Consider the following 52,850-nt stretch of genomic DNA (forward strand, 5'->3'; position numbering starts at 1 on the left):
TGACATCTTGAAACTTGGTAAAAAAAATTTTAATTTTGATCCTTATGATGATATGACACCCTAAGATTGTGTCACGTTATTTCTTAATTTTTTTATAAAAATTATAAATATGAACCAAAGTTGGGAAAAATTGACAAATTATGGAACTATTGTGGACAAAAATAATAGTTGAGGGACTAAATTGGGGGAAATACTAAGTTTGTGAGCTAAATGTTAATTTATCCCAAAAAGAAAGACGGTTTAGGTGACGTACATTGACTTGATTCATGTAAATTATGTTTAGAGGATGATATTGAATAAATAAACAATTAGAGATTGGTTTTTATTTTAAAAATTTTAACATTTATATGATATTGGTACTGTGCCAAACAGTTGGGTAAGATGGCATCATTGAGTTTTCGATTTCCATTGGTTTCAACAAGGGACAGCTGTATGGTTTGTGTGAAATTTCATTAATGGCTAGTATGGTTGGGGAAGAAGGGGATATTAGATGGGAGCTCAACAATTATGGTCACCATAAGTTTGCATAGTTAATGTAAATTTTAGGTATACTACATACGACCTCAATAAATAATAAACAAGTTTATGCGTTAGTCACTAAATTTAAAAAAAATTATAAAATGTTTATAAAATTATTCGGAAGTTTTCATTTAAGTCATTGTGTTGTTAAAATCGTTGTTGTATGACCTTCTTTATTCGCACCATCTGCACCAATCAAAAGCTCTCCCTCCCCTTCTCTTCTACAGTTCATTTTTTTCATGAAATAACTTTGAATATCACCAATCTGCGCAGCTTTATTCTCCAATCTCTGGCACTGATAATGTAATGACCCAAAATTCACGAGCATCGGAAAAGTATAATATCGGGCCTCCATCTTAGTAAACTGAGTCTGAAAATAATTATTAGAAATATTTACTAGACTAGTTGTGTATTTAATTAGGTTTTAGAAAGGTGAATTTAGCTTAATTAAGAGTAATTAGGAAAAAGGATTAAAATGAATAAGGGGTAAAAGTCTAATTATAAATCAAAAGAAAATAAAAGGGACTAAATAGGTAAATAAGCCAATAGCTTATATTATAAATATTATATTAAGAAATAAATTAAATAAGGACAAACGTATAGTGATGATAATAGACAAGTGGGTGGTGTTTGTCAATACATGTGTAATAATAATAAACATATGTATTTAAGAATAAAATATATTACTTATTAATTAAGCAAATATATTATTATATTGTTATAATTAAAACAATAAAGTAAATAAAAGAAAGTAAAGAAATAAAACAAAACAAAAGAAACAGAATAGAAAGAACAAAGAAACAGAGAAGCAAACGAAACAGGGAAGAAAGAAGAAAAAAAAAAGAAAAAGGGAAAATAGATTTTAAAGCTTGGAGTTAATTTGGTAAGTCAATTAAGCCCTTTTATTTAGTTTTGATGATTTAGAAGTTTTAAAACAAAGTTTTGATGAAATTAAGTTGATATTTTGGAAGTTTATAGTTTTTTAAGCATGATTCATGTTGAATAAATTGTTGAATTAGGGATTTAATTGAATAAATTTCAAGTTAGAATTGATAAAAGGATTAAATTATAAAAGAAACTATAAGTTTTATGTGTTAGGGACTAAATTGGGGAAAATTCGAAATTAGGAAAATATGCTGAAATTTTAATAGTTAAATTTAAGTTTGGATGAAATTTGAATAGAAATAGAGTGTGAACTGAATTAGGAAAGTAAGTGAATTTAGTTAGGATTAAATTGAGAATAATGAAGAAATTGAATAGAAATTTAATTATTTATCATAATTAGTGTTGAAATTAATAGTATAAATTATTATTATTTTCGTAGCTAACAAATAACCCGAGGCATCGGCATCTAAAGGAAAAGGGATAGCTATCGAGGACTAAAGCGGGAGATTTACGGTTTGTATTACTATAATTCAAGTTATTTATTATTAAATGCTAACTTTTAATTTATGTGTCTAGTAAATGAAATGTGAGGTAAGTATTAATATTAGTATTATTATTATTATTATTATTATTATTATTATTATTATTATTATGAGTGGGAATTAAATTGAATAGTTGATATAAATTAATATTTGAATTGTTTGTTGATTGAAAGCGGGAAATGAATTTGAATCGAATTGTGAATGGTATTAAATTGTATGGAAATGTATTGAGTTGTGAAAATGTGTGAATTTGTGAAATAATCATTGATTGAAAGGTGGAAAAATGATTGAATTGAAAATGTGAGAAATTGTGATTGAATTGAGAATATATGTGATTTAAATACTCTATTAACTAGTCGGGCTGAGTCGGATATAGTTGGCATGCCATAGGATTGGAAGAGTTCAGGGATACTTCGACCTCGAGTCGATGAGACACTGGGTGTCACAATATTTCTTCGGATAGATTCGATGAGGTACTGGGTACCAACTTTCTTCGGCTTGGCCGATAAGACACTGGGTGTCAACTATTGCTTCGAACTATCCGATGAGGCACTGGGTGCCATTCTGGTGTGTTTGGTTGGATCCGTGTATCCGCCAAAGTCCGAGTTTTGTTAATAGGGTAAATGATTAAATGATAAACCGAACGAGTTGGTCAAACGAGCTATTGAAATGATATGAAAAAGTTGAATTGTGAATTGAAATGTGAAATGAGATTGAGAAATGAACCTAAGGTTCATGATTTGTTCAAACTCAAATTGTGGATATATGATATTGGTTGATTTGATTTTATTTGAAAATGTTATGATTTTAAATTGCAGGGGGTTTGATGTAAAAATAAGCAGAAATGCTGCCGAAATTTTTCTAAAAATGAATGAAATCAATTACTAAAATTTTATAACAATTTATGAATTATTTTAATAGGATGGTTATTTATTTAAGAATTATTTGTAAATTGCTTGGTATGTCCGGTAATGTCTCGTAACCCTGTTCCGGCGACGGTTTGGGGTTAGGGGGTGTTACAGATAATCCGATCAACTTGGATTTAAGTTATGTTCTTTTATTCATCGATGGTTATTGATACACTGTACCGGCTATCGAATCGTCACTTGGAGCTCGTTAGCCAAATTTTTTTTTTTAATAACCCAACAACTTAAATACTTTTTTTCATAGTTCAATGACTTAAATAAAAACTTTAGGTTAGTTCAGTGACCCTTTTTTAACTTTTTGAATTAGCTAAATGACCGAAACGTAAACTTATTAATAATTTAATCACCTTAAGCATAGTTTATCTTAAATTTTATGATTTTATTATTTCTTAATATATTTATGATAATGGACTGATTTTGGAGGTTTTGTTTAGTGGTAAGTAAAGTAATGCGCTTAATTGACATATTTTTATTGTTTATTTTAATTAACATTATACATGTGTTCTATTGATTTTGACATTTAGAATTTAGAATTTAGAATTATTTATTTTATTACATTTATTTGGGAAGATGTATTTTAAGAAATTAATTAAGATTAGATTAGATTAGATTCATCTTTAATAACAAGTGAAAAGTTTTTCTTTACCTTTATTTATTTTATCCTTGCGTATATTTTGAGGTTTTTCTTTTTAGCAAAAGAGGTGTCAAGGGTAAGTCAGATAATTTTTTGGGAGGATCGAAATTAAATTATATCTTTTATGATAATAAAATGGTAATTTTATTATTTTAATAGTCTATATTTTTATAATTTTAAAAATTTAAATCAAATTTTATTATTTTTAAAAACTAAAGTACAATTTTATTATTATTTAAAATTTTATCAATTATAAATATCTAAATACAGCCTTGCCAACCCTTAATTCCAGTCCTCGGAGGTGCTAAACTCCTTCACTCTCTAGGATTTAGGTTTTACTATGATTATTTATTATAAGATATAGGTAGACATTAGGTGAATGAACAGGAAGGCCTGAGCTACCAAACATTTATTCTTGTTTTATTTTTATTTTCTTTTAAATAAAATTTGCCTTTTAATTATTTTTTTTTATTATGAGTCACTAGATTTAGCGTCGATAATTAATTCAATGCTTTAACCATGATGTAGTGACCCATTTTTGCCTGGGGCCCATGTGACCCAAACCCAACCAACCCAAAAATAATAAACAGTCCAAATACATAGGCCCAAGTGGCCCAACCAAATTTAACCCCAATTAGCCCAAAACCCCTAGCCCAAGCCTAACCTAAATCCAATTAGCCTAGCCCGGCTAAAGTGCAAACAAAGAAACCCTAGTCTGCTTCAGCGGCCGTTGCTGCCCCAGCCACGCACACCCCTCTACGGCCGCCTCCGTACACGCTACGTCAGCGCCCCCATGTGTCGTACCTGCAAGAAGGACACGCAAATGAAATACAGCAGAGAGCGAGCCAATGAGGATTTTTTTATATTTTCGTTGTTGATTTTATTTGATTTTTTTCGGTTCTTAATCGAATGAGGATATAAGAACCAAAAAAGACCCTTTGTATTGGCACACGCATATTGTAGAAAACTAAAAAAATAAAAGAAGATCAATAGAAAAAAAAATCAAAGTGTTTTTGAAGGTAGTCTTTCCTTTTTTTGCCTGTGTTTTTTTTTCCTTTTCTATTTTGTATTATTATTCGTGTATAAAAGAGGGGTAAAAGGGGGGAGTCGAGGTGGAGAGGCTTACCTGGTGGCCGCGCCTCCGCTAACTCCGCCGTAATCGGAGTCTGGCGAAAGGTGAGAGGTCTCCCCTCTGGGCCTTGCAACTATGGCCTCCAAAGTGGCTGAAAACTGTTTAGTTTAGGGTTTGTTTTTGCTTTATATTGAATCAGAAACGACGCCGTTTGAGGTCTTTCTCAATGGCCCCCAAAACGGCGTCGTATTTGGCCCTGTAACCCGCGCGTGTGACTCCACCCGGGGAGGATCCGCGCATTTTGGTTAAATGGGATATTTGCGCCATTGGCCCCTTCGCATTATTGATTTGTTTTGATTTTACCCTTCCGCTTGTTTATTTACTTTTAATTTGGCCCCATAATTTTGTCTAATTTTGAATTGGGTCCTTGATCCACTGATACTCTGAAAGGCAGACTCGTGTTTTTGAATTTGGGTTTTATTACCCATTCGGTCCCCTCTTGTTTCGCGCGTTTTCAGTTTAATCCTTTGTTCACTTTTTTAATTTCATCCGTTTAATTTCATCCTAGTTTTAATTTAGCCCCCTAATTTGCCTTATTTTAATCCTTTAACTTGTTATTTATTATTTCATTTAAATTTGTATATCTACTATTATTATTATTATTTAAACGGTTTACATTTTATTTATATTATTCATGTTGGATTGTTTTATGTATATGATTTAGTTTAGATTTTTACATATCATTTCTTTTAAACTTTTTGTGTAATGTCTATTTTAAATCGCTTAAAATTGTTTATTTCAAACTATTTTTATATTTTATTTATGTTAAATTTTTACATTGCTAATTTTGAACCTTTCGTATTATTTACTTTTTGATCTTTTATTTATTTTAAATTGTTGTTATGTTATTTCATTCCATTAGTTTTATTTTATTTTTAGTTAGTTTTAAAGTAATGTATATTGGGTTTTTTTAAAAATATTATAAAAAATAAAATTTACCAAAATATTATAACTTTTTTTATTTACCAAAATATTACTTTTTTTAATTATTTACCAAAATATATAAAAAAACACAAAAAACAAAAACAAAAAAGCTGAAAAAATCTGGGTTAGGCCAATGGAATTGGCAGCACCAAATGTGCCAATGCCATTGGCGGCACCAATGGTGCCAAAGGACTGAAATGTGACCATCTGTAGTTTTAAGGACCTCACATGCAAATTTATCATTTTTAATTTTGAAAGTGAATTGCTGTGCGGGGCGCACTAAAATTGAAATATGGCTAATTGCCTTCTAAGCCCTCCTTATTTATTATTTTCTTTTTATTCCCTTTCAACTCACTTTTGTATTTAATAACTCTATTTTAATTTAATAAACTATTCTCATTTAACAACTCTATTTTAATTTAATAAACTATTCTCATTTAATAACTCTATTTTAATTTAATAAACTATTCTCATTTAATAACTCTATTTTAATTTAAAAAATTAAGTAAACTATTTTAATTTAAAAAATTAAGTAAACTATTTTAATTTAAAAAAATTAAGTAAACTATTTTAATTTAATAGTTTATTAACTCTTTTTTTTTTGGTGAAATGAAATATCAATTACATAAAACAACCATTCATTTTATCCACTTGTAGTAAATCTAAAATATCCTTGGGAGCCTCATCAATAACTTGCAAGCTTGATTTCCAACTCAAACTGAGTTTAGCAAGACGATCCGCTACCAAGTTTTGATTTCTTGGTATATGCTTAATCCTCCACTCCCCTTCTGAATGTAAGATGCGTAGAGTTCTTCGGAGTACAGTGATCCCTGAGTCTTCCAAGTCCATATCATTCAAGGTCTGGGCAACTTCAAGATTATCAGTCATGATGGTGATTCGTTTATATCCCTTATTAAGTAAAATAAGGATACCATCAAGAATGGCCCAAACTTCAGCTTCGAACGGAGAACACACGCCTATGAATCGGTTAAAACCCACAATCCAATCTCCAACCCGGTCACGAGCCACGCCTCCTATTGCAGCATAACCTGAATCTCTGGCCACAGCTCCATCAGTGAATAAAAACACCCAATTATCACCTGGATTGACCATCAAAAGGGAGCTCTGCTTAATGTTGTTGAGATTTCCAACATGTGAGATATAATTTCGTCCCCAGCAGCTAGAGACTTTCACTACTTCCGAAGCTGTCCAAGATATATGTTGGAAGATAAAAAGGTTTCTGTTCTTCCATATACGCCACGCAACTAGTCCAAACAGGCAAGACCACATGAGGCCATAATCCTGCAATCTTTCATGAAAACAAAGGTTAATAGCAAGCCAATCCTGAAAAGAAACAGAGAAATTTAATAACTCTATTTTAATTTTAAAAAAATTAAGTAAATTATTTTAATTTAAAATAGAGTTGTTAAATGAGAATAGTTTATTAAATTAAAATAGAGTTATTAAATGAGACTATTTTATTAAATTAAAATAGAGTTATTAAATAAAAAAGTGAGTTGAAGGGGAATAAAAAGAAAATAATAAATAAGGAGGGCTTAGAAGGCAATTAGCCACATTTCAATTTTAGTGCGCCCCACTCACAGCAGCAGCAATTCACTTTCAAAATTAAAAATGGTAAATTTGCATGTGAGGTCCTTGAAACTACAGATGGTCACATTTCAGTCCTTTGGCACCATTGGTGCCGCCAATTCCATTGGCCTAACCCAGATTTTTTTTGATACATTTTGGTGAATAATTAAAAATGTAATATTTTGGTAAATAAAAAAATTATAATATTTTGGTAAATTTTTATTTTTTTATAATATTTTTATAAAAAACCCTGTATATTATGCAATTATTGCCATCATGTGTGTTGAATTGTTATTCGTATTTTCATATTGTTGTCATCTTTTAACGTAACCATTTATTCATACATCAAATTTAACATTACATCAATTTTTACCTAAATTCGTAAAAAAGGAAAATTTTGGAATCCTCGAGAAAATTAAGCCCTAACGTATTAGGTTTTAATTTTTCTCGTTGAATCTAAATAATCAAATTTTCTTTAATTAAAGCACATAAATAAAAACTCATTCTCAGGAATTCGACACGTTGTGTCCTAACGCATTGGATATGACGTATTGTTTTCTCGAAGCGAGGATTTTTCTAACGAGTAAAAATAAAGGCAATGTTCGATACTTAGGATTTTGTGAAATCGAACCCTAACTCACTGGGTTTCGATTTTCTCATTTGACCTAAAGAATCAAATATCCTTCTAAAAAATGCATAGGTTTTAAAAGTTAAAAGATAAACTTAATTTTGAAGATTAAAAATGTTGCGCCTTAACTCACTAGGTGTGACATTTTATATAAGAGTGTTTTATCATTCAATTTATTCAGGTTAAAAGAATCGTACTTTAGAATCTTTTCAAAATTTCGACACTAAGACATTAAACAATCAATTCGGTACCAATTTTGGGCGTCACGAGGTGCTAACCATTCCTCGTGCGTAACCGACTCCCGAACCTATTTTCTCAAAACTCGCAGACCTAAAAATTATTTTCAAGGTGATCCGATCACACCACAATAAAAGATCAGTGGCGACTCCCAATTTTCATTTTCAAAATCGATACCCATTTTTCAAATTTCAAAAAAAATGGTTTCGACAGCTTGGTGACTCCACTGAGGACGATAGAGAGTCAAGCCGTAAAATTGATTGTTTTCTGTCTTATTGTCGAAAATTGATTTGAAAAATTACGGTTTTTTCTTTGCACTTGCTTGCATAATTATTGTAAATTGAGTCGTATATTTTGGCATCATATTGCATAAGACTGTTTAGTCTTGTCCTTTTAAGTGGGAGTGAGAAGCTACTCCTTCGTGAGGTTTTCACCTCCGTGCAGGATAGTGAATCACTTTCGGGATACATCCGTACATATGTCTTCGTGAGATTTTCATCTTCGTGCAGCCATAGGGAACTGTATTCCCCTGAATTGAACTCGGTCTGTATGAGCCTATAATGGGTGAAGATCGAGGAATCTGGTGGTTCGGGTACCTTGACTTTAGAACCAACCTCATATAGTGGACTTAGGAACTTAACCTAGGTAGAGCTATTCCAAACCCCTAGTGGTTACCCGACTAGGTACTTTTGTTTTCCTTGCTTGTTTGTGTTTTCCACTAACCCCTCTTGTCGTGTTTTGATTGAGATTGCATTGCATTTCCATCTTAGGAAAGAGATATTGATTCAAGTCCGATTATTAAATTAGAAAGCTTGTCATGGAATACGGATTCCTTGATAAAGTGGAAAACAATACGGTTGTCTGAATATATTCTGAGAAACACAAGAAGAACACATGGAAGAGTTCGTGACCTTGCTTCGTGGCCTGAGGATTCAAGGCGATTGTCTAAGAGCCTTCGACGTTCCAACTCTCTTAAAGAAGCTGACGAGCCTTATGAAGATGGGCAGGTGATGGATCGCGACCAAGATCGAGAAAAGGAGCTAGCAGTGGCGTATATTGAAAATTGGTGAGATTATTTCAAACATGCGCATGAAGAAAAAGATCGATGTTGTTTCTTGGAATATGAGGGTGAGGCCGTACATGTATCCATTTTATGTAAAGAAATTTATCTTCTAGAAAAGTTTTCTAAATGTAATTGAATCAGAATCAACGTCTCTTTAGGGATACATTTCATGCATTCGCATTACATGCATTAAAGTCCATTGAAAGGGTCTAATTGAGTAAATTTATTTCAGCTAATCTGGAAACCGACAAAAGTTCACCCATTAAGCATCAATACGGTACTCGTCGAAAGACTAAGGAAATGGACCAAATATTAGAGAAACTGGAGCAAATGCAAAAGGATATGCAAGAACAGTTACAAGTACAAATGCAAGAGCGGCTAGATAAAATTCCAGAAAACATGACGGAAAAATTGATCAATGCTCAAAAAGATGCGATTGCTGAATTGACCCACCTACTGACTAAATGTGTAAATAAGGGGAAGGGTCCTATGGTTAATAATGAAGGAGAAGACAATGATAGACCTATCTATCCTCTAGGCTTTACGCCTTTGCATGCGCAGATTCAGACTGAGGCTGGATCAGGTTCTAATCCTAGAGATAACCCAGTGAATCTTGTTATTCCTGATTTCAATGAAATGGCTGAAAAAGAGAAGGCAAACGTCAAACTGCCAAAACAATGGGAGGATAGGTGTAAATGGTTGGAGGAAAAATTCAAAGCCCTGGAAAGCGTCGATAATCACCATGGAATCGATGCGAAAGATCTGAGCTTGGTTCCAGACTTAGTACTCTCTCACAAGTTTAAGATGCCTGAATTTGAGAAATATAGTAGGACCAGTTGCCCAGAAGCCCATATCAACATGTTCTGTAGGAGAATGACTGGTATATTAACAATGATCAGCTATTAATACATTGTTTTCAGGATAGCCTCATTGTAGCAGCGTCGAAATGGTACAATTAGTTGAGCCGTACCGAGATTGGTTCATGGAGGGACCTAGCACAGGCATTTATGAAACAATACGGTCATGTAACGGATATGGTTCCCGATAGAATCACCTTGCAAAATTTGGAAAAGAAATAAAGCGAAAGTTTTAGGCAGTATGCACAGAGGTGGAGGGAGGTTGCAGTCCAGGTTCAGCCACCCCTCTTGGAAAAAGAGACGACAATGCTCTTCATTAATACACTGAAGGCCCCGTTCATTACGCATATATTAGGAAGCGCAACAAAAAGCTTTTCTGACATAGTTATGAATGGTGAAATGATTGAGAATGCTATAAGAGCCGAAAAATTGATGCGAAAGAGAGTGATAAGAGGTCAAACCCAAGAAGAAGAGAAAATGAGGTGAACAACACAGCTTACTCAAGGTCAGTAAGTCATCCAGGTAAATGGGTCGCTAGTCAACAAGGTTCATCAAGACAAGAATCTTATGTGAAACAAGGCACTGAGAACCTCCAGTTCACGCTAATTCCGATGTCGTATAAGGAGCTGTATCAAAGCTTATTCAACGCGCGTATTGTTGCCCCTCTCTACACAAAGCCTCCACAGCCTCCGTACCCCAGATGGCACGACGCAAATGCACAATGCAAATATCATGCGGGAAATACGGGGAATTTCATAGAAAACTGCATTGCCTTTAAAAAACTGATTGAAAGGCTTATCAGTATGGGCGTCATTAAATTTGATAATTCCTCCAATGCGGAAAATCCGTTACCCAATCATAATTGATAATGGAGTGAATGCAATGCATGGAGAAGAGTGTGAGGTGTTCACATCGACGAAAAGTAACTGAAGGAGGGACCTTGTTAGATATCCGCCCTTATAAATTTGGGAGTGCTCTAAGAAATTTGACTGTAGAAGAAAACCCTATAGTCTCTAGAGCTTTTTTAAAATAATGTTTAGAATATTTTTGTTGTTTTTAGCCTAAAAATGATATAAATTTCCTTTGTGAAATAGGCTCATGTCTGAACGTTGTTATTTTAATGAAATACATCTTTGCAATTATTACTGAGCCAATATTTTTATTCTTTACAAACAATTCTAGATTCTTTCATTCTTTTGAATTTTCTTCTAAATTGCTATTCATTCATTCATAATCATATTGTATAAATAATTATTCATAAATTTATACATTCTTTTGCATATTCTTTGGTATTTATTATAGGTCCCCATATATCAATTACATGAATGACTCTACTACAGACTCAGATTTTCCTTTTGAGCGATGCATGTGTTTAGAGGGATCTCAGGACTTTGAAAATGACAAAGATTGTAGCTTACCTCCGGACTTATTGAGGATAGTTGAGCAAGAGGATAAACAGATCCTACCTCTCAAGGAATTATTAAAAATTGTGAGCTTGGTAAAGATTAAAATTGACCTGACCTCAAAGATGAAGCAAGACATTGTTCAAAGATGTCTTTGTAGGATCATACCAGGATGTGCCTAGGATAAATGCTGATAAAGAAATCTGCACAACAGCACGATGACAGAAATTTGCAGTAGGAACGATGCAATTCTTTGTCGGGACAACGTCTTTCTCGTTGACTCAGTATAGCTTTGCCCGTTTGAAGTCAAATTTCTATCTCTTCAAGTTTTGTTAGATTTTATCCTAATTGAAGAGGAGGATCCAAAATTTTCTATCGTTGTTTCGCCCTAGAAGGCTCTATGAAAGAAACCTGATACCAAATAGGGTTTTTCGCATACAAGATGAAAGTGAGAAATCTTATCTATAGAAACATTGATTCTGATCGAAAGGGTTCAGATTAAAAAAAATCAAAATCAAAATGAAAAACAAAAAAGAAAATAAAAAGCAAAAGCAAAAAGAGAAATCAATCAAATTCAAAATAAAATATGAAAAGAGAAAAAGAAAAGAAAATGAGAGGCCAAGGCGAAAATCCAAAAAAGGCGCTTTGTGACCAAAGGTGGTTTTGAGTTGAAAACCCGAAAAGGGCGACTCAAATTTTGAGCAAAATGGGGCAGGGACTTCACCATTATGGAAGACTTCTAATGGGCATTGCTTCAATATTGAGATCATTAATTACTTCATCAAACGGATAGAGGCTACTGCATGCGTCAATGTCATCATATGCCGATATAGAATTCCAGAGAGGATGGTATTGGAAATTGCATCGAACTTGAATGACAGCACGATAGCTGCGGGCTGTAATCAGACACCACGGTTTGTCACCGTACTGCAAGACAATGGATTTAAAAAAAAAAAGATGATGAAAAATGAAAAAGAAAAATGAAAGAGTAAAAATGGAGAGGCTAAGGGGAAAACCCGCAAATGGCACTTTAGGCCAAAGGGGATTTGAGTTGAAAACCCGAAAAGGACGGCTCAAGTACTGATCAGAATGGGGCATGAGGTGATTTAAGCTGCTCAAATTTTGATCATATTAGGGCATATGGTGATCTTGCTATGCCGGAATCAACAGGAAAGGATAGGCGACATCTTGGGGCATCGACAAAGCACTGTAGATCTCCTAAACACATGTCAAACTCAGAATGGTCTTTAGAAAGTTTGTACAGAGAAGTTTAAGCTGCGGTATCTGGGGCACCCAATTCTCATATTATTTGTTGCTCTGGGAATACTTTTTTTCTTTCCAAGATATACATTCCTAATTAATTTCTTTGTCATCCTTCTTTACTATTTTCGATAATTTATTCTTTCAAGCTATGCTCAGAACCAACTTTATTCTTATCCATTGTTATGACCTTTTTGCAAACATGTTGCATTGGAATAATGATTAATGGACTAATAATAAAACTTTCACAAAGGAAGTTTTGCATATTACTCTGAAAAGTTTGGAAATAATAAAGCACCTATTCAGGAATCTACTAGGGTTTGGTATAGTTCTACCTAGGGCAAGTTCCTAAAGTTCACTACATGAGGTTTGGCTTCTAGAGCAAAGGTACCCAAACCAACAGATTCCTCGATCCTCACCCATTTTAGGCTCATGCGGACCGAGTTTGGTTCAGGGGAATACATTTTCCTATGGGTGCACGAAGATTAAAATCGCACGAAGACATAGGTACGGATGTATTTCGAAAACTATCCACTATCCTGCACGGAGGTGAAGACCTCACGAAGGACTATCTTCTCACTCCCACTTAAAGGGATAAAATTGACCAACTTATGTAATGCAACATGCAAATACACATTAACAGATTTGGACCAACCAAACAAACACACTATGATTAAAACCATAAAAATAATGGATAGGATGCAAAAGGGGAAATTTTAAAACAAATTTTGATTTGTCGACAAAAAGAAAAAAATTAATCAATTTGTGGCTTGACTCTCAACCTGTCCCCAGTGGAGTCGCCAAGCTGTCGAAACTATTTTTAATCAAAGGATCGACTTGGATTTTGAAAAATGAAAATGAAAAAATAGGAGTCGTCACTGATATTTTTTAGGTGTGATCGGATCACCTTGCGATTCAATCGTTTTAATAAAACATTTTGATTTTACTAAAACAATAATTTTGGTCTACGGAATTCAAGAAAAACAAGTTCGGGAGTCAGTTACATGCGAGGAAGGATTAGCACCCTCGTCATGCCCAAAATTGGTACCTAATCAATTAATTAATGTCTTAATGTCGAAAAATTAAAAATTCGAAAAGAAATTTAAAAATATGATCCTTTTAAAATCACTTAAAATTTTAAGGAATGGTGTATTTCACATTAATCGAGAAAAAGAATTATATCCTGTGAGTTAGGACACAATACCTTTAATCCCGACACGAGAATAAACACAAAAAATTTACTTATTTTCAGAAATTTTGATTATCTTGGTTTTAAAAAAACCATATTCCGTAAGTTAGAACACGGTCCTTTATTAATCCCGAGATTATTTTAAAAATGTATTTTTTCAAAAGTGGTTCGTATATACGGATTTTTCGAAAAATCGAAACCCCGTAAGTTAGGGAATGACTTCTCGAATTCCAAAAATACGAAATATTGTCTTCGTTTTTTCAAAATCTTCTTTTTTGAATTTGGACGAAAATTAATGCAATGTTTAAAGTGATATGCGAATAAAATATCAAATTATCGACTGATTACAATAAGCGTATTAATAAGCAAATTGTCACACATACAATAACGATAATAATATAACATACATCATTTTAATGCTAATATTAACAATCAAAAGAATAAAATAAATAATAACGAATGAATAACAGCCACAATAACCATAATAATAAGTCTAAAACTTGAAAGTATTTTAAAAAAAAACAAATAAACTAATAATGGAATAAAGTAACACTAATAATGGCAAAATAAAATAAAATGAAAAAATAAAATAAACAAGCCAATATACAAAATAATTAATGATAAAATAAAACTAATATAAGATGGATTTAAAATTGAGAGTAAGTAAATAAATAAATATAATATAATATTAAATAAAACAGTAAAATAATAATAATAATAATAATAATAATAATAATAATAATGGTGATAATTATGATAATTATAATAGTATAAAAATAAGACAACAAATAAGTGAATGACACATACATACGTAAGAGCAAATTCGAGGATTATCAAATTAAAAAAATACGTGATATAAGTAAAGAAATATTAAAGCTTAAATATATAAAAGATAAATAATGAATATAATATAAAAATAAAAAATAATATTAACTTTAAAAAAATGAAGAATATTAGAGAGATGAATAGTCAACTAATAAAATAAATTGATTAAAGGACTATATTGCAATCAGAATGAAATTAAAGGTAAGATTTATAAATAATTTAATGATAAAATCAAAATAAGACTAAAATAAAATACGCATAAGGGACAGAGGACCATAAGGGCAATTTTCCCACGCTCTTAAAGCGCACAGTTTTGCAAGGGACCAAATCGGGAACGAAATAAGATTTGAGGTATCAATTGAAAAAGTAAAAAAAAAACTGATTAAAACAATCGAAAAAACGGAAGGGCCTAACATGAAAATAAACCATTACAGCAAAACACGCGGATCCCTCCCCTGGGTTGGGTCGAAGCGCGGGTTGGCCCCCAAAACGACACCGTTTTGGGCGTCTGGCGGCCTAATGAAACGGTGCCGTTTTAATATGGGTATTTAAGCCCAAAATTTTTTAAAAAACTTCATTTCATCCCCTTTTCAAAAAAAAAAACTCAAAAACACTCTCCCTCTCTCTTTCAACTCCCCTCTCTTCCGGCCAAGCTAAGGTCGTCGGACCACCGCGGCGGCCACCGGTCGCCGGCGACGGCGCCGTCATCCGCAGTGGCCAAAAAAAAATATATTTTTTGGGTATTTTCGACTCCCGGCCTAAAAAATACCGATTTTTATCAGAATCGACACCTCCTTCGCGAAAAGGTACGATTTTTATCCTTTTCTCTTTTTTTTGTTTTCTTTAAAAAAATAAAAATAAATAAATAAGCCGAAAAAAATCAGCACAACTACCTTTGAAAATGATCTGTATTTGAATTGATTTTTCTTCGTTTTCTTTTGATTCATTCGTAACCCCAAAAACATAAAATCGGGGCTCTTTTTATATCCCGAAAATACCACTTATTTCTCTATTTTTTTCTATTTTTTTACACTATATTTTTTGCTTTTGGACTCTCCTAGTCTGTTTTGCAGATACAGACATGGCGGCACACGTGGAGGAGGCGGCGCGAAGGGCGGTGCATTTTCGGCTATTGTTGCGGTGGCTGGAGACTTAGGCTGTTAGGGTTTTTTGTTTCTGAAAAAAAAAATTGTTTTGGGCCATACTGGGTTTGGGCTAATTATTTGGGTTGATTGGGTTAGGTTAGTGAGTTTTGGGTTAAAACGATTTGGGCTAAAATTGGGCTTTTATCATTATATATTTTATTTTGTTTTAATATTTGTATATGGGCCGGGTAAATTTTGGGTTTGTACAACCAATTGAGTGAGTGATTGAATTTGTCAAGGGAGTTAACGATCAAGTTTAAACGACTCGCACAATTGAGATCATTGATTTGAGCGATGTCCTTCATCGAGGAATTAAATCGTGGAAGCTACTTTTAGGGTTATTCACTTGGTAAAGGTTAGCTATCAAGACATTATTGCAGTTATATTACATATGGAATGGTTGGTGGTTTGAGGTTTTCCTTGACCACTATAACTGACTTATTGATTGGAGGAGAAAATCTATTGTTTGGGATCAGTTTGAAACCGGAGTTAAAATCTCGCCTGAAGCTGGAGTTTTCGTCTTATTAATTTTTACTCAAACTTAATTTCCATTGTATTTTTATCTATACTATTTTCTAAGCTCCTTACTGAGTTGCTATCACTCTCAACTAGGCCACCAATTGATTTAAAAATTACGAAAATGCCCTTCTTTAATTAAAATAAATTATGTTATTCGAGGGTACTTTTAGTCTTTTTATTTAAAAAATCAATAAAAATATGCATATGTTGGGATTTTAACCCGAACCAATCGCACTAGTAAAACCTTGAATTTCTCACATTTATTTTGATATTTTTATACATTTTTGTTTTAATAAGCACAATTTATTATCTCCATCAGTTGTATATGTTGATATTATTGTTCATTGAGTTTGTGTCACATCAACTCAACACAACACCATGATAAAAATTGTAGTGCATTTAGTATTGTTAATATCATGTATTTATTTTAATATCGTACATATTTCATGGGATATTATTAATCGTTTCAAACTATACGTTTCATTATTTATTGTGTGTTATTTTTAAAAACATATATATTCTAAATTGTAGTTCTCCGCGCATACATGTGATAGGATTTCTATTTTTATTAAATTTTATTATTTATTTTAGATTTAGATTTAACCCCTTTTCTTTAATATCGTAAATTTGTATAAATCTTAGTCATAATAAATCATAAAATTGATCAGTCTAGTCTTTATGGAATCAAAGCTACTCCATATATTGCAAATTTTGATTTTACGTGTAAGATTTTATTTTATTTTAGTTGACCAGAGATGAATCATAAATTATTTGAGGTCAAAGTGTAATTTTATCATTATGCTAACATGTAATTTGACAAAAAAAATTAATCTCCATTAAATAGCAAATCTACCAATGAGAGGAGGGAAAAAAATCCGAAGTTGCAAAACACAAGTAGAAAACAAAAGCAAAAACCCAACAAACTAAAACCCTAATTTCTGACCCCAAATTCAAAATACTATGAACAAAAAAGAAACAAAGAAATAAGCCTTAGTGTCCTCAAGACTTGCTTTTCCTACTGTTACTGAAAGCACAGCAACCGACAGAGTAGACAATGATGAGGCAAACTAGGAAGATAATGTTGACCACCATTACTTTCTTCCAAGAACTCCTTAGGTTGTCTATAAAACCAGCTTTACATGCATGGCAATCGAAACATAATGTGCCCAAATCATTGCTCCATGTATTGCAATCGGTGTTGTTGATGAAGACACCATTGCCTTTGGTCCAGTTTGTTGGTCCTAGGAAGGTGAATTGACAGTCGTTTGATGGCTTACAACAACCGGACTGCAAAATAAAACATGAAACACATAAATGGAAAGTCCAAAATATATAAAGAAAAAAAACCCAATTTAAGTCAAGAAATAAACAATTTAATATGAAAGTATTCATGGATCGAGTTAAATTAAATATTTGTAAATTGTCACACCTTACGAGATCACTTCGCAACTTACAACCTCATAAGCTAAGGTCACCTATTGACAGATCAATGACAAAACATTTACCATCCATACATTACATTTATCTGTTGTCTTGACATGATAACTCATATCTAGAAGAGATATTATTAAGCCGACTAAGCTTTAAGAAATATGAAGAATGACATGTGGTAGTTTGGGAAAGACTAAGGATGTCTGTTCTAAAATCCTACACATATCGCCCTTCCTTCTTCTAACTCCAACCATTCTTAATTACATACAACCTCCACCCATACAACCATATTCTCCAATCATCGTCCACCATCATAATTTACACCTTATATCAACAAGAATCATCCATATATATTTCTTTATTTTTCTGAGATATATACGTTATTTTTATTTAATATTTTATAATTTTTTATTTTTATTAAAATTTTAAACTTAAACAATCTATTAACTTAATATAATTTCGATGTTCACGTTATAATATTATATATTTAATTTGTATACCACAACATATCATAACACTTAAAATTAGTCAAGCTAAATAAATTCAAACCTTAAATATATTTTAACTCAAATTCTACTTATATTTTAAATATTTATTTTTTAAGACTAAATATCTTTTATCTATAATTTTATTTCGAGTCTCTATTCAAGACTTGAACTATTAACCCGACTTAAAAATCAAATTAATTTTCAAAAAGTAATATGACGTACCTGTATGGCAGACAAATGCACCTTATAAAACTCTGTTACACTCTCATTCATATGCTGGTTATGAAAATCACTGCAAACTTTACTATCAACCAAACAGCTCTTAATCTTAAACCAATTATTCTCATCACTAACCCTCTTTTGCAACCAATTCGAATAATCCCCCAACCGGTATTCCTTATACCCTTTCCCTGACAAGACCCTTCCCGCCCCTTTATTTGTTACCACGAAAGCGAAAATCGTGCCGGCAATGCCGAGCACGATGAGGATGAACATAACGACGAGGTAAAGCCAGAGCAACCATTTCACGTGACAGCATGCGCCGACGAATCCAGCCAATGAGACTACCATGAGGAAAACTCCGACGATGATGATGGGTTTGTCGATAAAACGTTCGCATTCAGTTATGGCTTTACGGCTGAGCCAGATGCCGGCTACGAGGATGGGGATCGAGAGGAGGAAGGTTACGAAGTTGAGGATACCGAGTAGGTTGTTGCTCAGGCGGAACGACATCGTTTTTGGGATTTTCTTTGTTGGTTTTCTCTATTAGGTCGGATTATTTTTTTTTTTTTTGTTATGATGGAAGGAAAAAAAAAACAGTGATCTTATTGGAGGGCTAATGGAATGTTTATTGTCACGCGCCGTACGCGTTTTTGTAACTGCATTTGTTCCACGTGGCTAAATCGAATTTAATCCAGATTTATGAGATAAGTTGGTTTAACCCACGGAAGACCGTTCTGTTTTTTTTATTAAATCCACATAACCAATTGGACTTTAGGTGCCAATTGGGCTTTAATAATATATATTTATTTGATATATTATAAATTCTAAATATATTTTAAATAATTAAAAATACTATGTTGGCTTTTTTGGTCGGGTTGATTTGAAAATTAAAAAATTAATAACCGATAGGAATAACCAACAAAATTGAATCTATAATCGAAAAAATCGCCCAACCTGTTCACTCACATTGATATTAGGTCCTAAATTAATTGCTAGGCACCCCCTATTCACTCTCCTTGTAGAAAGAATCATTTTAATCGAGTTTTGGCTTTGTCAAGGTTGAAGTTTTGAAAATCTTAAAATTTCGTGTTTAAATTTTTATCCTATGTAAAACATGTATCGGTTCTATCCGAATATATTTCAATTTAAGTTCTACAAAATTTAAGCTCTATCCGAATTTATTCTAGTTATGAGTTGGATTGTATTGATTAGTTTTGGTTTTAATTATTTAAATATTAATTACGGTTTCAACAATACCTTGTTTAACTGAAAATTATTTAAATATAAAATAAAATTATATATATTTTATATTTTAACTTATTTTTGTATATGTGTATAATTTCATAAAGTAATCACTTATAAAATAGTAAAACCACACTAATAAAAGGAGAACATTCCACAAAGAATATGTCTTCCATTTCATATGATTAGTATAATTATTAAGGAGGAATATAATGTAAAATTAAATTAATTTTATATATTTTCAAAATATATATCATTAATATTTTAAAAATTTCAATATTTTATTGGTATAATTCTAAATTTCATCCTTCTAATTTAGAAAATTTGAGAAACTAATCTTCATAATTTAATTTATTAAAATCCGACTTCCGTACATTACTAAAACTAAGAAGTAAGAAGTTAGTCAAGTTATTAACCAAAAAGTGAAATTGAACTAATAATTTTTGTTAATTTATTGCATATAAATTATTGAACTGTTGATTTTACTAATTCCTTACGTATAAATCAATGATTCCACGATAAAGTTTATCAATGTCACCTAATTAAACTTAACTTGTTAGTTTCATAAAAGTACGAGAACCAAATTCTAAAAATTAAAATAGAAATATTAATTTTTCAATTTTTATAAACTAGAGGAGGATTTCACAATAAAACCTACTTTTTTTATCATACTGAACAAATTGATATACACATTTAATTTATTTAAAACTCAATATGCAATATAGCTTATATAGGCAAATAAAACATAAAATACGATAATCGTATGAAAAATATTAAGGTTAAAATATGCTTTTTTTAGTCCCTGTACTTTTTCTACATTTGGAATTTAGTTTCTCTATTTTTAACTTTAAAATTTTAGTCCATCCATTTTCCAAATCTCAAAATTTAGGGTTAATTGTTATTTCTATTAGAACTTTTTTGAATTTGAAATAAAAAACATACTCAATTCAAAGCCATTTAACAGAAAATGATATTGCTATGAACTTAAATTTCAATAGGAAACCTTTAACAGGGTTAACAATTGAATTTATATTTTTAAATCTGAAAAATAAATAAATTCTTGAAATAAAAGTAAAAGGACTATATTGTAAAAATGAAGAGTACAAGGGCTTGGAACACATTTTAAGCAAATTTTAATCTCATAAACATTACAAAATTTTAACGGTATTAACAATTGAACTTGTATTTTTAAATTGAAAGGTAGAGGAGCTAAATTCCTTGAATAAAAGGATTAAATAGCAAAAAATGAAGATTACAAGGACTCAGATCAAACATTTTAACCAAATATTAATTGCATAAACATTACAAAATTATGTAAATTATATACAAATTTGTATGAATTTCAAAGGAAACAGATTCATAACCTTTCCCTACAATCTCTCAATCTCTCCAACGATAACCCGTACGCTAAGCACGTTCAAAGAACAAGACCTGGTAAAAACCATGACACACAAGCCCCCTTATCCCCAAAAGTACTGCATAAAATCCATCCCTAGATACTTTCCCCTTCACTTGAACACACACAGTCTATAGCACTAACTGAAGCTCTACTTTCTCACTTCAATGGCGGATGAACCTAACATCACACCACCACCACCAGCAGAAACTGAACCAACACCCGACCCCGAAAACAACACCCAAACCAAACAAGACAAAGGTTCAAAGAAGAACATGTTCAAAGACCTCAAAGTGAAACATGTTACAGGGATATTATCATTGGTATCCTTTGTGTTTTCACTTCCGATCCTTGCTTCTGTCACTTGGTTGCTGTATATGAAAAGTTATGACTGTGAGTGGTTGTTTAAGTTGCCGAGGTTACAGATTGGGATCAGTGTTGGGTTGATTTTAGTGTTCTTGGTTTGTAACGGGGCGTTGTTGTTTCTACGGGCACGGTGGCCGATGGTGGCGATTATTGTTGTGACGGTGCCGTTGACGTTGATGTTTACTGTTGGATTGGCATTGCTTGGTTCTAACAGTTTGGAATCGAGGAGGGTACCGGCGACGCCGTTGTGGTTTAAGATGAAGGTTGACGATGATGGGCTTTGGAATAATCTTAAAGGGTGTATTTATGATGTTCATGTGTGTCAAGATTTGGCTGCTTCGTCGATGCCTTTGAAACCGAGTGATTTCAATAAGAAGAAATTATCATACGTTGAGGTACATTAGCATATCATCACACCGCTATTTGCATCTTGGTTGAGTTCGACTTGAAAACAATTTGATAACTATCAAGTCGAGCTCTAGCTCATGCTTAAGTAGCTGAAGCTATCGATCGAACCAAATTCAAGATTAGTAATACTAGGCTCGAACTTATCGAGGATTTCATTTTCAATATATATTTTATATTGCTAGATTACATTATTAACCTCAATATATATTACCAATCCTAAACTTAATCATGGAGTCGAACTTGAGCTTAAATACATATGAGCTTAATCAAGCTTTAGTATGTAAAATTGCTAAACAAGTTTAATCGAGCTCGAGTTTGCTAGTATTCGAATCTGGCTCCACTTGATTACATCCCTAATTCGTTCCACATAATTTGACATAATTTGATCTCTCTATTTTATAACTTAGTTAATCCAAATAGTTAATTAGTAATATCACTAATTAATTCTTTTAGTTAAATTAGTCACAAGGACATTTTCTTAAAAACGTTGTTGTACTCATCTTTAGGTCAAATTATGATTTTGATCCGTTACTATTTTTAAATTTAAAATTTAGTCATTACACTTTAATTTAACATAACTTGATCCTCTACTTTATAATATTATTAGCCAATCCAAATAGTTAACACCGCTATTTATTCCTGTTTAAAATAAGGCATGTATTTTTTTTTAACTCATCCTTAAATCAAATTATGATTTTGTCATTCTTGCATGTTTAAATTTAGAATGTAGTCATTACACTTGAATTATACGATCACTCAATTTAATTTTTTCATAAACCAGCTTCTAACTCTTTAGGTTGGCATCAGTTTTTTATTGAGGTTAAGGAAAAAGTCCACATCAACATTTAACATATCAAATTATGCCGAATTGAAGCACAGGAATGTTACCCCTTACCACCAAATACGTCATGGATACCTTGTCTTAACTCTTCTCATTAGAACTCTTAGTGGTGACTCATCGTTCGAGCGAACACCTCACCCAACAAATCCCAACAATCCGTCCACATCAAGCTGATCCCACTCGCTGATAGCACCACCCTACCAAGACTAATTAGTATAGTCCACTTGTTTGCCAATGCTCCAACCACAAAACGAGATGTGGCATCTAGGAATACTCGTATATATAAATTGAAACCTCAATCAGAGGGCTAAAGTAACCCAAAGTACCTAATTTTTCCTCCTATACCTACCTCTGGCCATTGAACGACTCTTTGCCCAGTAGAGTGAACCGTTCTAAAACACGACCACCTCATCTGTATATGATCAAGGGAATAACTCCCAATTTTGAGTATGATAGAGATAAAAATCATAATTTCACTTTAACCCTTTTTTTTTTGTGGCAAATTACTAATTATGTAGTTATGTGCCCTTTTTTTTAAAGTCCGGATGTTGCACACCACCAGAAGAGTGCCACATGCGGTACGTAAACGCCACTTTCTGGGAAAAAGACGATACACCGGAAACCGATCCGTCGGTAAACGCCGACTGTAATGCATGGAAGAACGACAGGGACGTATTGTGTTACGATTGCCAAAGCTGTAAACAAGGTTACGTCAAGGCATTGAAAAGCAAATGGTCCAAACTTGGGGTGTTCTTGGTTTCCATGGCGGTGTTTCTCATAGCTTGTCATATGGCTCTGTTCTTGGCTACCATGTGGGAGATCCACTGTACATGATGGTAGCGCAGTGTGAGAGAGATGAATGAAAAAGTTCAATTCTTTGGTATTTTTGGTTGTAGCCCTTTTTCTTTTGTTTTTTGCTATTTAATCCTTAGGGTTTCGTTTGGTTAAATAACTTGTTTTAATTGCTAGACCCTAGACGTCTAAGAGGAGAGTAGTCATGTTTTTGTTCTAGTACGATTCGTGTCGTTTTGGTGTATTTCGATGTATCATTTCAGGTTAAATGCTATTTAATGTTTTGTCTAAGATTTATAACTTATAAATTATATTTACGTTTAAAAGTGTTTATGAGTCAGACTAGGTAGGGTTTAAACCGGACCTAAGTATGATATTATTTATAACTTATAAATAACATTTTCCCCAAAAAGTGCTCTCAAGAAAGTATTTGGGCTTGGATAGGTAACCTAACCCTTGAACAAGTTTACTTACATTATATATATTTATAAATCTTTTTATGTAAATCTATGTGTGGATTTAAATAAAAAATTGTACCCACATTTCAAGTTAGTGACGTGCGTTGGAATCGAGAGAAAAAATTTCGAGTTAATTGAGTTGAGTTTTATTTTACCATTCTAACTCAATTTAAAAAAAAAATCAAATCGAGTTAAGTCGAATGATAATTGAGCAAGTTGATCATAAATTTGTTTGAGTTAAATTAAAAAATAAATATGTCAAATTAAAATTTATCATTATGGTAAAAGAATAATTTAACATTATTTATAGAATTTTTAAATTTTTGAAGATTTTTTGAATTTTGTAATTTTTTCAAGGGAGACTAATTTTTCATTTTAAAAATTAGAAAGAACTCAGTGGTATATATTGTTTTTTTAGTTCATTCGAGTAGTAAAAATTCAACTTGACTCAAACTTGAAAATTCAATTTACTTATTTGATTTTATTTGAAAAATTGAATAACTCAAAATTCAAGCTTTTCGATTTTACGAGTCGAATTGAGTTTTACTTACCTTCATTTCAAACTGAATCAAACATAGTATTAATGAGTTTCAATACTCCTAATACTTTTCTAAACTCGACCCAAATCTGATTTCACCTAACTTAAATAAAACTAACTTGCTCCGTTTTAATACGATAATCATTAAGATTTTGAAGATGAGATATTGATTCTAGGTAACATTGGAGATGAACATTGCTAGGGCCAACTTAATAAGTAGTAGAAACATGACATCAAATTATAATATATGGTTGAGGAGCATGGAATAATTTATCCAATTTAATTATATGGTGCATCAATTGTATAAAGATAGCATCAAGTTTGTGGTTAAGAGTTTTATTGTCTACTCGAGGACCACTTCTAAAATGAGGTTTAAAAATAAATAACGCAACTAAAATAGGAATATAGGAATGTAATTCATTGGTGTTGATAATATGTGAAGAATGAAAATGGCACTATATAAAAATTTAATTTATTTATAATAAATATAAAATTAATAAAAGTGTTAAATGGAAGTTGATTCATTTTAAAAAATATTCAAAGTGTCATTCGTCGGGAGTTAATGGAAGATCCCTCAACTGATCAATAGTATCCTCAGTCGGGGTTTTCTCTCCCAACTTTGTTGAGAGCCCAAGTGCTTGAGGCTGCTTGAAGAGGCAACGAGTTTAATAGAGCGGGAGTTCCTCGTCAAGTAGAACCAGGGTAACGTAGACATGGGTTCAAACTCTACCAAGCATTAATGTTTACATTTCCTTAAGTAAAATACCAACAATGATCTATCAATTTATAACAGATGACACTTCAAAAATTTATCCGAAAGAACTCCTCAACAAAAAGTACAACTAGTAGCTCACTTAATAACTCATAACTTATTCACAGAGTGGCCTTAAACTTTAGGTTAAATTCTATTTTCATCCTTAAACTTTAAAATCCAACCATTGATAAGGGAGAACATAAGTTGGTAGTCATTCAGTTAAACCGATTTCAATTAATCAGTTTTTTCTCAGTTAAACTGGTTTTGGTTTCAATTAAAATGGTTTTGTTGGTGAGTTATTAAAATTAATAATCGATTTAATTAATTTAATCAACTAAATGTATATTATTTTAATACCTAACAAATATAAATAATATAATATAATTAAAAATTTATTCATTTTGAACCGCTTGAATTATTATTTATATAATACAATTTTAAATTTTATTTAATTTCTATGTAAACGGCACTCAAGGTCATTAAACTATTAATAAGTTTATGTTTTGGGTATTTAACTTCAAAAAATTACAAAATGGTCGTTGAACTATTTGAAAGTTTTTATTTAATCACTGGACTATTAAAATTATTGTTGTATGGACTTCTTTATTCGCACTGCCTACATCAATCAAAAACTCTCTTTCATCTTCTCTTCTACAGTTTAATTTTTTCATGAAATAGCTTCGAATGTCACAAATCTACAAACCAAAATCCAAACAACTTTCTTCTCTAATGTCCAACACTAAACGTCAAAACGACTTGTATCTACTCATCAATGTGTACTGAGTCACCAAACCCGTTGTTGAATTGTCGCTCAAAGCTCACTAACTAAACTTTTAAAAAGAAAATTAAGCATCCCAGGGACTTAGATAAAAAAAAGTCTGAATTATTCAATAATGAAAACATTCGAATAATTCAATGACTATTTTATAACTTGTTGAAGTTGAATGATCAAAACGTAAACATACTAATACTTTTTTAACCTTAGATGCAATTTACCCTTAATTTTTAACATTATTTCTATTTAAAAACAAAAACAAATTTTGTGCCAATTTTAACCTAATGGAGAGTTGGAGCTAAAAACCAAAAGCAACCCCTTAAAGGCGTTGGACGTCAATACATGTCACTACTTTGAGGGTAACCAACCATTACCGTCCCCCTTTCCTCACCTTTCCCCCTTCCCTTTATTGATAGGTTCATGAAAAAAAAAATTTAAACCTCGCCTCTCATTTTTTTCCTTCACACCCATTATTTATTTTCCCTCAAATTTTCATTTACGTGATCATTTAAGCAAACCCCTTTTTTTCTCTCTCTTCATCTTGTAATTCCAAAAAAGAAAGTTAGGAATTAAGAGAAAGAATGCCGTCCCTGGAAGATGAACTGTTCCCATCGACACCAGGGAAATTTAAAATCGATAGAGGCCATAATATTAACCGTCAATTCCACCGTTGTTTCGCTTCAACCAGCACCATGTTTATATGGGCACTTTTCTTAATCGCTTTAACGGCGTCGTATTTAAGTTTCCAAAGCTTCGTCGATTCCGGTAACCGGTATTTCACCGCTTCATGGGGTGGAATCCAATGGGAGAAACAAATCCGTAACTCCGCTAAAACTAATCGTCCCGGTGGAATGTCGGTACTGGTGACAGGCGCCGCCGGTTTCATCGGTTCCCATGTTTCACTCGCTTTGAAAAAACGCGGCGACGGCGTCGTTGGGCTTGATAATTTTAATAACTATTATGACCCTTCGTTGAAGAAAGCAAGGCAATCATTGTTACATAGCCAAGCCATTTTAGTCGTTGAAGGTGACTTAAACGACGTTAAGCTGATGGCTAAGCTTTTCGACTTGGTGGCTTTTACTCACGTTATGCATTTAGCGGCTCAAGCCGGTGTAAGGTACGCCATGGAAAATCCTAGCTCTTACGTTCATAGTAATATAGCCGGTCTCGTTACCCTTCTTGAAACTTGTAAGTCGGCTAATCCGCAGCCGGCTATCGTTTGGGCTTCTTCCAGCTCCGTTTACGGCTTAAACGATAAAGTTCCTTTCTCCGAATTAGACCGGACTGACCAGCCGGCTAGCTTATACGCCGCCACCAAAAAAGCCGGTGAAGAAATTACCCATACTTATAACCATATTTACGGTTTAGCAATAACCGGGTTAAGATTCTTTACTGTTTATGGTCCATGGGGAAGACCCGATATGGCGTATTTCTCGTTCACGAGAAATATATTACAAGGGAAAACAATCACGATATATCGTGGGAAAAACAAAGCGGATTTAGCACGAGATTTCACATATATTGATGATATCGTGAAAGGTTGTTTAGGATCGTTGGATACATCCGGGAGAAGTACCGGGTCGGGTGGTAAAAAACGGGGACCCGCACCGTATAGGAATTTTAATTTGGGTAATACGACGCCGGTTAAGGTTCCGACGTTGGTGAATATACTGGAGAAACATTTGAGGGTTAAAGCGAAAAGGAAGATTGTGGAAATGCCTGGAAACGGCGACGTTCCGTACACACATGCGAATATTAGTTTGGCCCGAAGAGAATTCGGGTATAAACCGACAACCGATTTGCAAACCGGGTTGAAAAAATTTGTTAGATGGTATTTATCTTATTATGGTTATAATCGTAAAGATGTTTGGTAATTTTTTTTACTTTTTTATAATTTAGGGTTTTCTTTTTAAAAGAAAAACCAGTTCAAAAGGAAAAAATGAGAGTTTTTTAGGGAAAAATGAAATTATGTTTTTTTCTTCTTTTGTAAGTAAAGTTTAAAGATATTTTCTTAAATTATTTTTATTTTAAATAAATATAATTATATATGTATGCAATATTTTTACGTAATATGATGTTATATCAATAATTATGTTAGAGAATCAAATTAACATTTAATGTATAAAATTACACAAAATCAAAGTAACTAAATTAAAATACATGGACAAAAACCATATTAGGTATAGTACACTTTGAAAAAATAATAATAATGTTTTAATTTTAATGCAATAGGATTTTATTTCTTTTTAAATCAAATTATAATTTTAAGATACTTATTAAATTATTGATTGAGCTTTAGGGCATTGGCGTAGTTGTTGCTGTAACAATAAAGAAGATATGGGTTCAAGCACATTTAAGCAAGTGTTATCGTTCGATTTATAAGTGAGGAAATTTATGAGTAATTTAGGTATTATATCAAAAAACATATACTAAATTATGTGTATATATACAAGGATAAGACAATAATTAGTTTTGAGCTTGGAAACTATTCGCAACTAGATCCTTGAATTTTTTTGTTAAAATTAATTTTAAAATTTAACATTTTTTCAATTTAATCCCTAAATTTAAATTCAAGGAAGAAATTAGCGCCAAAATTTGTAGCTTTATCTTTTAATCTAATTATTGTCCTCTAAAACCAAAACTAAAAGCCAACTTGATTCTCAAAATAATAATTAAGAAAAAAAACCAAGAAGAAACTAATATAATCTCCCAAGTTTATCTTCCAAATATCTATGTTGAAATTGAAACATAAAAGGATATCTGTTTTCGTTAGACCGGATGGATTCATGTATAACATTAATTTTTTCGGGCCACATTTAGATTGGATTAAATTTCTTTTAAATTGAGGTCAAGTTGGGTTCAGGTTATGGTAGTAGAATTTCAAGGCGGTTTGGGGTCGGCAAGAAATCGTCTCACCCAACCTCGTTGTCATCTCTGTTCAAGAGAGATGATATGGTACTCTGAGATTATGTCACATTGTTACTTGAAATTTTAAAATATATATAAAATCAAAAAAATATTAGAAGCTATAAAGAAATTATTATGTTTTTTTAAAAGTGACTATATTGCACGGTCTCATAGTGCGACATCATTATATTTTCACAAAACTCAAGTTCAAGTACCAAATCGAGAAAAACTGTCAAATTTCAAAATTAATATTAACCAAAAAATTTAAGGACTCAATATAAAAATTATCAAATTTAAGGACTAAACATTGATTTGTCTTCTATATATAACTAATAATGTTAAGGAATTGTGTTCTAAGAGGAAATGAGTCATTGAAAGCTAATTCAGCATTGCTTTTCAAAATACTTTTGAAAATGCCATAAAAACATTTTTAAAAAGTTTAATTAAGTGTCGAAAACGCTTTTAAAAATATAAAATGTTCATTTTAGATATAATGTTATAAAATAGAAAATATGTATTTAAATTATTTTCAAATTGTTAGTATTATGATACTTCAATAAAATTGTTAGAAAATAATTTATTGTAGCTCATTAATAGTACTTTAGTATATGAAATATAAAATTTAAAATTTTAAGTAATTAATATAAATTATTTATAAAATTTAATTTAAATACGTAAACTATATCTTAAATGTTAAAATATATAATAAGAGTAAAATTATGATTTTAAAATATAAATAATATAATAAAATGAATAGCTCAAACAATTTCGCTAGTTGTTCGAATCAAGTATTAAAATTTATCTTTTTTTCTACACACTAACATTAAAGCTCAATTAGACTCGTGAGGTATTGAAATCGAGTTGTTTTTGGGTCACAAATTCTTTTTTTACAATAAAGATAAAAATTAAAAAAAAAAGAGGCAAAGGCAATATACGTATCTATTGGAATAAAATATTTGCATAGTTTTGAAAGGAAAATATAAATTAATCCAAAAAATATGATATTGCAAAGTTATTCAAAATAAGCCTGTGGATGAAATCCGAATAGTTTATCATCTCCCTCCAACACTTAATGTGTCAAGCAATGAGCGACACCATTGGCTGATCGATGGGCAAAATGAAAAGATAAATAAGTAAAACAATCACATACAAAAAGATCCCCTTGGCAACACGACCAAAAACAAAACAAAAAATTCAAACAAACACTAGTAATTTTGTTCACAATAAATAAGCAATCCGACTAAATGATAATTTGGCTAAAGTCCAACTCGCAAGCTTTCTTAAGAAAACCAACAATGGTTAAGGCTTCAGCGGAAGGGGCATAGAAGACGTTGCCTAACTAGTGCGCAAAGCTCGCACACACAAACCCTTCCGAGGCACTAACAATGGCACCACAAACTGCACTCCTCTCATCACCACTCCACACGACATTGATGTTGATCTTCAAGTGCCCCTCACAAGGAGCCTCCTAATGAGCCACTTTTGGTCTACTAGGAAGCAACGGAGCTAACAAAAGGTTATGGACTCGAAAGTCACGATGGAAAGTCCTAACACGGATCACCATGTCTTGAGGGGTCAAAATCCGTCCTTCTCACTTGTAACTTCAAGGGTTTTCTTTTTGGCATTTGTTATATTTTTTTTTTTGGTAAAAAAATTTATTTGTTCCCTCTCAATTTTAATCTCAGTAAATTCATATCTCTAAAAAAATTTAAAGTAACTTAATTCATATTAATTTCAAAAATGAATAGCTAACAACAATTAATCATAATAAATTTAACCCTCTTATAAAATCTAAAAAATTATAAAATATATACCGTAAACATAGTTTTTAGATGTTGGAAAAGAAAAACATTGTTCTTTAGAAATATAGATAAGTTCCAAATAAATATGAAATTTACAGGATTAGCTTTTGAGATAATGTAACTGTTGGCTCTTGAATTTGACAAATAGATCTACATTGGTTTTTGAATTTTTTTTTATTTACTTTAACCTCTTAAGTTTAAAATCGTTATTTATTTAAGTTCATTCTATTACTGACTATGAAAAAAAAAAGAATATAATGTAACTTTTGACTCCTGAACTTGACAAGTATATCTATATTGGCACCTAAACTTGACTAACACGTTCACTTCGGTACCAGTACTTTTTTTGGTCCATTTGAAACTTTCATTTTGATCTCTAAACTTGAAAAATCTAAAAGTTTAATGATGTTTGCATTTTGATATTGTACCACGTCATTACTTGAAAAATTAAAAAAATTAGATGATATGTTGTAATCTCAGAGTAAAATTGAACTAAACGGTTAAATAATTTAAACCACTAATTTTTAATTTAGCCAATTTGATCTTCGATAAACCAATAATAATTAAATAAATAATAATAAACTCATAAAAATATTAATTATTTATGATCGAATAAACTAACGCCATAATCGAAATTTAGTTCAAAATTGATAATGGAAAAAACCGAATTACTTACAAGTCCATCAGGTTCAAAATACACATTATCTATTTAAGTCCAGACCCAATTATTAAATACAAATTAACGAATACTTAAAACTGGAATTGGGTGGGGTGCGCAAGGCCCAAGCTATAGTGCAACACCTGGGCTACGCTTGAGAGCCCCAGTAGCAAGCTACTGTGATGGACCCTCCCCCTTAAAAAATAAATTTAATATCGTGTGGACCATTGGCCCACGTATCAGATATTAAACTGATAAGAACAGATACTACACTTGATCTTAGCCAAAAGGCCGAGAAAGGTATGCTTAGTCTCATCATGGTTCGCTCTATTTAAAGCCAGCTTCTCGCCTATTCTCATGTTAGCTTCCTGATGTGGGATTTCTAGTTAAGCCAACTATGAAGGCCTCGAATAAAAGACTGAAACCCTTACTGAATACGGGCCACTTGGGACTTTGATTCAAGAATCAAGGCACCATCAATGAAATGTAAAAATTGTGGTTGAGGTAAAAATATAATAAATTTGTTGATGCAAAGTTCGGGTTTAGAGGTTTGTGGACAGTTCACTTTTGGAAGGTGAAGAGTGATCTTGGAAGTATAGTTAAAAAAAGAGAGGAGAAAGATGGATTCTCGATGATCCCCAAATAGGGTATTACAGGCCTCACCAAAAGCTGGTTTATATACGTTCTTAAGGACCCGTCTTCTCTCTTTTCTCATCATATTCCCAAGACCACTCGTTTTTACGATTCTCCACCCTCCGAAGATGAACAGTCCTCCAATCTCCAAACTCGAACCTTAAATCAACAAAATTCAACAATATGAACAAGATAATTCAACAAGAAAATTTGTGGTTTAAGCTGCAATTTCGATGGATCCAAAACACTGCAATTTGCAATGGTAAGTCACACCAGGGAAGCAGCAATGGCAAACATCATTAGTTTTATTATCTATGTTGAAGTGGAAATGAATTAGACCACGTGGGAACACAAAAAACATATCCCATGGGGGGTGATTATGAGAGGGGGTTTCGGCCACCATAGGGTGCAGAGCCGATTTGGGCCGAACACTTCCGGTTTGGTCCAAGTTGAAAACATTTTCCAGGTTTACAACATGAAATGCGTTAACATGCAAAGCTAACTGTGCTGCTTGCTTCAGTTCACATATGACAATCTGCCAGGCAACATAAGCCAAGCCATCCACAAGTTGGGATTCAAATGGTTCAAAGGCTATTTTGATCTGATAATATCGAAACCCGAAACAGGTAAAAAAAAAAAATCAAAGGGCGTCAATCATGTCCAACCTCACATCCGAGTCTGAGTAACACAAGAATAAGATACAGTTAGGTAATTTCCTCGGTGTTTCTTTCATCGAGAAACCGGACTAATATTTGCCTGTATGAAAATACATATATGAAAAAGCTCAACCAAAAAGCAACTTTTGAATCAAAGTTCATTTTATATGCAAAACTATCTATTTTTAATCACAAACTCTAACAGGCAAATCAAAAGATATACAGTATATGTGCACCATTTTTAGCTCACCATGCCTTGATTTATACTGGTGCTTGTATATATTGATTCCAACATCAAATGCTTGAATTACAGCCAAAAGTACAGCATTGCCTGTTTTGCACAAAAAGTGGTCACATTATCAAATACTTATGGATGCTAGAGAGTGATAAAAAGAAAAGGGCAATCACAAAACATACCTCTGTAAGAGGAACTAAATCCACCTCGGCCGAACGAGAGGCCAGTTCCAGTTTCTTTGGTCTCCAATTTTGCATCTCGGATTGTATTAAATTCAACTGTTCTCTTACATCCTTCAACAAATTCAATTCCTCTTCCCTTGCTTCTACAATTTCATCATGCCTTGCATTGTTTCTCCCACTCTCAAGCTGTTCAACTCTCTGGCTAAGTTGTTTCAACTCGGACTGATAGTCGGTAACATCGGTAGTAGCTCGGCAAATAGGACCCGATTTGCAATCAGCATCTGTATGATCTATCAGTTTATTATATAAACTTTTGTCATGGTTTACACTTAGGACCTTATTAACCTTTACACATTCAGTTCCATATTCATCTCTTAGTTTACATGATACTTTCTCAGGCTTTGCACTTAAAAAGTTATTCATCTTTATGCAATCAATCTCGTCTTTCACAGGCAATCCCAAAGTATCTTCCATGATCAAATCCGGTTTTGTTAGCCGATCATCGCTTCCCAAAACCGACTTACCGATACATTTTTCCTTTTTCGCTCTGGTTTCAGTAACTTCAAAGATATCATGAACAATACTAGTGCAACAAGCAGTACTCGAAATGGACCTTTCTAATGAATCTTCATGAGATTTTGAGACATCTGAATTTTTCTTTAGCTCACAATCTGAAATCTCTTTCACCTTTTCGTCCAATAGTCTGATTTGTTCCAAATAAGATTTAAAGTCCCCGGTCGTTGAATTCACTGAACTCCTCCTCGATTCTGACCCTAAACCACAAACTACCATATCGGAACTCCCTGTATCCGCGCTCAAACACAAATCTTGTACCGGTCCCAGATTGTTTTCACCGTCATTACTGTTCTTTTTAGCACCAAAACCTATTGGTAAACTAGCAGGCAAAGAACTAAGTCTCTTAACAGTAGATTTAACACCCTTTTCACCAATGAATCCATTGGTTTTCTCGGTCGATTGAATCATCGTAAACTGTGATTCGAGATCATTCAAATCATCATACCCTAAGCTTAAAAGTTTATACCTATAAGCTTGGATTTGGAACTCAAGTGAAGATATCTCCATTTCTTTTTGATACACAAGTTCTTCAAGTATTGCTAGTGATTCTTCAGCGTGACCAATCTTCTCTTCAGCTAACCTCTTGTATTGACTTGCTTCCATTTTCATTGCTGCCTTTTCACCTTGTAAGCGAAGTATCATCGACAAGGCTTCATTCGTGGCAGTCGCCGAGGATTCTCGTTCGACGTCGAGCTCGGAATATAGCTTTTGAAGAAGCTGTTGCTGTGAACGAAGGGTGTCTTTTAGAACTGTGACATCAGTTTCTTGTGTTGGCAATGTTGCAGCAGAGCTTGCATCCATGGAGGATTAATGTTGGTTCTAATTCTTTTTTTCCTTACGAATATTAAGCACACAGGAAATTATGAATGGTTCTTTATATATTCATCTGAAATGCAAAGGAAAATACTTTTGCCAAGAAAGTGACAAAATAAAATAAAAAAATCAAACACAGTAAAATGCAAAACAATGATTTATTTTATTTCCATAAAAGAAACATGTACTTAACTACCAAATAAAAAGTACATTACCATAATTAGGAATTTAAATTTGAGTGATGACAAGTTTTTCTTTGCTGTGCAACTAATTGCAGGAGTCTTGGCAGCATTTGGTTTATGGTTAATTTAATTCTTAACCTTTTGCAATTAGGTACACATTGGTAAACTCTTTTTGCGGGGGTTATTTTGGTACCTGGACTAATAACTAGGTCTACCATGATATTTAAACCCAAAAATTTGATAATGTGACACTTTAAAATTACATCATACTTTTACGAAGTCTAAAATCGGATACCAATATGGACCTATCACACTTTTACGGAGTCTAAAATCGGATACCAATATGGACCTAATTGCAAGATAGTAGAAAGGGGAGTCAATAGCCTTGACCCCAAAAATGGTAATTCTATCATTTAATTCCTTTAAAATATATGAAATTATAAACTAATATTATTATAAATTTCCATTTTAACTCTCATAAAAATATATAATTTAATTTTGTTTCTCTCTCTAAAAGCTTTTCAGGATTCCCCTGGTTTCACCTTGCTTAATTATTAAGTTTAAGTAATAAAATGAAATATATATATATATATATATATCAAAGTGAATTTAATTGTTGGTAAAAATTAGCTTATACAATAAATTTATATTTTAATTTTTTCTCAAAATTAATAACCCATTTCGATTTTTTACCATAATTGTTTATATTTTTGTTTAAATAAAATTTGTAACTTTACCTCGAATTAATATTTGATAAAATAATTCAAACCCATCAATTTAGACTTAAAATGGATTTATTTTTTCCAAAATTTTCAAAGGCTGTTCGAAGTAACTTTAGATAATATTCACCACTTTTTTTCAATATATAACACTAGTTTTAATATATTTTATTTAGATAATAAGTTCATTTCGCTATTTAAATTTTATGATCTTAATTCTTTAACTTTTACCGAGAAAAATTTAAGAACAAAAAATAAAATAAAAGAACTTTACCGAGAAAATTTAAAGCAATCAGATACCATAAAGGCCATACATATTTACCGCCAAAGATTCAAAAACAAAATTCAAATCACAATCTAAAAAGTTCTTCAACGAACAAAAGGTACCTTTTTTAATTTGCAGAAAATACAAACAAGTTTGATCCTCGGAGAAGCCGGCTTTGATTTACACGAACAAAAGCGATCAATTCCGAAATTCAAACAGCTCACTATCGAACACCGAATTTTTCTACAAAGTTTCAGCTTTTATTTCTTTTCCATTAAAGAAACTCGAACAAGAAATAAGATATGAAAGCTTGGCTTGTGCTTTTCATTGCATTTAAAAAGAAGAGAGAAACAGAGAGAAAGAAAGAGAAAAGAAAATTGGTGTTTGGAAACTGCTTGGGAAAGTGGAGGTTTAAAAATAAAACGTAAGAATAAATTTCGGAAACATCAAAAAAGCAGAGATTTAGACAATGGTGTGAATTTATAGTGATTATGAATAGGGATAAGTCAATATTTAGTCACTAAATTTGTTAATTATTTTTATTTGATCCTTAAACCTTTCTTCACATTAGTCTCAAAAGTTGGGTGTTTTTGTCAATTTGGTCCCTAAATTTAAACTCCATTAAATTTTGATAACGTGACATATTGATATTGTGTTATATTATTTTAAAATATATTTCAAAGTGTCACATCATTATATTTTTACCGAATAAGTTCAGATATTAAATTAAAAGAATTGATAAATTTTCAGACTATGTGAATAAAAAAATTTTAAATACCAATTTATAATTTTTGCCAATTTGATACACTAAATATTATATTATTTAGGATTTTAAGTTTTAAAAGTGATTACTAAAAAGTGTTAAAGTTAGATTTTGTTAATTAAATTTAGATATTTATTTAATTAACGAAATCGTCACAAATTTATTGTAAGAAATGAAATCTAAATCATATGTAAAAGATTTGTGTGTAAAAAAAAAACTTTAAATGCATTAGATTCAAAGCAATTTACACTTTTGATTCGTTTATATTTAAAATATTTCACGTTAAATTTAAATTTAATGTTTCCAATGATATTTTTGAAAATAGACTGGTGGTTGAACCGATTGAGCTATCGATTTTTAATTTGACCAATTCATATGGTTTAAATTAAATAAATTATTAAAAATTTTAAGTTTTTTTTTTGCTTGGTTCAAACAGTCTGTATCGGTTCATGAATCAATTAGTTTTTTCATCTTGTTTTGGATGGATGTACTGACCAGCTCTAAATTCGATTTTGTAAACATTGCTTGTCAATGGTGCATTAACATTATTAGCAAAAGCTAAGGTTTTGAGATTTATGCTTAGGATCGACTCCACATTGCGTAAAACATGGGTGAATTGTTTCTAAATTCATTCTAACTTATATTCCATCGTATATGAGTTCTCTCGAGAACTATTCTAGTTTGACTCTAGATATTAGTGTGATTACGCTCTATAATACTTAATTATGATTGCAATTGAAATTGTACTTGTGCAACTAATCCAATCAATTAAATTAAGGTTAAAATACATCATAAATCCTTGTACTTTTAGAATTTAATCCATGTAATTTTATTCATAAGAATTTAATCTCTTTACTTTTTAAAATTCGATTTAATTGTTAACATTATTTTTTTATTAAATTTATTAATATGACATTTTGAAATAAGAAATAATGATTTGTGTAACTAAAATAATGTCAATATAGTAAATCTAAATTTAACAAAATAATTGAATCTAAATTTTAAAATTTTAAAATAAAATATTAATTTTTAAAATAAAATGCATACTAAAATCTAAATTTACGAGAAGAATCGAAAATATTGTCTTTGTTTTTATATGAATTTGGTCTTATTGGGTGGAACATCATGATTAAATTGTGAATTATAATTAACCATTACATTTGTTGGAAGCCTTTCATGATTAAAATGTCCGTTAAAAGTTAAAAAAACCTCTAAAAGCATTATCTTAACGGTTACTAAAAGCGGGTCCACATGTCTTGCCTTTGCCGCCGACCATTTCATTTGATATGTACATTGCCAGTCTCACACGGTAATAACGTCTAGGTGTCATTAAACAATTGCATGACAGTGTTTAATTTCCGAACCAGCTTTGATTCATCTCCTGTCGTTGTATTAGAGGTTGCGATCATTATTTTCAAAATTATATTAAATGGATGGATAGTTAGATCGAAAATTGAATAGAATATCGATTTGAAATACGAGATTAGATTAGTTACATGAGAATTAATTAAATTAATACTTAAAATAATATTTTAATAATTTATTTAATTGAAACGATTAAACTGATTGAACAGAAATCAATAATTTAATCTGTTCAATCATTAGTTCGATTCTAAAAACATTCGTCATGGTTTGCTAATATCTTCTCCTCTTTGGTGGGTTTTTCTTTTTCAGCTCGAGAGTCTGTGTTTTATGCCTATGTGCTAGGGGCAAAGTAAAAAAATATTTCAAGGGACTAAACTAAAATTTTACTATCATTTTAAAAGAGTTAAATTGATCAATTTACCATTTGGGGCAGGGGCGAAGCTCCTTTATGTTTTCCTGATCAGTTGGGGTCTTATTGTCCATCTCATGCATTGTCATTTTTCGCTTTATTTAAAGGAAGTTTGTTTATGAAAAAATTTAAGTAGGTTTAATTGTAAATTTCATCCTTCTACTTTACAAAAACTGAAAAATTAATCATTCTATTTTAATTTGTTAAAAATTGATCATCGTACTTTATTAAACTATTGGTTTTACTAATTTGTTGGTATAAATTATTAAACTGTTGACTTTTGTTAATTTCTTGCATAGAAATTATTGCACTATTGATTTCCAAGGGCAATGGTTTAGTGGCTGTGATTAGCAGTGTCACTCAATTTAATTAACTTCTTTTTCTTCTTTTATAAATTACAAGAATCAATTTTAGAAAGTTAAAGTAGAAGGACTAATTTTTCAATTTCTACAAAATATAAGCACGAACTTCATAATTAGACACAACAATAAAATTTATGACCGACCAATAATTTAGAACTATGAAATTAGCAAATTTAGCATGAGAGTTTCACATGGACACTGAAATTTCATAAGTTGACATAAATATTTTAAGATATGTTAAGTGTCACGATCTGCTAACTATTATATAATTTTATTGTGGATTAACTTCTATAATTTATTTTAATCTAATTTCTTTGAGGTAGGACTATTTAAAAATAAATAAAAACTTGATCGTGTAATTATTTTCAAATTAATCGAAATTTCTAACTTTTTGAGTTATGAGTTTTCGTTTTTCTTGTTTTTAATTGGATAAACTATACCTAAAGTTATTAAAATTTTAGTAAGTTTATATTTTAGTCACTAAACTTTAAAAGTTACAAAACAATACCGAACTATTCAAAAATTTCCATTTTAAGTCATTTGTCTGTTAAGTTTTTTTTTTAATAAAAAGTCCTACCAGTGAGCTTCAAATAATGATTAGACGATTGGTACGGTAGTTCAATACCAATCGATGAGTAAAATAATATATCTTATATCCAAGTCAATCTAGCAGTCAGCATCAAAGATCGAAAAAAAAAAACTTAGATTTTAGTTCGTTAGTTCATGACGTTTAAAGTTATTTTATGAACAAAAATTAAATTATTGAAGAGAATAAAAATAAAAACCTAAATCAAATTAATTTAATTTAATTTAATTAATTAATTTAATTTTATCCGAAATATACGTACCCCTCCAAATCTCTTCAATCGTAAAGCTCTCAACAACTATGATTTTGGTTGCTTAGACATCAAATGGTGCCCCTAGACTTTCTTCAAAGTCGAAACACAAGACTTTAAGTGTAATTATTGTATTGAAAATTTGCAATAATTACATGTAAGACCTATTTTGCTTGCTTAGACATCAAATGATGTACAATTCATAAATAGGTGTTACCTGACATGTATTTATTGTATTGAAAATTTGCAAAGTTAATAATGGCACTTTACTTTTATTTCTTAATATAACTAGTTTTTAACGTTTTAGGTGTTTAATTTTAATTATTGTTACTTATTATTAACAATGTTAATTTCTCTTAATTTTTAAATAATATATAAATTTCAATATTATAATACTGTTTGTACAATTTTTATTCCGCTGTTAAAATATAAAACAATAATATTTATCTTTACATATGAAAATCAAATTTAATTATTTAAATTATTTAAAATTTCAAGCATTTCATGAAATTTATTTTATAAATATAAAAAATTAAATGTTACATGTATATGATTATAAATGAAAGTATTTAAAATTATTTTTACAGATATAGATTGAGTTTTAGCTCATTGCTATTAAAATAATTAAAGATGGCATAGATTTAAACATGTTCAAACACGTATTATTATTTGATTTAAGGATTTAAGGAGTGTTATAGATAACAGTAAAGATTGTATAAAAAATTTATTTATACTCTTTTAAATTTAAAAAATCAACAATTTAATTGGGTGATTATTGTCTCGAAACAAAAACTTACATAGACAATTCATCAATAAGTAGTTGGAAGAAATGAAAGAGAAAATAGATTTTTCTCCGTACGTGCCTAAAGTTCAAAACCTGAAGTCAACATTGTTGAGAATATTATCTCGACTTGAAAAATACTATACTCAAATCGTGAAACAGATGATAATACATGTGATTATAAAAGAAAATGAATAATTCAATAGTAATTAAGACATGAATAATTATTTACTATACTGACAATGCACGATTAAGAATAAAATTGTTCATTGGTAGAATAAGGCTTAGGGTGGGTTTGGATGGGCGATTGGGTGCGGTGCGGTGCGTTTAGTTTATTTTTTGTCTCACGCTACAGTATCGCTACAGTGTCTAATCTCACCGCCATCGTTGTTTTTACACTAATCGCAGGTAAACGCACCGCCCATCCAAACTCACCCTTAGTTACAAAAAGCTTTCAAGCCGCCTAACACAAAAGCCTATTTCGTTGTTCAAAGTATTAATAATAAAAAAAGAGAGTATATTTTTGTAATTAAATTTAAATTTAAATTAAATATATGTTTTTTATTATTTAAATTAAAATTTGAGTTGACTTAAAGACAAAAACTCTTGTTCAAGCTCGATTCAAATCGAGTTGTCTTTTCGAGATAGACAAGTTGTTTTTTAAGTAGTTTTAATCAAAACACCACTAAGTATTAGTTAATACTTAAAATAAATAAATAAACGAAACATGTGTTAGTCTATCAAATTTGATTGTGAAATTAAAAGAATTCATTGCACATGCAAATAAGTATTTAAATATATATAGGAACGTAATTAAACCGAGTCAAGTCCGAATACTTTTAAGTTCAAGTTTATCTCAAAATTTGGAACTTGATATTCGACTCCAGTTCAATCAAGTATCTATTTTTAAGCTCGAGCTTGACTTGAGATAAAATCAAGCTACTCAAGCTCAATTAATATAATTTATCAAGCTTGATCTCGGCTTGATAATTAAATTTAGAGTTAATAATATATATTAAGAGTAATATTGTAATTTAATAATATATAGTTTAACTAACCGTATTATCAAACTCAAAATTCAACTCGATCAATAGCTTAAATTGCTCGAGCTCAGTAATTATCAAATCAAATTTGATAACTTTTTCAAATTAAACTTAAATAATTTACGAATATTAAAATCTCATTTACACTTACCGATATATTAAATAAAAAATAAACAGTAGAGTCGAAAAGAAAAACTGAAAAGAAAATAGAATAAATAAGTAAAGAGAGCATCAAATTTCTTTAACAGAGGGGCCTGTAATTTTGAAGGTTTGATTTCCTTTTGATCTCTTTTATATTTAATTATTTGCCCTAATTTGATTCGTTCCCCCTTAAGTTTGTTTTTTAAATTTATTTAAAACGCTATTCATCACTTGGATTTGATTTCGATTGCTCCGATCTGCAAATGTTTTTTTTTTCATATTTTTTTCTTATCATCTTCTTTTATAAAAGGCAATATATGAAGTTCCTGGATTTTGTTACTATTTATTTTTTGTTAGTTTACAGTTGAAATTAACCCTTTTTTTTTGCAGATTTCTTTTAAATAACCGGAAGCTGGGAGTTAACTTCAAAATTTGAAGGGAGAAAAATGGTACGCCGATGATCTCTCTCTCTTTCTCTCGTTTTAGTTCATGTGCATGTGCTGGTGCATTTTAATGTAAATTTAGTGGCAACTTTTTTTCCCAATTTCTTAGTAATTTAGCCTGGTTGAGCATAAAGGATTTGAGATATAGCTGCAGTTGGTGGAATTGGATGAATTGCGATGGACTTGATAGCTTATAGTTACCGTAAATTATTATTAAAAGGATGAAAGTGCTATGAGAAAATGAAAACAATTTGTAGATCTAAATTAGTTTTAGTTGCAGTATTTGATGATTGATGACTTCAAGGTCTAGTTGAAGGAGAGTGAAATAGGCAAAAGGCTCGACCCGTGGGGGACTTCGTAGTGGTGAATGGAACCGAGAACATAACTTTGTGCTTAAATTTTAAAAAGTTAAAAACTTATGTCACTCGAATTCAGATGCGAGTGTCAGATATTGGAATGTGTTCGACACGAGTAGGTTAACTTTTTTCTTATGTTTTTCCGTGTAATTGGAGGATTCTATATCTCATATCCATATTTGTAGATGTTTTGGACATAGGTACTTAAAAGAAAAATGAAGAGTTGGATAAACATAGTTAAAAACTGGTTTTGTTACTCCTCGTTAGGTGGAGACCAAATGTTTCTAGACTACATAGCCTAGCCCCAATGTTTATTCACTTGTTCAGGTGTTACTTACAAAGAAAGATGTAGTTCCAATCTGGCTGGTTTTTTATCTGAAATTCTCTGTCTAGTTGGAGTGTGGGATTTACTAAAATTCAGGATTGTTTGCTTGAATCCTTGTGGTTGATTTTGGCTTGTTCAAATAGCAATTAACATTTATCATCTTGTCAAACAGTGAATATATCCAACAGCAGCTTTCTTGTGGTTGGTAGGGACTACTGAAAAGTGTCGTGAGTTGGACTGTCTTGTGAACATAATGATAGATCATTAGATAAAGGATTTATTTGTGTTGTTGAAAAGCTTTGAAGCAAAATAGATTTGTTTGAAAACTTCCACAACTGCTCTTTTATGCATCAAATAACCAATTCCATCATTTCTAATTAAAAGAATCAGCGCTGAGGAACTCTTAACAGTTCTTCTATGCAAGGACTGGAGCAGTAAGTGTGATACAACCAAATGAGTCATAAAAGCAAAATAGTCAAGTATAATTTTTTTTTCTTAGGCCAATGTTTTATGCGTGGAAGACATTGAATATATTGTCAATAGTTATTCCTATTTAGCTTATTTTTCTATTTATTAAGCAACTTGAAGCATTTTTCTGTTATATTCAAGTATAGCCTTTGAACTTTGGATTGATTGCCACAACTTTTATAGGCTATGTACATCCGTGTGAAGCGTAGCAAGACAACTTACTTTATCCAGTGTGATCCAACTGAAACTACCCTAGACATTAAGCAAAAGTTGCATACCCTCATTGATCAACCTGTTAATGATCAGCGTTTGATCCTTATGAGTAATGGGGATATATTAGAGGATTCAAAAACTTTGGCAGACCAGAAGGTATGAGTTACATTCTCTTTTCCCTCATCCTATGCTGAAAAATCTTTCTGGCTGCATTTTGATATCTTACCACTGATTTTATTTTCCCATATGACACTCTAATTTCAGGTTGAAAATGATGCTGTTGTGGCACTGACCTTGAGAAAAGGTTGTTTCTTTTTATTAGTTTTCTTCTTTTGCAGCTTTCATTTCCTTGAAATGTTTCTTATTGCACATCATCCATTTACTGTAATTCTTATTTGTTAGCTTAAGTGATTTGGATCAAAAGTAGAAGAATCTTTTCCTGCCACAAGAGAAGCTATAATATATATACTTTCTAACTTGAGTCTTTGAAGATAGGTTGCCTCGCGTTTATGAGGAAATACTATTTTCTGTATTTCATTTGGTAGGTTAGAGATGACTTTGTTTCATTTACTATGTTATAAAACAAGTGAAGAAGCTTTTATTATCACTGGAATACTTGCAAACATTCAATAAATTGCATAGGATAGTGCTCTTATTTGCTATAAGCCATGCACGTTTTGTGTCTTAGATGAATGTGTAAAATGGCCTCTAAATTATTTCACTTGTCTTAAATAAGCCCTTATACACTTATTATACCCAAATAAACCCTTTTCTTTTGAGTGGTACCTAAATAAGCCTTTATTTCAAATGAAATATTGATTTAAGAGGTTATTTAGGTATAAAGTAAAGGTTGTTGGTTTCTTTAAGTACAAGTTAAAGATGAAGGACTCATTTGGATACAAAGTAATGGCTTAGCACCTATGACTAGGGTTTTTTTTTTCTCTCTTCCCTCTCTAAAACTTCAGCTGCTAGAGAATGAGTCTTTGATTTGTGAATGGTGGCCACCGCTGCCTTTGTCCCTTTTCTCCTCCCTTGGTGGAGGTCTTCTCTGTGCTCTCCATGAGTAGAACTATCTAGAGCCTGGTAGGCTTTCTTTCTTTCTTTCTCCCTCCCTCCCTCACTTTCTTTTGTTTGGTGCTGTGTTCCCTTCACAAGCAGCACGCCCATGCCCTCCCTTTGTTCTTCTTAAACAGCCCAGGTTCTCCATGTGCCTCCAATGTTGAATACTTTTCATTTCAAGTTTTTTTGTTAATCACAGCTAGCTTTCAACACGCCTCCCTTCAAGATATTGAACTCGCTTCCCTACTTTGTTTACCTGTCTGCTCCACCGCACAAGATCTTTGAACCTTGTCTGTGAACTGGCATGGCATTGACAACACCTCCTCTGACTCTCTCAAGTTCCTCTTTGGCGCTTTATGGAAAAGCCATTCAGTGGTGATGATGTGAATTTCCCCTTTAACTCTCTCGAGGTCCTCTTTAAACTATTGCCTCTCTTAGTATGTGACAATGGTTAAGTTGGGATGTCTCTTCTCCATTTAAATTGTCAAAATCATGAACGAAGTGGAACTTTTTCTGGAATCTTCCAGAAGTAGTATCTAGCCTTCCTGAAAAGTTGTGTTAACTTTTTAAAAAATCGGTTGAGTACTGCCTTTTATTCCTTTAGATGCATTGTTTGACATGCCTTCTTCTGCATGCATGAAATGGCTCGGGGCAACTTTCTTGCATTTTGTTCTCTTTCTCTATCTCTTCAACTTCTCCGTCTTAATGTGTTTTTATATCTTTTAGGGCTGCATCTTCATGTCTGTGCCGAAACTAAGATTTAGGTTGTCTGTTACGATATCTTATATACCTAAGCCTATATTCGAAGTGGAAAAATGCCAACCCCGACGATCATTGCTGCTGCAGTTGAATATATGTTTCTCTCTTCATCAGTCTAACTAGCTCTATATTGCAATGCATTTTATATTATCAACTGTCAAGTCTTGGCAAACTTGATCTCTCAGTTTGGAGATGGATTCTATTATTGTAGTCTTGAAATGAGCGTATCACCGATATGGGTAGTTATTAACTCATGCCTTACTTATTGTTTAGCCAGAAAGTATGAAGTTGCATCTTTCTGGCATCGTACATCATGCAATGAGAAATGAGTAATAAGAAGCATATCGTGTATTGCAACATCCGGTCTTACCATATAGTTCATGCATCTCACCTTAGTTCAATCAGCATTTTTATAAGCTTCGGTTTTTTCCTGCATGCAGATGACAACGAGTTCGAGGATGTCAACATAGTAAAACCAAACGATTTCTACCAATCTCGTGACACAGATAGTGGAAATTGGTAAGACCACAAACGGATTCTAGAAGAGGTTAAAGCTGATGAACACGGAGAAGGAGACTCAGCGACGCAGATGTATGGTAAGCCCGATATTTTCGACGTTCCCATGATCTTTTGTGCCATGGAACTGTTTTAACAAACGGTAATTTCATGTATTAACTCTTAAAATCAACCGTGAAGATAGGAAGTTTTATGGTAAATAATGTTGAATTGGCATTCTTGTTGGTGAGATCTCATTATATATATCTAATTAAAATCTTTATTTTACTTGTTGAGGGATAAATTTTTTTTCTTGAAAGTTGAGTGAATTACATATATAGCCTTTAAATATTTTAGAATTTGCAAAATGAACTTGAAATTTCCATTTGCCATTTTCACGGGATATATTTATCCATAAATTTTGTTTTAATGTGCAGTTTGATATATGAACTTTGATTGGATGCAATTATATACATAGAATTTGAATTGTTGATTTTGATTTGATTATGCACAGTTAAATAAATGAATACATATATTTATTTGCATATTGGATTAATATAATAGTTTGTGTATGCAATATATCAACATAAAATGGTGCTAATTTGATAATGTTATTAGTGATTTCTGAAAATTGAATTAAATTAAAATTTCATGTATAAAATCGCACTAATTTATGTGTATAAGTTTAATATTTATCCCTATTTTCAAATATCCTTAAAATTTTAGTAATTATTTATCTCGGTCGATAGATTTGAGTACGTGTTTAACATAAATATATTTATTTGTTTTTATCAAATGTGAATAAATGAATTCTATAATAGCTTTTTGCCTATGTCCAAGCTTATTCTGAGTTTGAAAAGCTTAAATTGGAAGTTAGTTAAAAAATATCTTAATTCAAGATGATCTAAATTCAAAATAAACACGAACCTAACATAATTTGGTTAGAAAACTAGTGTTTTCAAAATCGAATCGGCCAGTCGGAACGATTTAATCATAAATTAACCGATACATAGATTTGAAACATGGGAAAAAATCAATTAATCCACAAACCAGTACAGACTAATAGAATCAAGTTATTTTATAAATTTTTGAAAAATATATTTTAATAATTTATTTGATTTAAACAGGACGAATTGAGAACCATTGACTCGATCAATTTGATCACCTATCTGATTCCAAAACTTTCCGGGAAAAAAAAAAGAGAGCAATTTTTTATACAATGAGCCTAGAACTGCCTATAATCCTCCCTACCCTTAAATGCAAGGATAAACGTGCTTCAACGGGTTTGAATTTATGTCCTCTTACTCTAAAAATAATGCTTATGTCAATCAAATTATAACTTATAAAAAACACACGCACAATCTTTTAATTTATCACTTCTAATATAATTATAGTCATAGCCTCACCCTAAGAATAACAAAAATTCACCCTGAAAAAATGGCATACTATCAAAATGTAGTTTAAATTTTCAAAATGCACTTTTATTTTTTTGATGAATTACAATAACAGGGCAGAACTTGAATAACTAACGCGACTTGAACTCAGGCCACACTTGGGGCGGTGAATACCTTGACTATTAGGCCATCACATAGGGTTCGAATTACACTTTTTTTTATACTATATTTTTTGAAAAAACGTATATAAATTATCCTCTAAAAATAATCAATAATAAGATAAATTATTATATACACCGACTATGGTTAAAATTGGTTATGTTTTGTATAGAAAACTATTAATGAGAATTGTACACATATACCATATTATTACCTAAAAAAATGTAACAAATGGAAGAAAAGCCAATGAAAGTTACATGTCATAGAAGGAGACAAGTTGTAATCACATGCATAAATAAAATTGGAAATTTTGTCAATAATTTGTGCCTCAAATCTTAATGATAAGTAATGACTATAGGTCAAATTTCGGACCAAAAATAATATATATATATATTGAATGTTTTAGAACCAATAATTGTGATGAGATTCATTGCATAAACAAAAGATGGGTCTTCTACATACCATGGGACTTTTCATGGGACAATATATAAAATACAATATAACAGAGTTTGCTTGCTTATCATGGAATGTTTCGTTGAGAATTAAGTTGTATAATTTTATAAGAGTTAAAATATAATTTTATCATCTTAATAAAAAAATTAAATCAAGATTTTATTATTTTTTAGGGTTAAAGTATAATCTTACTTAAAACTTTATAAATTTTAAAGGGTCAAAAAATAAAATTACTATTTTATGGGGTCGAGCCCTTGTTAGGCCTCTTACTGTCGCCCATATTTTAAGGTTTGCTTAAAACTTGAGAAGGTTAGGTAAAAAAATTAAGTTCAATTAAAATATGAGTTGATTTCGGGCTCCAACATTTAAGACTCAAATCCGATCCATCTTCAAAGTTTGTAATATATTAGATTATTTAATTTAAGATACATAAAAATTAAATTTATACCGGTAATGTAAACATTAAAAAGATATTAAATTATCTATGTAAAAAGTTTTAATAAATAAAAAGTATAAAAATTATTTAATATCGAATTAAAATAATATACATATATTTCAAAAAATATTTAAAATAATTATAATTAAAAGAAATTCAATATCATATAATTAATCAACACCCATGAAATAAATAAATAATTATGGAAGTAGAATAAGCTAACTAAAATCAGCATATTAAAAAGAGAGCATAAAGCCTCGTTGTCAAAATAAAAATATTTCCAAACATTTATTTTATTGAACCCTAGATTAAATAAACAAGAGCATGATAATATTGGACATCACATGCAAATTCGATTATATTGAACATGGTAGGAATAAAATAAGATATAAATTTAAAATAAATATTAAAAAAATGTAGGGTTGACATGCGTCGGATTAGCTGATGTAGCCGGTTTCGTATCAGTTCCGACCGTATTGGTTGATATGCACCATCCTAATAGAAAACTGGAGCAATTGATTCTCTATTTCGCATCATGAAAACTTCGGTCTATACCGATTGCACCGGTTCATTCCACTCAATTTCAATCACACCGGCTGAAACTTTATGCTTCGATTAATGTATGAATAATATTGAACGGAATGTTTTTATGATATATTTTTCTAAGTATGAGAAGATATTTTTGTTCCTTATTTATTTCGAATTTACTGAACAATGAAATATTATTTTAGAAGCTTATTGATGATTGTTTTATATAATTGATTAATATTTTATATTTGAAAATTATTTAATCTCGTTTATTTTGTATTTTAAACGATATTGAATGTTTATTTTAAAATATTGATCAATACAAAATGATACATCGAAATAAATTGATATACACATCAATTTCGTAAAAAAAACAGTACACCCACCAACATAGTACTGATTATAAGTAAATTCAAGTAGACATCATCCAATTATATTTTTTTCTTTTTGATCACTTAACTATGAAAAATTATAAATGGTCATTAACTATTTAATTTTGTCTTTTTTTTCACTAATTGGTTAACGTAAAACAAAAATATCTAAAAATTTAAATAATTGGGTGATCGAAAAGACAAAAATAAATAATTACGTAATTATTTTTATAACTTTTCATAATTAAATGATAAAAAGAAAAAATATATAATTGAGAGACCTTAAATTATTAACAAAAGCAAGGGCTAGGATCAAGCAAAATAGCTGTAAGATTCAAATAATGGGTTACTTTTTCATTGAAGTTGCAGCCGAAAGCAGTGACACATACATATTGTAAAACTAAAAAGAAGCCGTCATCAATGGGGGAAAGGGACTCATTCCATGTGCTATAAATCATAATATATGGTTTGTACCATGATTAAAACATTGGATTGGATTGATTCAACCAAATGAAAAATTGGATCCGATTTATCGGTTAGATTAAGTGGACAAATTATAATAATATGTTCATTCCGATAAGTGTACAATATTTTAATATGTTATCGATTTAATTGTAAGGTTAAAATTTGTAATTTTGCAATTGTTTTACGATTCTTGAAAACTAATAATTTTAAAATTCGAGATTATCCTTTCTAATAATATTGTCTCCTATTTTCAAACTTGAATTAATTACTTTTAATATATATATATATATATATATATATACACCTATATATTGTAAATTTTATCTAGTATTGAATATTCTTTGTTTATATTCAAATTCAATTTAAGTATAAAATCCGAATTTATTCTCAATTTTAATCAAACTTAATCAAATAATTTTGAATGCCTCGAGTTTTATTTCGAATCTTATAAAATTCAATCCAACTTGAATTTGAGCTTTTACAATCTCAAGTGAATCATATTCAATTAAATCCTAAACCCTATAATTAATATACATTTAGGGGCATAACCAGGGGGCTGACATGGTCTCGGCCCCCCTAAAATGAATTTTTTTTCATTCAGGCCTTTTGAAATTTTTAAAATTTTTAAATTAGTAAAGGTAAAATTGCACTTTGTCCCCCTAAAGATGACAAAAATTTGATTTAATCATTTAAAATTATAAAAATGTATGCTATCAAAATGATGAAATTGCAATTTTACTTACAATTTAATTTCAGCCCTAAAATTTCTGATCGTGCCCTTGTTTACATTATGTGTATAAATTATCAATAATAAATCATAATAAATTTCAAATGGATATTGATGTGTGTATACATAAATATTAATGTAAAAGCTTATGTTTATAATAAATTGTGGAAGCACTTAATATTGATTAAAAAGTCAAAAGCAAAACACAAACAATGAAAGAGGGAAAAAAAGTGAAATGGCAAAATGATGCATTTGGCAAATGGAAGACTAATATATCAAAATATTTATTTTCCTTTTCAATTCAGCATATATTTCATGTTTATTTTTCGGTTCATGAAAATTATTTTTTCGGAATTCATAATTATCTCTCTTAAATTATGGTTAGCATTCTAATTTAGTTCTTTTAAAACGTTTTATTTGAGTCATCAAATAATCAGTGTCTTATCAGTCAGATTCTTATGTCATTTTACTTATTAGCTTGGGCATTAAAAGTCGGCTCATATCAAGACTAGGGTATAACGTGAATCAAATTTTAATTACGTTAGCACCTCTCGAATAGATAACCTAGACATGACAAGTTAAAAGAAGTTCTAATTTTTAATATCGATGCATTCTTTTCTTTTTAACACATCAAATTCAAAGTTTTTTATGTAGTAGGTATAGATGTGTGTAAAATTTGGCCAGATGCGTAAATAAAGGAAGGCATGTGGTGGCATTGCCCCCTCCCCAAAATGATAAAATTATCTTGTACCCCTTCAAATTTTAATAAATTACAAGTTAGTGTAATAATAATTTTACACTTTGACCTCCAAAAATTTATAATTCATATTTGATCTCTCTAAAATAAGTTTTTAGCTTCGTCCCTGAGTTTAGCCAATGTATTTTAAATATACTCCACAACACATTTGAGCTAATACTCAACGCCCGAGCTGGTTGTGAAGTTGACAAAAGGACCCGATCGATACGTTATTTTATAAATTAAATTAAAACATTTTAAAATTTAGAAATTAAGTTCGAATCACAACATTTAAAGTACCATAATCTCAAAAATATGATGTAATTCAGCTCACCTAATTAATATGATAAAGGAAAAGGGCACTCTTTTGAAGCAAAATGAACCAATTGGTAAACACTTTCGTGCAATTAGAATAAAGTACGAAGTGAAGGAAGTCCATATATGTAAATGTCCCTTTTCTCTCAAGTCTCAAGCCATTTTGCTTGGCTTTTATTTCACAAAGTCTTGGCCACTTATTATTGTATGCCTTTTGCACCTAACTTCATTTATCATCAAACTTTACATTATTTCAGTTTCATCATCAAGGGTTAATTTATCAACCTTCAATTTCATGTATGTAACTTATAATCTATGCCAATAAAGCCTTCACTCTTAAGTTATTACGAGGTCGATACAATAATTTTGAGGTCTCAAGTTCGAGTCTCATTTTATATAAATCTATGATTTTTTTTCCCAGATTTATTCTTGTTAGTCAGGTTATGTTTGATAAACTGAAAAATTAAATATTGAAAAAATAAGTACAGAAAATTAAAGTTATAATATCTATTTAGTATATTATTTAAAATAAATATAGAATATAATTAAATTATCTAATTAAATGAAAAAAAAAGAAACAATGCCTTGAGAATAGTTCATAATTGACTATTAATTTTTTAAACTATTTTTACTAATTTAATTGATATTATTTGAACATTTCTTATTGCTAATTAGTTTATGACTTTCTTTTTATTTTGTTCGTAGAATAGGCTGCGCCACCTTTGACTTGGGACGTGATGCATGGGCCAATAAGTAATTGCCATGTCACAATTTTATTTTCTTTGTTGACCCATTTGTACATTGGTGGGTCCAGGCGGCGTTATTATGTGGTTACGTAAACACCGCAACACAAAATTGTTCCTAGGAAAAAGGAAAATATAGAAAGAATAATTAAATACGAGTCTAAATTAGGAAATTTTTAAAAAATGGGCATAAAATTAAAATTTTGAATTAGCCTTTTTAATTAAATTTTATGTCTTTTAAATTAATTTAAAATAAATGTTCTTAAAAATTATTATTTCTCAAAAAGAATATCTAAAAAAATTAAAATTGATTATAGCAAATTCATAAAGTAAAAATATTTGCTATTATAAAGCTTCATCGATGGGCGAAGTTGGAATTTTGTTAGAGATGGAATTAAATTATAAATTTTGTATAAAATAAAAGTGTAATTTTATCTTGTATTAACTTGTAATTTCATAATTTTTAATTGATTAAATAATTTTCTTTCCATTTTGACACAAATTACAATTTTACCACCTTATAACTTTTGATTCCATTATTTATAAGAGACTAAAAGGTAATTTATCCATTTAAATACCAAATAAATAATTACTACTAAAATAATCACCATCTGAAAACTACTTTTTATATTTAATTTAATCTTCTTTCAATATATAATTATTTTTAATAAACATTATTTTTTTCGTTAGCGTATTATAATGTTTATTTATACTACCAATGAGGCTTGGTTTTTGAATATATAAGCTTAAGATTCACCGTTCGCAACCATGTTTATGGCTCTTCAAGTCCCATACTGTTATCATGAGTGAGTTTTCGTTCGAGTTGGTCTACTTTTTAATTTTTTTTGTGTTATAATTGTTTTGTTCTATTTTATAATTATTTTAAAAATTCTATTATAAGGCAAATAGGTATAATGATAAATTTAGTCGTAAATATGTATATATTTTGTCAATTTGACATTTACCCTTTTTGAACCAAATTTGACCTTCAACCTTTTAAAAATAACACTTAAAGAGTCAAATTGATTTTTCTAATGAAAATATTGATTAAAATATTAAAATTTTAAACATGATAGCCCTCATGGTAA

General features: G+C 30.9%; 5 protein-coding genes, 1 long non-coding RNA gene and 1 other non-coding gene across 9 annotated transcripts; 3 read left to right on the forward strand and 4 right to left on the reverse strand.

Moving 5' to 3' along the window:
• Positions 1-3,905: 3,905 nt before the first annotated feature.
• On the reverse strand, positions 3,906-4,742 carry LOC105793747 (uncharacterized). The gene is made up of 2 exons (XR_001133563.2): positions 4,633-4,742; positions 3,906-4,310 (listed from the first exon to the last, which is right to left on the reverse strand). It is a non-coding gene; the product is annotated as an uncharacterized LOC105793747 (long non-coding RNA).
• Positions 4,743-17,150: 12,408 nt separating this feature from the next.
• LOC105793748 (tetraspanin-7) lies at positions 17,151-18,987 on the reverse strand. The gene is made up of 2 exons (XM_012622591.2): positions 18,420-18,987; positions 17,151-17,565 (listed from the first exon to the last, which is right to left on the reverse strand). Exons 1-2 carry the CDS (start codon positions 18,927-18,929, stop codon positions 17,278-17,280), a joined length of 798 nt encoding a protein of 265 aa, XP_012478045.1. The 5' UTR covers positions 18,930-18,987; the 3' UTR covers positions 17,151-17,277.
• A 2,237-nt stretch (positions 18,988-21,224) lies between these two features.
• On the forward strand, positions 21,225-23,748 carry LOC105793749 (tetraspanin-15). Its single transcript, XM_012622592.2, has 2 exons — positions 21,225-21,818; positions 23,213-23,748. Exons 1-2 carry the CDS (start codon positions 21,225-21,227, stop codon positions 23,504-23,506), a joined length of 888 nt encoding a protein of 295 aa, XP_012478046.2. The 3' UTR covers positions 23,507-23,748.
• A 2,651-nt stretch (positions 23,749-26,399) lies between these two features.
• On the forward strand, positions 26,400-27,865 carry LOC105792829 (UDP-glucuronate 4-epimerase 1). Its single transcript, XM_012621627.2, has one exon. It carries the CDS (start codon positions 26,571-26,573, stop codon positions 27,861-27,863), a length of 1,293 nt encoding a protein of 430 aa, XP_012477081.1. The 5' UTR covers positions 26,400-26,570; the 3' UTR covers positions 27,864-27,865.
• Positions 27,866-31,464: 3,599 nt separating this feature from the next.
• Positions 31,465-31,660, reverse strand: LOC128032295 (U2 spliceosomal RNA). Its single transcript, XR_008188423.1, has one exon. It is a non-coding gene; the product is annotated as a U2 spliceosomal RNA (small nuclear RNA).
• Positions 31,465-36,067, reverse strand: LOC105792830 (uncharacterized). Of its 2 annotated transcripts, none has more exons than XM_012621629.2 (3): positions 35,740-36,067; positions 33,063-34,544; positions 31,465-32,976 (listed from the first exon to the last, which is right to left on the reverse strand). In XM_012621629.2, the coding sequence occupies exons 2-3, from the start codon at positions 34,437-34,439 to the stop codon at positions 32,953-32,955; spliced, it is 1,401 nt and encodes a 466-aa protein (XP_012477083.1). In that variant the 5' UTR covers positions 34,440-34,544; positions 35,740-36,067; the 3' UTR covers positions 31,465-32,952. The 2 variants fall into 2 exon arrangements, with proteins under 2 accessions (XP_012477083.1, XP_012477082.1); XM_012621628.2 differs by having other exon boundaries at positions 33,063-34,472; positions 35,740-36,066.
• Positions 36,068-41,340: 5,273 nt separating this feature from the next.
• LOC105792831 (uncharacterized) lies at positions 41,341-45,723 on the forward strand. 2 transcript variants are annotated; one of them, XM_012621630.2, is made up of 5 exons: positions 41,341-41,444; positions 41,708-41,766; positions 43,093-43,278; positions 43,387-43,426; positions 45,381-45,723. In XM_012621630.2, exons 2-5 carry the CDS (start codon positions 41,764-41,766, stop codon positions 45,461-45,463), a joined length of 312 nt encoding a protein of 103 aa, XP_012477084.1. In that variant the 5' UTR covers positions 41,341-41,444; positions 41,708-41,763; the 3' UTR covers positions 45,464-45,723. The 2 variants fall into 2 exon arrangements, with proteins under 2 accessions (XP_012477084.1, XP_012477085.1); XM_012621631.2 differs by lacking the exon at positions 41,341-41,444 and adding an exon at positions 41,541-41,627.
• Positions 45,724-52,850: the final 7,127 nt, after the last annotated feature.

The sequence above is a fragment of the Gossypium raimondii genome, chromosome 8 (assembly GCF_025698545.1).
Source record: "Gossypium raimondii isolate GPD5lz chromosome 8, ASM2569854v1, whole genome shotgun sequence".
NCBI lineage: Eukaryota > Viridiplantae > Streptophyta > Magnoliopsida > Malvales > Malvaceae > Gossypium > Gossypium raimondii.

Excerpts from the sequence above, each read along its gene's own strand:
- LOC105793748 (XM_012622591.2), bottom strand. The coding sequence starts at position 18,929 with ATGTCGTTCCGCCTGAGCAACAACCTACTCGGTATCCTCAACTTCGTA. Across the intron at positions 17,566-18,419 it reads TGCATTTGTCTGCCATACAG|TCCGGTTGTTGTAAGCCATC; the intron begins GTACGTCATATT and ends TTTATTTTGCAG.
- LOC105793749 (XM_012622592.2), top strand. The coding sequence starts at position 21,225 with ATGGCGGATGAACCTAACATCACACCACCACCACCAGCAGAAACTGAA. Across the intron at positions 21,819-23,212 it reads AGAAATTATCATACGTTGAG|TCCGGATGTTGCACACCACC; the intron begins GTACATTAGCAT and ends TTTTTTTTAAAG.
- LOC105792829 (XM_012621627.2), top strand. The coding sequence starts at position 26,571 with ATGCCGTCCCTGGAAGATGAACTGTTCCCATCGACACCAGGGAAATTT.
- LOC105792830 (XM_012621629.2), bottom strand. The coding sequence starts at position 34,439 with ATGGATGCAAGCTCTGCTGCAACATTGCCAACACAAGAAACTGATGTC. Across the intron at positions 32,977-33,062 it reads ATTTAGTTCCTCTTACAGAG|GCAATGCTGTACTTTTGGCT; the intron begins GTATGTTTTGTG and ends TGTGCAAAACAG.
- LOC105792831 (XM_012621630.2), top strand. Across the intron at positions 43,279-43,386 it reads AAACTTTGGCAGACCAGAAG|GTTGAAAATGATGCTGTTGT; the intron begins GTATGAGTTACA and ends CTCTAATTTCAG. Across the intron at positions 43,427-45,380 it reads GGCACTGACCTTGAGAAAAG|ATGACAACGAGTTCGAGGAT; the intron begins GTTGTTTCTTTT and ends TCCTGCATGCAG.